Genomic DNA, 72,089 nt, shown 5'->3' with positions numbered 1-72,089 from the left:
GAGACTAACGTACGAAGCTCTCTAACATTGCAGAAACATCTGTAATCCCAGGAAAATGTCATATCCATTTCAGATCTAGCAGGAAAGTATTGGGATTAAAAAGTGAGGAGGTTTCTAAATGGAAGGAGAGCAGCTGGATCCAGCTTTTCAGGGAAAATTGTTTCTAAAATGGTGATTCCTAAAGCTCAAGGGTGAACGTACCTCTGCCCTCAGTATGCCATGAGCTCAGTATGACTCCAGCTGCTGATGTTGCCTTGACCCCAACTCACAGCTGGACATGGAGTGCAAACAAACAAACCAAAAGAAAAACCCAAACCAGAAATGTTATTCTAGAGGTTTGTCCTGAGTTTATTGAATTTAATGAAAAGAGGACCAAATAACTGGTTGTAAAAACTATGGCTGAACGCATTTAGTGGAACAGAAAGAATGGAGTAGAAAGAAGGTGAAAAGAAAGAAAAGTGTTTAGACTGGAACCAGTCACCACAATTTCCAGAACAAAGTATGCTTTAGGGTCTTCTATTGCCACTAAAATATAAAAAAAGTTAAATCTGTATGTGTATGCATATATATATATACACGATAGGTAAATAGATAGACAGATAAAAATTTTAAAATACTGTGATTTTGTAGTCAAGAATAACTATAATCTGCCAGATTAGGAGTGGACCTTCATTGACAAAGGGTTTCACCTAATTCCCCCAGAAATACAGTTTCAAGGGGTCAGTGAAGCTGGCTTTTTCCTTTTGCTGTTTGAATCTATTAGTGGTTTAAGTTGAGTACATATGTGGCTTATTTTCAAGACAGAAAGCACTTCCCTAAGTTGTTTTGGAAGAATGGCTATCTGAAAATGTCTGGCTCTAACAAAGATGGGGAAAAGGATGTTGGACCATCTGTTTACAAGTTGTTTGTGCTTATTTTGCACCTGCAAAAAGAACTCGGTTCCCACGCTTGCCCAAAAAAGAACCAGCCCATAAACAAACAACAGTTAGACTTACATGTGGAAGAGTTTAAAAATGACCTAAAGTCTTCCTCTATCCTTAGGAGACAAACATCAGTCCAACAGCCAATGAATTGCAAGGATTTCATATACTGGAGGAAACCCCTAGCTGCATCTAGACCACATCACTGTTAAACATGTATCAAGTCAAAAACCAGAAATCATCACCATGTAACAGATACAGAGCATCTAATCTAGAAATTTATTAGTTTCACCAAGCAAGTGTGGTCTGAAGAAAAGATGCACTTAGGACAATCACTCAAGGAGAAGGGCTGAATCTTCACTGACCCAGACAGGTCTTTTTCCATTTACAATAGTGAAGTTTCAGATCTAGGTTTACCCAGTCAAAACTCCAGTACTCACTTCACCCAGAGTCTGTTTATTCATTCTGGCATTCACAGGAGCAAACAGTGAGGGAAGGGCAATATTTATGGGCCATGTGAATTATAGCAAGAGGTTGATATAGGAGATCTGAGTCTTCGATAAAGCCAGCACAGCCTGCTAAGATTCATTTATGAATGGCCATTCATCATGTATGAAAGAGAAACATTTGAAAACTGTCAATGTTGTGTTTACATGGCCACAAGGGCAGGGAGACGTATGGCTTTTAGGCTTTACCTTGACTGTAGGAACTCTTAAATAACACTGTCTCTCATGGATTTTGGGTTTTAATGGCACAGTATTTCATACGGTCAAATTCAAGAAATGCTCTCGTCATTTTTTGTTGGACCAAGTCTCATGGCTGTCTACGTACGAATGTTTTGCTGGGGTGTTTGACCAGTTTCTATCGGACAGTCATAAAACTGACTGGTACAAGGTACCCTGTCTTAGAAGCAGTTGAGTAAAATTTCAAACCTTGTCTTCGTTGTTTGAAAATTATGGGGTTATTTCCTGTAGGCAATTAATATATTTGGACTAATTGGAGGTAAAATAAAACACTGAATAAAAGACATGTTAGGATTACTGTGAGGTAAGCTATGTACAATTAAGACATGATCACCAGCCTCACATATTTTACCTTGCACTAAAACTACAGTGTCTTGTGTTTGGTGTGGCACCTCTTGGCAACACAACTCAGGCCTTGGAGGAAAAAAACAACAACCCAGACAAAAAAGTGCTGTTTGTGAATTAATTAAAATATGAAGTATTGATGGAATTTAGCAACTTAAATGACAAATATCCCAGGTGTCCCTCCCCCAAGCATCTAATGTGTACATCTATCCCTATTACCCTTTCATTGTTTCAGCCTCCAAGAAAAACAGGATGCAATATGCCTTCTGTCTATGATAAAGTTTCCTAATACAGTACAGTAATGCAATTTATTTTCATACAGCATCCTGCATATAAAATATTACATAACCCTTTATGAGAAGATAATGCATTACAGACTCAGGCACATTAATGTCTTGCAGGAAGAAATTGAAGGATAATGTTGTGGGAAGGGATGGAAGAAAGAGGAGCTGAGGTACAAAAGTAGTTAAAAAAGAAATTAGGAAACATGTAAGTATTCTTCTTGTGCTCTATCTGCATGAGACTAGATTCAGCAGAGGGCAAGTCAGCATTGTTGCAGATGCAGTGTAACACAAAATGCTACGTACACCTAGGAAGGGATGGTTCTTATCCCATGGGTTTATGCTATAAATAGACCAGCAGGATGACAAGGTGAGTCACAGAAGTATCATGTGAATTCCCTGAGATCAAACAGAGAGCTTGTGGTTCAAGTGAGGAATGAACATGAATGTCAGAAGTTCCAGATGGTGCATTGTCAAAAAATACTTTCCATGATAGATGGACCAAAACTGCAGATCCAAACATCTTACTTGACCTAAGGAGACCCACACTGGATTCAGATTATTGTAGCTTGGAGCCACCTCTGAGTGCTGCAATGCAAAGGCCTAAAGTAGATGGAGAAAGAAGGCCTTTGTGCAAACTCCAGACTAAAACAGGGAGATTACAGATTTGAAAAAGAAAATTACTTGCAGGGGAATTTGCTTATTACTTGGACCACTGGAGTGAGAGTTCCTGATTCCTTTGCAGTAAATATGAGCGAGCCAAAGCTGAGACTGTGGCTAATCTGAAAGCAGACAGGTGGGGTGGGAAGCAGAGTGTGATGTGAAGCAAGTCTTTGGGGGACTGTAAAGAAAGGAGAGAAAATATGCACTCACTCCAAATGAAGGGAAGGGTGTTTAGTGTTGGGATCTATTACCAAAGCTGTGGCAATTTATAAAGCATAATTATAAAACCTCAAAATCCCACTATTTCAGTTTAAGAGACAACAAATGGAAACTCTCACAAAACTTGCCCACAGGGCTCAGTTCTACTTTGGGCCCTGCAAATATGTAAATAGCTTCTAAGGAGGAGTTCCAAGGGAATTTTAACTCTCCATTGGGACTGTTGTCCTTCCCACCATTCAAAATTCAACCTTGGGAGAAAAATGATAAGGGATATAAAGGATGTGGAAAATACAAGGCTGCGTACAACTACAGTGTGATTGGCTTCACTACCATATGGATACAGAAGCCACAGAACATATGTATACCAACAGGGGAGAGCAGTGGATCTTAGGCACACTGTTCTCCTCCTGTAAATCCACCCCTTCAGTGTGGTCTTTTTTTCGGGAGCTCAAGGTCTTCTGGAAACCGGGATAATTGGAGCTGGGTTTCTGCCATAGCTTCCTGTGTCACCTTGGACAATATTTCTAGGTGTGTTCAAGAGGATGGAAGCAGGAAAAACAGGACCTCCTCTGCCTGTGTTCTGAGCCTGTGGACACGAGCCAGCTCCCATCTGGGACCCATATGCCCAAATGTCTCCATGCTGACAAACATCCTCTGCTTCAGGAGTCTCCAGATATTATTGTGTCTCTCTCACTTCTCCAGCAGAAGTCACTGCCCCGTTAGATGCTGGATAAGCACAGGTGCATAACTGTGTCTCGGCCACTCCATCTCACGTTTCCACATCTTAGTACATGTCTTTCTTCAGTGAGGCCGAACTGTAAGATGCTTAACTGTGAAACGGAGCAGCTGATACGCAAGCACATCTGCTGAGCCAGATGCAGGGGCAGTAATCTCTGGTAGAAGTGTCAAGCAGACAGCTGGTGGCAGTAAAGTTTGAAGAGGCCACAACTAGATTCACCCAAGAAAGACTGTCAAAATCCTAATTAGCTCACTCACAATGAACTAATGCAGCAATAAGGCTTCTGCACCACAGCTGATTCTGGCTGCACCCATCTGTGTAAACATGCTATAAATCCTTCTTTGATTTTTACCCCATCTGTGAAATGGGAGTGTATCACATTTTTTTGAGTATTTTCTCTCTCTACAATTTTAGCTCTTCAGGACTGGGCTCTCACTTATTGTAGCCTTGCTCATTACTATAACAGTGGGAGAGATACTTAATAGCTGTCATAGCTGGGCATTCTCATTTAATTCAAAGGCAAAACTGACATTGACTTTAATGGGAATCAGAAAGGACATTCAGAAAACCATGAATTACTCAGTTTATTAGAACTATGTGAATTGTTAATATGATAATGATTCAAAGTTCTCTAAGATTGGGACAGCTTTCAAAGGTGCAGATTTACCCAAGCCTAATCTCTGGATGTTTACAGATGTCTTATGTGCTTATGAAAATCCAAGCAGTTCTTGTGCTTTTCGGATAGAATATATATAGCACAGCCTGCACTTTAAAGAAATCATAGCTTGCAGAGTCTTATGAACATTAACCCTCGTCCCCTTTCTCATGATTCCTCCCACTTTTTTTTCCCCTCTCTGTCTTCAGAAGTCAAAGACAAGTAGTCCAAAAGGATAAAAGTATGGACTAAAAGCTGAAAAAGAACATCAGAGTTTTGCTGGTTTCCTGCACAGCTGCCACAGTTTGAGGTAGGGTTAGAGCAAGGTTTGGGGGTGAAGGAAAGGGACATTACAGGACTGAAGCTGGAAAGAAGATGCCAAAGCAAAGGGTGAGGAACAAAGAGAATGTGGTTACAATAATTTTTTGGTGTAGATACTGCATGAAGTGGCCTAGGCATATGGATAACTGTTAGGCTGAGGCTTAAATTTATCATTTAGAGAAAGATGGAGCCATGAGGTCCCATTAGAGTGGGAGTGAAAAGTTGGCTGCCAAAGCAAAATTATAGGACAACAGGACAACTTTTCCATGAGGCCTTTTGGTCTCAGCAGTAGTTTCTTGGGCTATTCTGAAGCTCAGGTTAAGGTTAGGTTTACTTTTAAGGTTAAGGGTGAGAGAAAAAAAGGGCCTAGAGCTCCACTTGGAAGGGGATGACAAAGGGCATGCCAAAAGAACGTGTAGGCTGTAAAGATCGAGAGACTTGGCTGGGAGATTTTTTCAATGTGGGCAATGACTACATGACCCCATCCAAGGCTCAGCATACTTTTATATTTATTACTAGAGCAATGAAAGAAAGAGAGAGCTTGTTTCTGCAGTTAGAATGGGACTGAGAAGGGGCTTCAAAGAAAAGGAATAGGCTGCCAAAAATCTTGTGTGGAAAAAAATTAATCTGTACACACGTTTGATGAACCAGTCTAATGCCTAGCATCCACTTGGGGTTAGTGGTGGGGAAGAGTTAGGGTGGGGGAAAGAGAGAACTAAGAAATCCAGATGTTGTGGAATTGGAAAGGAGTTGCCAAAATAAAGGGAAAGGTGTAGAGACAACTATTTTGTGAGAATGTTTTTGAGTGGGTACTGGCTGGCAAGCTTTGTGTAAGGCTCAGCCTATAGTTAGGGTTAGAGTTAGCGTTAGTTCTAGATTTGAGAGAAAGAGAGCTCCAGCTGGAGTGTGTCTTCAAAGGGGCTGCCAAAGGAAAACATAGGCTGCAAGGAGAACTCTTTTGCAAAAAAATTCTAGGTTAGGTATATTGTTAGAGTTAGGGTTAGGGTTGATAAAAAGAAAAAGCCTAAAGCAGCGGTTTTAGGGGAACTAGAAAGGAGATGGTGGAGGGAAGGGTGGAATACAGAGAGAATCTGTTTGCAAGAACATCTTGGTGTGGACACCAGCTTGGAGTCAGGTCAAAAATTCACACTAAGGTGAGCTGGGAGCTCCAGGTGGACGGGGGCTGAAAAGGGCTTGTTAAGGAGAGGCTGTGGTATAAGAGAACTTGACTGTGAGAACTTTTTCATCATGACACTGGCTGGGGACCCTTGTTTTAGGCTCAGTCTCTTGCTAAACTTAGATTTAGGTTACAGAAAGGCATCTATTTTACTATGAAGAAGCAAGAATAATTGCTTTATGGAAACTAGCTTTCCTTCTAAGTTTGAGATAAATAATTATATTGATTTAATATTTTAATGGATCAAAAGTTACATTACAAAGTAATGGAAATGTGAATTCTTTTTTTTTTCTTTTTCTGCAGGTGCTACTCTTCTAAAGCAAAAAGTGGGAAAGTCTTTTATAGCTCCTTATGTCAATTAGTGAAGAAATAAAGATTCATGGACAGTATCTTATGACTCCCATGTAATAAAGAAAAGCAGCAATCCCTGGCCTGATTCAGCAAAGGGGAAAGCCCTGGAACCTACTGCCATTTATGGATTAGTTAAAAGTTAATTTTATGTACTTGTTAAAGATCTGTTTAGAGAGGAGTGATAGGAAATCTAAAAATAATCCAGTCCACTCTAATACAGATTAATTAAAGAACTCCAACCTTGCTTACATTCATCACTCAGCCTTTTTTTTTTTTTTGCCTCACGTAGCATCTAAGGACTGAAAAATCACACTCTTAACACCCTGTGAGGTAGACTGGCATTTCATTCCTTTTATGAAAGAAAGAAGAGGCTAGGAGGAAGCCAAGATACTTGCGGTTAAAGCGCTTCAAAGCACATGCTTCCAATCCAGTTTCTAATTTCAAACCTTTCTTAGATGTGGCCTGGGACTTTCAACTACTCATTTCACTGCTTGGTTTTACAGTTTTCCTTTTCGGAAGATTAGACAGCAACCTTAATAACAGCCTAGTGGCATTATGAGGCAACATTAATATATGAAGCACAGTAGGTAGTACCAGGATGGTGAGTGCTCAGCGTGGGTATGGAGCAGGTTGGTGATGGAAATGAGAATGGAATGACCTCCTAGTATTGCTATTGCTCGACAATTTTCACAAAACAGGATTAGACTCCAACTTGGCTGGAAGCCATAGGGATGTTTCTGACAGAAAGGTGGTCCTCTTTAATCAAACATTTCTACGTTGGCAGGACACTGTCTGAAATTAAAATCTGCTCCTTATTTCATGGTTACACATTTTTCCTACTCTGGATGCAGCCTTGAGTTCATGCTCTGGTTCAGCTCGCTTCAGGACATGCAGGGTGAAACACCTGCAGGGTGGCAGGGCTGGTACACTACAGTGTGCCCAAGGTTTCACTGTTGTACTTCCATGCAATCGTCATTGGGCTGACAAGTCACCTTCCTGGAGGGGTCTTGATGGATGTTATGTGCCACAGAAGCCAATAAGATGTACAGATGATCCAAGGTTGGACTGTCTCAAAAAAGCCATACTGAGCAAAAAGGTGGGGGAACGTTTTCTTCACTTACTGTTGATTTTTCAGGATATTGGGCCGCCTGCATGAACACATAATGATTCTGCAACAGCATTGAACACAGTAACTTCAGCTCTCCTAGCAGTCCCCAGTGTTGTTTACTCCAGGATGTTGTAGCAGTTCTGAACAGACCATGCAAGCACTGACAACTGTTCTTTTTTACTCAGTACAGGCCGACATGAAAACTGATCACCCAAGCAGTTCTGATCAGTTAATTGATTTTGTGTTGCAATGCCTGCATCCTGGGCCGGAATTAAAGTTAGCATGTCTTTTATTTGGTTCTAATCACCATGTTTACTCTGTAATATTTATTTATATTTCTATCATTTATACAGTATTTTACTTGTATAGCCAGCTGTTTTACACTCAAGGACCTCATCACAATGAGATATAAATCCATGCTTCTGGCCCCTGGGAAAACTGGTAAATTAAACTATGTGTTTAAAATGCTGAAATCTATTATACCTTCCCTTCCCACTGATAAATGACAATGGGTTTTACTTGCTGAATACTTACTTATGAAAGGCCACTGTTTATTAATACCTCCCTATATAAATATTAACATAGCAAACCTATAGGAAAAATATGTGAAGGGTCATCTTTAAATTGTGAAAAGTCAGGCTATTCAGCACAAATCTCCATGCTTCATTCTGTCTGGAGACTTAAACAGCCTCATCACCATAGTATCTGGAAGGTGCTCATAAGTGTGACATGATTAGCATCTGTCATGTGTAGGTCTTTCTATTCCTTCTGCACTCTCTGGGGAAAACAGCAGGGTTTTTTTTAAAATATACGATACATACACTGTGCTGTGTGTTTATATTAGCAAACGCAAGGTCAAAGATATGCATTCTACTCCCATCTTTCACTCACCTAATTTTAAAAGATATGAATACAGAAAGCAGTGTTATCTGTGCCAGATATATATGCTCAGATACTTTGGCATATTTCTTTAATTGTTTCTATTAAGGATGTGGACAGGGACTGAATAGAAAGTGGTTCAAATGTCTTTTATTTCTGAACATGCTGAATATGGCTGCTCTCTTCTCATTTCATCACCTTTTCATGGTACTTAAAATAATAGTAAAGATTTCTGTGGAAAGAAATAAAAGTTTCCATAGTCTATGGGTCATTGGTATAATAATAAATGTAATGGCTCCCACACAGCCCTTATAGGCTGTTGTGTCAATGCATATTATTAGGCACCTTTTGTCTGTGAGTTATTGACATGATAGATTGCAACAGCTCTTTTGAACATTTTCTCACATAAAGCAAAACCAGCAAAATTGCCTCAGGTCTCCTTTAGAGGAGGCATTAAGCCTAGGATTCTCCTGTCCCTTTCAGTTTTGTGTAAAATTAAAGATTTGATGACACTTGCTAAATGTATTCGAGGATGACCCTGTCACCCCGGACAGCATTTTTCCCTTCTCTGTGTCTCTCCTTGTCCCATGGAAGGGACCAAACCTTTGCTGTTGAAGCAAGGCTGTCCTTGGCTGTTTCCATGACTACTCCCTTGGCTGAGGGAAGGATGTGGGGATGGACGCCAGGATTTAAGGAAATAAATATGCTCCCACCTTCATTCACTCTCTGCTGACGTGCTGCTGCCTGGCGCAAAGGACACCTCCAAACTCACAGAGCAAAAGCAGCTACAAGATGTGCTCTTTTTTCCCAATTCACCAGCTACACTGGGACCTTTACTAAGAGCTTTATAATCTTTCTATTCCTAATTTAATAATAATAATAAAATAGCTGTTCTTATTCAGGCAGGGGATATTCAGATTTGATCCTTACTATTCTTCATCAGGGAAACCATTTTACATTGGGCAAAAATCAACATTTGCAGAAAATCTCAGTGAGGATCCACAGCACAGGTACTATGTCCTTCATTCCCAGTGATTTCTAAGAGCTTTGTAACTAAAACAATTTAACCACCACCCATGACCTACCAACATCTCAGTGCAGAGGGTACACACTAGCACCCCCACAGCCGCCACTGTCCCTGTAATCCTGCTAAGGTGAGGAGTCCCGGTGAATGAATTGACCTTGGGCTGTGCTGTCATCTACAACTCAGTACGGGTCTCCTCAGTCCTGCATATTCAGCTCTGTCTCTGTCCTGCTTTTCCTCATAGTGTGGCTTTTCCATGGTACTAGTAGTGATGCTACAAAGGTTACCCAGCCCCTTGCTCCAAACAGCAAGGAGAGAATATGGAGATCTGTGCATGGACAGAGGGTGATGCAGTTAATGCATTTTTACCACCTACAGGGGAGTGCCTGGATAGTGCTTTAGAGACCAGCTTTAATTGATTTTTTGGCCAGTCTGAGGAATGGAGGGGAAACATTTCTATGTGGTAGTTTCATTTCAGTTGCTTGAAGGATTCTGCATTGGGCTGTTTCTGAATGCCAGATGAACATGAGGTTTCTGTCTTCCCTCTTTCCTCATGCCCCTGCTAATGTATTTTGGACTTTTTCTGGGCATTCTCTCTGTGCCCTTTGATTTCTGAGAGAAGTAGACCAAACATGAATGCAGTATTCAAAATGACAGTATCGCTGATTTGTGTATTTTCCTGATTGTCCTCTTTTTCTTTTCTCAGTCAGTCTACTGCACTTTCCCGTGTTTAATATGAGGTGAGCAGACATCTTCATTGACCTGTCCAGGGAGGCTAAATTCTTCTTCATAAAAGGGAATGACTAATTCAGAGCCAGTCGCTACGCTCAAGTCACTAAACACACCTCTCTCACGGTGCATCACTGTTTACCTTGCCCTTACCTAGACTTTGATATTTTTCTAGCAGAAATAAAAAGACAATCTTCAAAAGAGAAACTGGATAAACAATGGTCAAGAGATGAGTGAGAAGTGGTTACATCACGCTCACTGTCTACCATGCAAGTCCTACGTGTAAACCTCTCCAAAGGGGAAACAGGTGGGGAAGGGAAAGCAGTGACTATTCATAAAATAGAGAGTGAGTTCAATGGATCAGACACCCTCCCACTTGTCCTGTCTCATACACTCTTTGGGTTGCTACCAGCTTTTCTCTTCCACAAACAACTTCAGTGGTAACTTATCCCTGATGAAATTTCAGTCTGCACTTTCACGCTCCTTTCCCCCCTACACTATAAAAAGCTCCCTGTAAATTTATGCAAAGACTTTATCGTTCATTGAGTCTTAAAACTGAAAGGAATCTCCCTGCAGGTCATTAAATCTAGGCTCCTTTCAGCTTTGGCGTATTACACACTGCCTTTCATAAGCTGCTCAAACTCCATATTGTTACTAATGTGTACTTTTGCTCCTGTAGCTCTTATCAGAGGGTTGGTGTTGCAGTTTCACACCTGTGAATAGGTAAGAAGCCTTCCCACCTTCCCCCTGCCAATCCATGCTTAACCTCAGCCTGGTGATATGCAGACCTGTGCACCTGGTTGCTATTCAATTTCCCGGCCAACAGAACAGGAGGAAGACATTTGGCCGCGTTTAAGGAGCTGATGTGCTCTGAGCAATGTCCCTGCTGTATGTGTGTGCTGGTCACACACTTCCATGCCTGCGTCTAATACCAGGTCTTTCTAATACTTTGATATAGGGTAGCTTTAGGGGTCATCAGTAAACCAGTAGCAGAGCTAGAAACTGATATTTCTGAGCCATGGTACAGTGCTTTGCCCAGTTGTACCTGTCTATAAAAGGCTTACAAAGTAAGGCATATTCTTGACCTCTAGGAATAAGTATGAAAAAAATAATAGTATTTCTATGCTCTAAATTTCAAGGAATGCAGCAATTAGGGAGTGTAGGGGAGTGTAGTGGTCTATATTACCACTGTGCTGTCAGAGCATTGCAGATATCTCCTGTTTGAAATCTTTCCAGGCCCCTTGTGTTCCCTGGACAGCATGGCAATGAAGGGACAGGGTCTGTGCCACCATATATCCTTGATCTCTCGCTACACAAATCATCTGTGACTTTTCTATGTCTCTTTCCAGCCAGGGATAGGTGGAGGTGAGGGATGGACTGAAATCAGAGTTCCCTAACATTTAAAAAGGTCAGAGGGAGAGAGAAGGAAGGATAAAATAAGGAGAGGAAATAAGAATAATTAATGCCTAATGCAGTTCCCTTTCCAAAGACCAGGCAGCAAGGGCAGCTATGACAGCTGTAACATTTCCATTTCCTCCTGCTCTAAGTAGTGCCACTGGGGCAAGTGAAGGACAGCAGTGGTCCTGGAAACACTGCGGCATGTAAATTCAGTTAGCATGACTGCAAGAAAAAACAGCAGTGAGCTACAAGGGCAACGAGTGAGATGTCACAGGCAGCCAGCATAGACACAAAGAGGCAGCAGATTTTTGTGCATGATATTTTTGAGCTGGCATTTCCAGTCACATTTCCCTTATGAATAAAGCAGTAGGATGTGTTGAGAAGCAAAAGACTGCAAGAAGGAAGCAAAAAGCAACCTGTCGACTGTGCAAGGACTGAAAAGCAGAGTTGCAGACTCCTGGCACCACCTTTACCACTGCTAAACGCCATTACAGGTCTGTCACTGAAGTGGGTCTCTCCCTTTTCCCCACTCATTTGCCTTCCAACTCAAGAGAAGCGAAATGATACAGAAATAGTGATGTGTTCTGAGATAAGCACTATAAAAATTTTGAATATTGCTTGCATATTTCTGTAATTAGAGCATCCTGTACCCTGTATATACTCATTCTGCATAAAAATAAATAGGTATTCAGTTATATGGTTCAAAAGTTCCTACAACACATTACTCTGTGAAATAATTTAATGGCCTCAAATAGCATGAAAAAGGGCATCTCTGCAACAGTCATCTTCATACCCAGGTCTTCTCCTTGGATTTTTTTTGTGAAAAATATCTTCAGATTCTTCTGTAAAACTCCTTGTAAAAGACTGAGGAAAGGAAGATAAATATGTGATTGATATGCTCTTAATCTCAAGAAAGTAGTAGAAACACCTCAAACAAAGGTGTACCTTCTTTGCTTCCTTAAAGCAAAACACTCAAGGAGGTGAATAAAGGCAAAGAAGAGCAATGACACCGTTCCTCTCAAGTTCCCACTGTAACAGCTGAAATTCCATGAATCATCCCATCAATCACTGCAGAGCAGACAATACAGTCGCTCTGAATGCCAGCATCCGGCATCCACACAAGGCAAGCAAAGGGCACAAACCCAAACTGAGCACTGAAGCAAACCAAGAAGTAAAACATAACTTGGCTTTGTGATTGCACATGAACCCTCTAAAACTTCTAATTCAGGAGAAAATAACAATTAAAAAAAAAATAATTGAAAAATCAGGAAACAAGCAGCAACAGCCAAGCTGGAAATTCCACATCTGATGCAACATCCTTCTGTGTTACAGTGCTGTTCAAGACCCTAATGCGTAGATATTCACTAATGGAAAAAATTGTGGATTGCTTAGATCCAAATAGGGGAAATGACTGATTTCCTCTCCCCTTCCTCCAGACTATGCAGTGTATAGGAATGTAGCATCCTGCTTCTTGACTGAGATTCCCAGAAACTGCACAGTTTATATAAAATCCTGATGATTTCTCTATGATTTGAGGACTATCCATGCAGAAGTTACCTGTGTCACAGTGTAACTCCATATGAGGGTTTGTCTTGGTTCATTTTACTTTAGCTTCAGAGCCCAGCAGGGGTAACACAAATGCATAATAAAAAAAAAGAAAAGAGGAAAAAAATAGGGGGAAAAAAACATGCTAAAGCCTCTTTTGCCTCACATATGATCTCTCTGAGCTTGAATATCATTCCTGTGGGGAGCCATGGTTGGGAGCAAGGTTCTGGTAGACACACATTGAATAGGAAAAAGCATCTGTAGGTCAGTTCTTCAGATGACTGTGAGCTGCCACTGCTCACAAGGATGCTGTAGCACCAAGGACTCAAAAAGGGAGAAAAAGGAATTGCATACAAACTGCTGAAAGGTCACCAAGGAAGAGGCAGGGGGTTTGTAGGGGTCTGATGAATACTCAGAGAGCAGCAAAAAATTTTAATTATGGATTTTCCTGCATTGTAGGGTTAGCAAGGTGGGCTTTCTACTGAGGGATTGCTGCTACCCAAATTGAGCTTAGACTGCCAGGAGTCTGAGAATTAGTGTTCATTTGTTCAAAGGGAAAGGATAAACAGGGCTGAGGGTTATAGACCCCTCTCTATGTGGAGGATCCACTGAGAGGATATATCAAATGGATGGGATAGAAAAGTAAAAACCGGATTATCCCCCTTCTGAGAAGGGACAATCAAAATTCTTTGGAATTGGGATATGTGTGATGCAGTAAAGGATTTAGGGATTCTGAAGACTAGTGTCTCTGGTTTGACATAACATTAGCTCAAACTAGATAATGACTGCTTACCTTAACACAAAATAAAGATAGACCATAGAAATAATAGATCTTTAATTAGGTTTATTCTTCTAAACAGCTGTATTAAAGCTAGTGTAGGAAATACTGTTTTCTTTCCTGTTAAAACTAACAAGCTGTAAATTTTTCACTCTAGTTCTAAGGATATGCACAAGTATTCTAAGAAGCAAATCTTAACAGCTTGTTATCACAAAGTTGTTCTGGCTTAGTAGGACAAAATGAAGGAGAGTTATCAGAGTTTTCTTTTCAGGGCCACAGATCCTTCTCCTCCAGATCCTCGAATATGTTGGTTTCCTTATCCACAAAGTATCTCACTCACATCCACATTTGAAAGCCATAGCCCTTGACTGGGTGCCCACCTTACACAACACTTAACAAATCTTATTGGGTAACTAAACAATTATATCACGCATATTCTACATTGTCATTACATGCAATGTTGTCAAATATTAACTTGTCAATGCCCTACAAAACAGCTTCACGGATGTCTTTCAAGGATACTTGCTGCTAAAACTTCCTTATTATCTACTTTACAAACCTTTCCAACACAACTCATTAATTCATTACAAGGTTAACTGCTCTTGTTACTTCATTTACTGAAACAACAGGATTTTTCTGGTGCTTTAATAGAAGATTTAATTTAACAATTTAATACAATTTATTTCATTCATAATCCCAGACAAAAGTACTCCTATAGCTGTTACTAAATCTAAAATATTTTCAGTAAAGCTGATCAAAATTGTTTCCTGTTTGTACAGTCTTTATTGTAAAAAGCTTTATTACAAGCAACAAATATTTTCATATAGTCAGTGTAGGAATAATACTTGACCTACAACAGTCTGTGGAGGAAAACATTAGAGGAGAAAGGGGATTAGAGAGATCTGGCTCTGCTGCATGGGGTGTTGTTGCTAAATTCATCAGATGTTTTAGAGACAGCCTGCCCTTATTTCTCTGCAAGAAAATATTAAGGCAAGCCTTTCTCCTTTGTGTTTGTAATATGAGAGGCTCTGCTGTTACTGTTCACTTTATAGACAACATAAACCTGAGGATATCTGAAATCAGTGAAGTTTCATGTGCAGCAAACAAAACTAATATCATATGAAGTTCTTGGTTTTCTGCCCAGAGTTCTTCAGGTATGTGGTAACCCTAGGAATCAACATCAGCAATAAAGCTTCATGATGCAAAACTCATGGGAATATATCCTCTATTGCTGTAAGCTGGCAAAGCTCCATTTAAATTGCTACAAGAGAAAATTTGACCCAGGGAGTAGCAGTAACATACAATAACCCTCTCGAAGGATTCCTAGAGAAAGATTTCTATTAAAAGAATTCACAAAATAAAAAGCAAGTTTTCTTTTCAACCTCAGGAAAAAGTCTGAAAAATGAAAACCCTCCTGAAGTTAATGCTGCAGAGAACATATTTGATCTCTGTGGCCAAGGTGGACTTGACCTATGCATTTATGGCCTGAGAGGGGGAAATTTCAAACTGAAGCAAGGAGAATGGCAATCATAGTGCATTTCTGGGGGCTATTAGAACATTCCCCTGACAGCTTCCACCAGCACTGTGTCTATGGGGACCTTGGAGCTGCTTAAATGCTCTTCCCACTCCTGCTCAAAGGATTGCTTTTAAAAGTACTTTTTAAGCTGGTAATTTATACTGTAAAGAGGGATTCAAGGCCAAAAATGCATCCACAGAATAAGAACTTGAAGCAATAATGTTATCTGACCCTTTATCTACCACCATTAGATGCTATTATTTAATGTACAGTGAGTGCTTTATTTTGGGCTGCTTTGGCATTCAGCAAAGAATATTTACAATGATTATTAACACCATGTTCTACACTTCTACTGCAGTAAATATTTTTGCTAGATATTATATAACAGTAATGATACATCGTGGATATAAATTTTTCTTGGGAGCTGACCTCTTACTCGATTAAACAAGTGGTTGGAGGTTATTTGCATGTGCTGTTCCAACATCATCTTCCTCTTCTAATTCTGTGTGAAAGATTGTTTCCTCTCCTGCAGTGAAGGATATTAGGGAACAGATAATTTAGATTCAAGGTCAGCATCCTTCAAAGCAAGTAGCCTAAACTATTGCAAGTAATCCTGTGACATGCAAGGGAATTGCCTAATATGAATAAGATTGCAAAATCAGGTCATGCCTGAACTGACGATGTTGAGAAACATGAGGTATTTCCTTCCCTTAAATGACCTTGTGGGATGTTACACGCCCAACCTTAGCCAAGAATGCAACTGGGGAACTAGCATCAATTTTCAAAACTAGGCTCCCACTTAATGGTACAGACTGTGGAAAATACCACTACTTGCAGGCAGGATTAATTACTCTAAATAAAGGAACTGTCTAGTTACTGTTCATGCCAACCAACATGACACATTCACCTGTGAATTTTCCCAGCACAGGAGAACCACAGTGGTTAAAGTAGCTCTTTGTTGCATTGCATAAGAATGTAAAAATGAGTCATGGAACAAACCTACTGAGAACCTTGCTTTAAAAAAACCCAAAAAGCACAGTACATTCCATGAATGGTGATGTACTAAATGTGACACAAACTTCATTAGAACCTAGTATAACTTGAGGGCTGTAATCTCAGTTTAGGTGAACTGCCTGAGCTATACTGAATACGTATCAGTCCTTTGAGGTTTACAGTATTCATCTTAATTAAAGTGAAACATTTTTGGAAGACAGTCCATCAGGTCCTCATCATATGGCTCTAAACTGCAGCACTTGGGGTCAGAGCTGTACACTTTGTGCATATACACCAAATCCCAGGCCAGTTTGTACTCCTAATTCCTAATTTCTCACATTGTAACCTTTAAAACTAATTTGCTAATCCATCTGTGAAACCTGCTGGATTATATTTGTCACTTTTCATGCCCCATCTCAATGCTCCGTATTTTGTCATATCTGGTGGGATTTTTGCAGTGACTGTTTCCAGCAAGGACACCTCTGTTCTGTCCAGCAGAGCCCATGTACAGAACCCCACAGCTGGCACTGAACCAGTAGCAGCATAGACTCGTCTCCACGATGCCTAAACTATTTAGCTTTGTTTCTAGAAATCAAGTACTTCTCGGTTGTACAATAGTGTGCAGAAAGCTAACTCTGAGATCTTTCACAGGGCACAACAAATAGGCACAACCGGAATGTGGAGGTAGTGTTTGATGGCAGGCTTCCTGGCTCAGGTATGCCTCTCTCCCGAGCTAGAGGGAGGCTCATCCTACACGACCAGAACCACATTACTTAGATTTTCCTCACAAATCTGAAATCAGATTATTAATAAACCTACCGTCTCTCTCAAATGGCAAGGAACTTGTAGCCTAATTGTAATGCCTCCTTGCATATGGTCTAAAATGCTGAAGCGGTGAAAGGCTTACGCTTCTTTGTGTACACGTTGCAGTGCCAGGGAATTACGCTTCGCAACCAAATTGCAGCTATGCTGTGCACAAGCTGCCGGCGTGCACCCTGAAGCAAGGCAGCAAGGCTTGAAAGCAGCCTTGGATCAAAACGGTGACTACCACGCACCTTCTGCATTATTGGCCCGAGGCTTGCATAGAGAACAGGCCCTCGCTTTGGTGAGATCAGGGCTTCTCCCTTTGTTATTTAGAATCCAGTCCAGCAGTTCCTCCATTGTACAATTCCCATGGCTCTCCATGACTAGTCCTTGCATTAATTGGCTCCAATCCCTCCGTATTCAAAACTTCCATCCTGTTAAGATCCGGGCTTGCTGCTTTCTTGCTGAAGTCCTAATTTTGCAACCTCTTTACATGTGGCATTCCCACTGAATTTGATGCAGATAAATCTGCATTGTCTAGTAATTTCTCAGGCCCTGCACAAAGCACAGCTTAATATAGAAAACATATTCACAGAGGAAATGGTCTTTTTTAAAAAAAAAAAAAACAAAAAGTTACCACATGTCCACACTATCAGTGCTGAGTCAGAAGGTTCCTTGCAGGTGTAAAAACTACGTGTCATAATAATGTTTTATTAAAATCCATGTAGCAGGAGTGTTAGTATAATATATATTTTTTACTGGGACAACTGAGTCTGAAAACCTGATTTTTCACTGAGGGGGGAGCAAAGAAGGGCAAAAAAAGGAGAATGGCATTTCATTAAATTAATTGTGACTTAAATCAATAGTAACTCTTTGACTACAGAGATTTTTTTGAATGAAAGTTGCACACTGTATTTTAGTTACATTCCATTAGAGAAGCAGAAGGGCATTTTAGATCTGATTTTGTTAATATCACATCCTATTGTTTCAAGACTACGGCTCCAAATTTGACGCCTTTTGAAAGAATAGCATGAAATTATCTTAAAATGAAATATGAGTGTAATTACAAAAGTGCTAAGCACGGTCCTAATGCACTTGTTGAATATGCTATGCCAGTAGCATCAAAAATGTCACAATTGATAACATTTAAAACATGCTTCAGTTATTTCACTTAACTCTTAAGAGCAGGATAGAATAAAAGAGCTTCTGTGCACCTTTCTTGCTGCAGTTATAAATGCTTCATTGTTACTTTGGGAGACTAGATTGATCTGCAGTATTTTAATTTGCTTTGCATCAGCAATACTAGAGCAGATAGAGTATTTAGTGACATTAAAAATAAATGGTAATATTCTCAGATAGTTTAAATCATCACTGAGATCAATAAAATTATGTCACTTTACATTGGATTAAAATCTAAAGACATAGGTACTAAATCACAGCACCTCCCTGCCCAATTAGCTGCTCTGCCTGTGGACAGACAAGGTCACCATTGCTTTGGTTATGTGATAAACTATTTGACTTCCCTTTGGTCCTCTCTTGTTTTTCTCACTATTTTGAGAATAGAAGCAATGTAATGATTTCCCTATAATACCCCATGAAAAAAAAAATGAATCTAAGATTTTCTGGTTTGATACATGAGGGTAGTAGACCAACAAATGGCACAGCAGCTGAGCTGGGGGGTGAAATGTCAGAGTTTTCTGGTCAGAAGCTATTAATCAAGAGGAGCATTGCCAGGGCTCTCCTGCAAGACACCCGCAGGAGCACCAGCTGGAAGGGTAAGATGCTGATGCTCCTCTCCAGCATATGACCTCTCCTGTGTCTATAGCATGACTCTAATTTCAGAGTTTTCAAACTTACAACAGGGTTTGAAATGAAGTCTAGTGAGCCACCTTGCCCTAATTTAGGAAATCCCTTCCACACACCTTACATCTGGTGGTGCCATGTTCTCAAACCATCACATGAATAGGAGCGCACTGAGAAGCATGAGCAAAACCTCCGTTTATACGATGAACCTGAGCAGAGCAACATCTAGATTGGATTACAAATTATTTCATTTGGATTCTCTCCAATGTTTTCAAGCAGAATGCATTTACAAACAATACATTTAACAACAAACCAAAATATATATGGGCTTTTTAACATGACTATCAAAAGTCTTCACAATGTGTAATTTTGTCTTTGTTCACGTCCAGGAAAAAGTTGTATTGCCTATCTTTTGTTCAGACAGATAAAAACACGACATCACTAGAAGACAGTGTCCATCTGAAATTCTCTATAAAAGCAAATGTCATCAAATATCATCAGCATTTTGCATACCAAGAAAACTGCAGAACTGTAGAAAAGTTCATGCCAGCCTGGACCTCTGGAAATCATCTAGTCAGATCTCCTATACTGAAGGTTGTGCTAACTTCAAAAATAGATCATGTTGCTCAGGGCATTTTCCAGCTGAGTTTTGAAAGTCTTCTCGGGTGGAGATTCCTTGATTTCTTGGCAGCCAGTTCCAGTGCTTAACCATTCACATGGTGATTCTTTTTACCTTTGTATTCATGAGAAATTGAGTTCTCCTTCCAAAGACAGAGAGTTTCTCAGAAATGGAATCTGAAGCCAAAGATCTCCACTCCAGCCTTTTGAAGCACAGTGTTGGCCCTTAAGTTTCACCCACTTGTTCCGGTATTAGTGTCGAAATTTTATTAGTCCATCTCATGTCTTTCAGAAAAAGATCCAGTCTTTATCTGCAGACATCAAAGTTTTCCCTGCTTTCCTTGGCAAATCATTCCGACAGCTAATCATCCTCTTTCTTAAAATTGTGTGTCTTCCCATTTGAATTTGTTTCATTCCCTCTTCTAACTACTGGTCTCTCTCATTTCTCCTGCCTCTAAATTAAAAGGCCCTTTAGTTTCCAGCATTTGCCCATGCCCTGTGGGGATATGACTTGGAGGCATATTCTGCAATACAGGAGTGGCTAAAACTGCCTTTTAACCATGTGAATATCAGAGGCTTGGGGAAAATGAGCTCTGGAAAATAAGTGGTGATTTTTGACTTCTGTCTTGTTCACCTGTGAGTTGTGAGAGAAATGATAAGGGGCTTTTAGGTGCCATAATCAAGTTTCTTTTCAGTGTGCTTTTTGTTCAACTAAACAGACTATCTTCTTTATGTTTCTCAGGGTAAGGCATCTATCTGCATCCTCTCTAATTTTTCAATTGCTATTTTAACATATGGCTGCCAGAATTGTACAGGATTAGTTTTACTACACATCAAGGAAAAATTGTGTCCCTCTTCCCCCTCATTCCTGTTTATCAGCCAAGGATCATAGAAGCCTCCTCTCCTTTCTTTCTTTTTTTTTCCTTTTTTTTTTTTTAGCACATTATTCCAGAGCTTTTACCGAGTTGCTTGCAAACAATACGCCTATATATTTTACAGAGGCATTGATTTCCACAGGGTAGTCCTTTGTTGTAAATGTATAGTGTGCCATCTTTATTCCTAGAAATAAGTTGTTTCATCTGGTATATTAAAATGCATATCTGTGGAAGGGAACTACTCCCTTCATTAATCTGTTCTTATTACTTACTATTCTTTCTGATGTTGTCCAATTCATATGTTTTTCAGCAACAGCTTTATTTTACTCCCAGACCATCAACTGAAATGTTAAACAGCACTGGACATAATACAGACACCTGTCAAACACAACTAGAGCATTCAATTATGATTCCCCATAGATTACTATTATTTGAAACTTGCCATTTAATTAGTGGTTAACTCATTGAAAGCATGATTTATTTGAAATTAGAGCATCTTATGGAACTAAGTATATATCCATGGGCCAAAATTACCATTGAATACCAGGTAGGAACAATCACACTGAGGACTAATAGTGATGAGCTTATAAATATGTATAGCCACATTATTATTATTTTGGAGCATTTCATTCTGCTGCTCTGAGAGAAATCAGTCCCTGCTTTACTTCCAGATGATTGACAGTTCAAGGGTCACACATTGGCCTGCTTCTCTTCCTAAAGGAGGAAATCTAATTTTAGTCTAAAAGAGACTTAAAAAATCCTAGAGCAAGAGGTCATCCAGCTTTACTAACTGCTCTTTGGGCTAAAATCTTTGATGGAGAACTATGAATTTGGAGGTGTAAAAAAAGATTCTTGTAAAATGTTGGTGCCTACCCATATAGCATGTTAGATCTTAAGAGCACCATGAGTCACATAAAAAAAAAAAAGGGCACTGGTTTTATCAGAAAGTCCTTCAGGCAGCAGGAGGAAGGGGAGGAATCTTTAGCATTTGTTCTTGTGAACGTGCAACATGTGGCAACAGAAATACTTCTTTTTTTCCCCTCCTTTAAGTCCTGAGAGGATTCCTAAAGATCACAGCTGATTTAGAAAAATCTTCAAGTGTAAGAAGTCAACAGTCAACCCCCACAGGAAGAATATGAAGCCAAACAAAAGCATAATGAATATATAGGCAAAACCTACTGACATTTTACTGCTACATGTACGTAGGCATGTACAAAGCTTACTGGAGTTATTGAAAGGATTATCATTGGCTTTAGATGGATTAGGCTACTTCTGTGTGATCTGTAAAATGTCATTTATCTGTACTTGTTACACAGAAGTTCACAGTCTGACATGTCGCATAGACTAACCCATTGAATTGCACCTGAGTTCCTGACCTAGTTAACATGTTAATCTGAGTTTGGATTCTAAAACAAAACTCAAATCTTTCATGAGTATCTTTCCTTATTTTCAGGACTCTAGTGGTTAAAGGATTCTCTTAAGATGGGCTTAAATTCAAATCTTATCTTTTTCTGATTTCAGAAATAGGGATTTAGGAGTTAAACAAGCATTGAGAAAATAACTCTGCAGCCTACTGAGATAAAATTCCAGTCTCTCTTTCAATTAGTATTTTCTTAACTTACATAGAATGGAGCAATTCCAGTTGGATACTGAGTTTCAGGACCACTTCAGAACATTCCAAGGAGAGTGATTGCTTTTCTAAACTCTGGAAAACGTTGGTACAATTTCTTGGCCCAAAGTGCATTTCAAAGATATATGAACATGGATCTCTCACATACCGAGAGTCTCACTTCTACTGTTTGCAGGAAAGGATGAAGCTGACAGATTAAACTAACTCCAAGAATCACTTGTAGCTGCAAATCTGAAATGGGAGAAGGTGTTTTCCTCTAACCCCATATTCATTTACTAATCTTTGATGGCAGAGCAGAAGTCTGAACATTTCTTTGTCATTTCCTACTGTTTAATACTTCACACAAAGCACTGGCTTCTTTGAACCCCATTTTTAGTTGTCTTTTTGTGCCTATAAATTATATAGAAAACTCTGATTTCACTAGGAAGAAGGCCACCTGAAAAATGTTCCAATCCTCTTTAGACTTTATCATTTTTCCTCCTTCAGCCTATTTCACCTCAACAGTAACACTAAAAGAATCACAGACGGAGATTCAAATGTAGTATAAATTCATGTGTCTACTGAGCTACCCTGGTTCACATTCACTGAAAATAGATCTCCAGTCTGGAGTGACAGTCCAGTATCATATAATTGGACTACATTGTAGGAAAAAGCTACAAACTAAAGCAGGACCAATGGACTTAAAAACATTGTGTTAGTTAAGTCTGTAAAATAAACTAAACTGTAAAATTAATAAAGTGTGGTTTTGTGTTTTTTCAATGAGAATTTGATTCTCAGCAGGTAGTTGAACTGCCATGTTTGGAGATGTGCTGATTTGAACAAGGCAAAGACGTAGCTTTAATTATTTTTAGAATTATTCTCCCTTCTTAGCTGTTGCATCTTGGGGTGGAAATATATAATAAGCAGAACTCTCACTGAAAGGAATAAAAATCAGTAGAGGTTGAAGAATGTTCTTTACCTATTTTGAAGAGGTTTTACTGACCAGCTTTACTTTGTGTTTTCACATTCTTCTCAAGGGAAATAAAAAGGTATACGTTTATGATATGTATGAAAGAGTTTAGAAGCATATTCTTTTATTCTTCTTGCCTAAATTTCAACCTTTAAAATTGACAATATGTTGCAAGTCTACCTCTGGGAGGAGAAAATGTAATTACCTAAGGGTGAGTTTGTCAATGGCAGGGCCGACTCAGCAAAAGCTGAGTCACTTTTATCAAATGAGTCTGGTATCAGGTTAAGGAAAAATAACATGTGGAGACAGAAAGGTATGCAAGTATATATTTTTACTCATCCATACAATAATTACCCATTGTCTTAAATCCTGCCTCCAGTCAGTTGACTCATTTGACCCACCAGTAAAAATAAAATATTGTGAAATAGCTAAGTGCCACATGGTGACTCATTTAATATCTTCAGCAACCTGAATTCTCAAACAGGAAATTTTTTGCTTTTTTGCTTAAGTCCATATTAATCTTCCTAGTTATTTTAAATCTACTTTTCTTGTAAAAGTCAATGAAAGTGAGCTATGTAACTTAAAATGCAATGTCTATACACGTATATGTACATATACACGTATATATACGTTCAAGCAGACATATAGTCCTTATGACATTGACTATCCAGGAGTGATATTTTTGAGGAAAATATGTTAGGAGTGGCTATAAGGAAGAACTTGAACATCTACAAAGCTGTATGTTGGAGTTTTAGGTGACTGACCTCAGAGTGGTATCCAAACCCTGGCTTCAGAAAATGCCTGTATCAGGTAGACTTAGGACCTTCATACTGAAACCAAAACCAGTCATCTACAGTTGACATCCTCAGCAGGTGGCTGCTGAAAACAGCCAGAGGTGTTCTGCTGCCAGTTCTGCCCTAACTCCTGCCCAGGCAGTGGGGGTGAGCTTCAGCCTGAGCCTCCAGGGCTGGTGATCTGGTCACAGAGCTCTTGGGTGTGGGAAGTGCACCTCCTGCTCCTCAAAGAAAGCCCAAATTGGTGTTTGTAGGCAGCTTAGTCTTTCTGTGTGGGAGATATGCTCTGAGGCTGCTGTAGTGATGGCACATTGCAGAGGATCTGGGTGGACTAACATTTAGATCAACACTGAGGTCCCAGATATTTTTCAAGTATAACTCTCTGGCAGCTATGTCTTCCTCAGAAACCAATATAAGTCTGTTTATTATATGTGTGGCCCAAGTTCAGTCTTTGAATTGATGAAGATGGCAGATGTTACGCAGGCAGGCGGGATCACGTCCTACTGTCATGTCAGTTTTACACGGTTCTGACTCCACTGACTTTGATGGAGATATCCCAAATTTAAACTGGCACAAGGGGAAAAATCCCATATATCTAAGGAGCTGATGTCCTTAGACACTCAGTTGTATGCTCATCTGTCTTATTATTCACATACGTATTCTAATGGTTAGATTTAATAGTGAAGTTCTAGCTTTAGTTTATATGTTTGTTCCTGCTTTAGCCTATAGATCTAGCAGCTGCGACTGGCAAATTTTTTTTTTTTTTGCCAGAAATATAGGTTTCTGTGTGCAGCTATTTCTCATATTTCTCATAACAATGCAAAAAAGAAGAAATCTGGGTCATTTCAGTCATTTTCTTCCATTAATAGTTAAGTGTGAGTTATTACTATTGAATGTATTCTAAAACTGTGGATTTAAATTTTTTCTGCATCTCACAAGCAAATAAACAAACAAAAAAAGGATCCTTAGCCAAATAGTTAAGAAACCTTTTATTGACCAAAAGTTAAATATGCCATGGATTTTTTTGTGGAAACACACTGCTTCTGATTTTATGTTAATACAGTATTTTTACACAAAGCTCTTTCCCCAAAATATCTGCTTTAAGGAGAGTCACAGTTCCCCTTACTGCATAAAGAGCAGGAAAAGAAGGATTCTTTAATGTATTTACAAGCTCTTTCAAACCTAATAAGTTGAAGAAAAGGGTTTGTGACAAGAGCGAACTTTGAAATCTAGTCTCTCCTGCTGTTCCAGTTAGATTCCTTGCCACCTGCTTTTGCTGAACCAGCATTTCTAGAAAGCTGGACCAGACTCAGCACAGCAGGGCACAGGTAGGCTAATTTAATTCCCTCATTCTTTAGCAGGTCTGACTGTTTGACATTCTTTGTTTTCAAGCCTTAACAACAAAATATACACCTTTTGTGCAATTCTTTCTGAAGCTGAGGCCTGTCATTAGGAATCCACAGCAAAGAAGTTGTGACTGACAGAATCACCAGGAAACACTGATGCAATAGTGATGCAGATGATGATATAATATGTTCCAGTAATGTTAATCTGGAAAAGCACGTATGTATCTGCCAGAGTGGGAAACATCCACCCACCGTAGGTGTGAAAGCAAATTCAGGTGAAGCTGCCAGGGGCAGCAATGGGGGAGCAGGACAGTGGGTTCCTGCGAGTCATCCCCACTTCCATGGCCATGGGGACAGCTTGCTGAGTCTGCCCCACTTCAGGGGCACTCCTCCTCACCCAGAGCTTGTCCTCCTGTCACCTGCTCCCACGCAGGAGCATGACCACCAAGAAATGCTGGTTTTGGGGACACCACTACCCCAATCTTCCCTGCGCCAAGAATGAGGAGGGAGCCACCTTCTGCACTGTGCTTCCACCTTCATACCCCACAGGACTCCCGTTCCCACAAGATTCCTACATGGCAAAGGGGAGATTAGGAAGGACTTCCTCTTGTAGATAGTAGGACTGATTGACTTTTTTAATACAGTGTTAATTCATTGTTGCTGCTAGGTGTCGCACCTGCCCTTCCTCCCCTCCCCCAAGATTTTATTGAAAATACAATTATTTTGCCAAAGTGAGAACTTAAGCATTGGCTAATATTTGACTAGTTGCACAGCTTGAAATCATAACCAGACATGATTTCCATTTTAAAAAGTGGCAAACTGGAAAGGTGTAAGATAGCAAGACAAAGGCCTGAAGACAGATTTTTCCTACTTTCCTTTCTGAGGAATTAAGAAAAGAGGAGGGAGGAAGAAAGATAACTAGAGAAAAAATATACACATACTCTGCATTTAAATCTTGAATTTAGAAGTGAAGAAGATAATGTTTGAAAGTATTATTTGTCACTTTTTATGATCCCTCTTCTCCTCCTTCCTCCAACACTCCCTTCCCCCATGTCAGCTCAATGTCTTTGTGTGTGTGTAATAATAGATATCCCAGCAAGGTACATCTTTGTTAGCCTGTTTCTGAAGCTCTTCTAAGCTGCTGTTTTCAGTGGAAAACTCTGCAGCTGTATGATATGATAGCTTTCAATATCATTCCCCTATGTGATTCATATAATAATTGTGGCTACTTGCAGGCAAAAAAAAATCATCCATTATGCCCCCAAGAATTGCATGACAAACCCTACTGGCACTAAACACACATGTCACTCTGTATCCCATACAGCGTTTGACTCACTCACATTTTGGACTGACTTCTGAGCACTGATTCAGCTAAGTCCTGCCCAGCTTTCCATGCTGATAACATAGGAAAAAAATGAGAAAGCAGTGACATTAGACTCATTGTATTCTCTCAAAGCCAAGAAAAAGCCTCACTGTTTTCCTGTTGCGGTTTTGTTGATACTTCCTTGTTGTATCCATAGTATTGGAATATGCTCATTATTCACAGCCTTGATAGCTGGTTTTAAACACACTTTCCTTGAAAGTGAATTAAGTGATACTGAAATTTTGAGCACACACAACTCTTTCCCAGGGTGCTGAGTTTATTGTTCTTGTTCTTGAGAAGTTCTTGCAGAATGAAGCCAGCGGCAAATGCACATTGGTAATACGTACATGGAAAACGAGACAGGGGAAAATAGCATTTGCTTGGCAGGAAGATCATCTTGAAGGATGATGGGCTCCCCAGAGCTGCCCTCCCTTCCCAGGGGCAGAAACCCCCATGTTCAACAACTGGGAGGGAGTCAGTGTCCCTCGCCACTGCCGAAATCACGGCCGCATAACTTCTCAGCATAAAAAGATTTGCCCCTTTGAAACAGAACAACCTCCGGTGGCCTTGTATTGTCTCAAACCCATCCACCTTGAACATGATTACTTAATTATATCCCAAACGGGGCAGACTAAAATCTCATTTATGACATGATCCTTTTGGTGTGTAATAGTCTTAACAAACCTTAATTTTCCACTCTGTCTTCCTGTCATAGTTACTTACCACTGCTAAGAATAATGAGATAAAAATGTTAGGTGGAACAGCAGAAAGGAAAGAAAGTCAGTTCAGAGCAATGCTCATGTTGACTTCCCACAGAGGAATACTTACTGACATTCCTTAAGGACTTCTAAGGACTCAGCTCCTTCTCTGGAATTCAGGCAAAGACAGACCATGCTGTCAGATTTTGGGGGCGATTTTGCTTTAATAAGTTTTTTCCAGACATTTTCAGCCTGAAAGAGATGGCTTATACCTTCTGGCCCATGAAATCAAGGAAACTCTACTGATTTACTCCAGCAAAGGATCTTATTTGCATATACTTGCCTCAGTGTGACCAGTTCACACTCTCTTATAGTATGACCTTGAGTATTTATTGCCTCTTTTTTTAGTTTCTTAACTTCCATTTTTAAAACAGAACTTTCTAACTTTCATTGTAAAGAGTATCAGGAAAATATGCTCTGAATGTACCTTACTGGATCCAAAATACAGAATTTAAATTTAAAACAAAAACCAAAAAAAAAAAAAACCAACAAAACAAAATGGTGTGATATCACCATTATTTTAAGACTTTTAAGGCAATATTGCACTTAGTAATTTATTTTTTTATGATCTGGTTCCAACTTGTGGAAGCTTGGATCTATGATTCATTGAATACAACCATCAACAACTTCAATGTTAATGTGCTGAGGTTACTCATATTCCCACAAAGTGTTAAAAGAAGTCTGAAAGTTGGCTTTACTTTTTGCCTTTAATGGTTTTTGGTTTTGCATCTGTTTCACTAGCATAGACTGTTTGATTCTGTTCAGTGTTTTCAGCTGTTTTCATCTTACACCCTAGTTTAAGGCCAATACTTTATTATCAGTCCCACAAATAACTCTTGAAGGACAGTATTTCATTGGAATGTAACAGCATATAGAGAATAAAAATCCTATACAAGAAAATCTGTTTCCATTTATGTGTATGTGTCCATATGTATATAAATTGTAACAAAAAATATGAAGATTCTTGGGCTCCTGATAGTCTGTCATTATTTTTTCTTTGTTAATGCCTTCATATTAAGAACTTAATTTTACCCTTAAAATGTAACTTCATACTTACATGTCATGGATTGAAAGGACCCAGTAAAGTGTATGGGGGATCAGAAGGGCACTGCCTCTTCCTTTCCTAGTAGGGGATACCAAGGCAGGCACAAAGCTGAGAGTCTCTCACCAAACACTGAAAAAAACCAGTGCCACAGTACGAAGGCTGAAGATTTTGTCTCTTAGCACCTCTGCTCTGATTTGTATTTTCAAACACCAGTATCACAGTGACACATCCTTCCTGAAACTTGACCCACTCTCTGCACTTTGGTTTATCACCTCCAGGGTCCTGGTGCAGCCTGGAATTTGGCTGCACAGCCCTGAATTTGGCTGCACAGCCCCAGGAGGCACAAGGACATCTTCTTTCGGATTCTGCATCCCATATCAGGGATGGTCCTTGTGCTCCGTGGTGTTCAAAAGAAGTCCTGTATGGTTTTCGGTGTCTCAGGGGCACAGGAGTTGAGGGTCAGAAGGCTGTTTGCATGGAGGTTATTTCAGAATCAAGGCTTAAATCTGCTTTGCATTAAACTATCTGCACACACAAGTATTTGCCTGAGCGGACTTTGGGTGCTACCCTTTGTGCTAAAAGGAGCCGTATCCCACAGCTCTTCATTATTTTATGAATCTGCTTCTCTCTCCTGGCCAAACATACTAGTCTTTTATGACCTCAACATTATTCCAAGATACTTAACATCTAATGGAAAAGATATTTTTTTAATATTGAATTACACAGTTGCATTTTTTTGGTGACTAGCAGTTTTTGCCTCTCAGGTAGTCAAACTGTAGTCCCCAATCTGTTTGGATAAATGAAAGAATACACACTCTTTTCTTTCTTTCTTTCTTTTTTTTTTTTTTTTTTTTTTTTTTGAGTTGTCCGTTACAGTTGGGATAAATAATGTCCTGTCACAGAACACAGAGACCAGAGACTGGGTAGATCCCATCTGTGTAAGTGCTGGAAACCTTATTGCAGAAATCTCCTTTAGTCAGCTTCTTTGTTGCATGTTAAAACATAATTTTTACCTACGGGAATCCAGGCTGGTTTTGCCCTGTGAAGCATCTGTGGATTGGATTTTGGGGATGGAAATTAGAAGAAGCTACAGAGGACTTTGTATGAGCTGTGTAAACACTGCATCCTTTTGTCTCTTTGCTGCCCTTTCTTTCACTAGAGGAGCTGGGGCTGGCCGGGAGAACATGCATAGCAGGAAGCAGAGCACTATAGATTTCACCTGCAGTGCCTTGTTGTACAGATCCACCGTGGCGTTCAATGCCTCTCTCTTCTGCTTGATTAAAGATAATAAGGGACAAGTCACTGACAACCCTTTGAGGCAGGGTGGTTTCTGGAGATAACTAGGGGATGGATTTGTATCACCATATTTATATTTAGGATTTGATTAAGTTTTGCTTTATAATTCTAGCAATGTTTTTAGTTTAGCTTATTGAACATTAGAGCAACCCTTCTCTCCAGTGACCAGTCTAATACCTCCAAAGCCCCACAAGGGGCTGTTGGGACACTAAAGACCATCTATTCTCATGAATAATGCATCTATTTCCTACTGAGGCTAAAATCACATTAATACTATAACTTTATTACATCTCTTATTTACTCTTTTCTATCTGTGGGATTAAAGATTAATTCTTAACAATTTTTTCAAATTAAGAAGAAATCTCAGTAGGTCCAAAGCATCTTATACAGAATATACCAAAGTTATTGCCAGAAGAAGGTTGTTAGAAATAGAAAATAAAATCATGAAATGATAAGAAATATCCCAATAGTGAGACAGGGATAGACATTACAAGGCCCCCCGTAAAACTGCTCACTGTTTTTGAATTGCAATGCATTGCAATGCAATGCATTGAAACCCGGTGTTCTGCATGGTGATTTCTCATCTTGGTGTCCAGAATGAGTCCATCTGTGACAGGCAGACGGGACTGGATGGAATTATGGTAAAAAATCCACAGCATTATCTGTCTGACCAGGAAAAGGAAAACCGCTGAGATCATCAGAACTGTTTGCAAAACTACTTTCTCTCTCTTTGGATGCGGGTAATTCCAAATGTGCTGTGGTCTAATTAGGCAGAACCTGGATGGAAGAGCCTCTCTCCCTGTAGGTTCACCACGGTTAAGATCTCAGCCTCCTCTGCATGCCTGACTACTACTGCTAATACTTCTACTGCTGATGAATAATTAATTACAGTGAGGATCTATTAAAATCCAGTTGCCCTCAATGTCCTTTTCATAGTTAGCAAAAACAAATAAAGGAAAACCCAGAAGACCGAGTAACTTGCCTAGCAAAGCTTAGAAATGAACAATAGTATTTGACTATCTCTGCATGTTCCAAGATAAATCTTATAAATGAAATAACATATAGTAAGGTGAAGTACATAAAATTCAGAAAATACAGCTTTGCATGCATAACTAGATTTTTGATATATTCTGTATCAAATTCAAAAGGTAGCACATTACAGGAAAAATATATTACTGTATCCAGTGCAGACCTGCTACCTTCCTGAATTATTACCGAGGTGTTTGTTACATTACAGAATTCAGTAAATACATTGCTTTCCCCAGCCCCGTTAGGTAATTTGCCTTTGTCCAGAACTGACCACACACTCTGCTTCTGAAATGCACAGAGGCAATAAAAAGAAGATGGAGGTTTAGCAAGTGAGGCACTGAGGGACTAATATTCAGCAATGCTAATTCCAGCTAAATTTATATTGTATTGAAAGAAAGTGCTGTTAAAGAACAGCTTGGCTTACATCAAGACATGTGGTTACCAGATTACTTTCTATCTCCGCTCAAAAACATTTAGAGAATTTCTCATTAAAATTATTTAAAGTGAAACAAGTCAAATAAATCTACTTAAGCATGTTGTTGCATTGCCTCATTTGTGCTGAAAAAATGTTGCTTGTTTTCTACATTCTATTTTAACTGTACATATGAGGCTTTACTTGCCCATTAACAAAATACATCACCTCCCAATTGCTTTCTATACCTCCTTAAATGTTAAACATAAACACATATACCATCTGTTTCCTATCATGACACCAATCCAAAATGGCTGCACTAGACACCTCCGCATAATAGATCATCTTAAAACACCTTAGCGGTTTTGCTTTATGGAGTTATTTTTCCTGTGACAAATTATAAACCTATATTTCAGGAACACTACCAAGCTGTAGCCTCAATTGCAAATTCTGAATAGTTTCTCTTTATTTAAAAAAAAAAAAACGTGCTGGCTTGTGTCTGATGCAGCACTTTTTTTAAAGCCATAGGCCACCTTTGTTGCTATGGTATCCTACAAATGCAGTTAATTTCTTCAGTTAATAATTTCTCAGTTAATAATTTGTGAAGCATTCAGATTGAAAACATGACAGTTCAATATAGTCACTGCTATAACTTACAAAATTATTATGTAGCTGTTGTGTAGCTGAAACTGCAGGACAAATTACAAGGTTTATCATCAGTCTGCAATCAAAAATAAATTTCAGGGAAACAAAATCACATTTTTGTTAAAAAAAATCCGCTTTTCAGCTTTACAATGCTTGCGCTTGTAAACTCCAGCTATCAAATGTTCATGGGAAATGGACAAAATATAGTCATAATGTCATTGAATGAAAATTTTATTCTGAATGGATTTCAAATGTACTTCCTCCTCAGGTTCAGCTCTATGAAAAAAATGACTGTGTCTGGAGCAAGTCGAATTCAGTGAGGAATTTCTCCTTGACTTAAATGAGCTTTTGACCAAGGCCTCACAATATTAATGCATGAACCTGCAAACCCTTATTTCCCAGAGTAGCTCCAATGAATCCTAGACTGATTAAACCTCTGTAGACCTATGTGCAAAAGCAATACTCCATCTGCTCATTCTCCGTTATATGTAAGAGCTCAAATGGTTATGAGACAGTATTGCTACAGGTTTGATCAAAAATAAATGCCATATATCTAGGGACCATGAATAAGGGATGAAACAGCCAGTGTAGAGGTAAAAGAGCTAAGGGGAAAAAAAATAAAGATACTATTGCCTTGGACTGTATAATCTCAGCAGAGTTTCTTGCCGTGTCAGAGGCTTTATCTCAGAAGTATGTGATAATGCCTCTTGGCTACACAATCCCATGAGATGAAGCAAAAGCAGGCAGGCTTCTGCGGGGGTATGAGCTGCTCAGTAACCTCTTGTCACCAGGAATAAAGAACTGGAGTATTGGTGGTGTTACCTATAAACTATGAACTGGTGCTACCTGAGAAAGCAAAGCTGGCAAATCTTGAGAATGAAGTATTGCAGAGATTTCCTATCTGAGCCATTTTGTCTCCAAGGAATTTAATTTTTGAAAACTGGAGGAACAAGGAGGAAATACAGGTCCCTTTGTGCTCTAAAAGGCAGAGGGGAAACCTTCTGTACCTGTCTGTCCCCCGAGCTCTTGTGCAGTTAGAGCTCCCCTTACTGTTTTAACCTTAACTCCCCTCTCCAGACAAGGCTAAGGAGACCTCCAATGGATGAACCATGGAGCTTTCCTCTACTAAAAGTTGTCTCTCTCTGTTGTGTGAATATATAAGATCACGTACTCCTTTGGTGCTGTACAAATAACACTGCTACTTTCTGATACAATCACCATAGTGTTTTTCCTTCTCCTTGTTTGTAATTTTGCTGCTGCTATTTGTGTGATTTACAGAGGCTGTTTCTATTCCTCAGAGCTTTCAATGCAATTAAAATAAAGAGCAAATGCTCAAGCAGTTGAGAAGAATGGAAGAGGTAAAAGACGGACACAAAGGCAGAGGTACCGTGAACAACTTCTAAAGAGGAAAGGATAAAATATAGCTTGTCTTCAACATGCTGTAACAGGCACAATTCTAGATTCAGTATGCGACAAAACATATTATGGTTTAGAGGGAAGAGAGACAGGTTTAGAGGGAAGAGAGACAGTAACTTCTAAACAATATGAACATTCAATTTAAGAAAATAGCAATCACTTGTCTATTGTGAACTTCAAAGTCATGCTGTACTTAAAATAAATGCACAGTTGTTCAAGTGAGTTGGTAAACTGTGATACGCCCTACTTGCACTGACCACTTAATATGCCAGGACTTTTCACACCCAAGAGGAAAAAAAAAACCAATCACCCAAATAGATTCTGTTTTGGGATTTTAACTGTTTCATCTTGACCTTTCCATGCACATATGTGTGCCTCAGTGCACAAACATGCCATGTTTAACCTTTGCAGCAAGAAGCTAACGTGTCAGCTCACAGGTTCTGTCCTCCTTTTCACCTTGTTAACCTCAGTTGAAGTTGTTGGAGCTTGCTGAGACTACTAATCCAGGTCCATACCTAAGACACCTGACTTCTTCACTTTCAAATTCATGTCCCTTCCCATTTACTCTGTGTTTCAAAATCTGGCATTAAGCAAACCTGCAGTAGATGTGCATGTTGAAATGTGCTAACCGTGAAATGGCTATTGCTTTCTGGTTTGCAGTTTCCTTGTTGCCCAATAGTTCTGTCACTAGCCTTTTTTTTTTTTTTTTTTTTTCCCCTGAACACTGCTGTTTTTTCAGTACAGTCTCTCTGACGAAAAAAAGGGGGTGGGAACTCAATAACATCCTCAATAATGGAGTTATCAGGCTTTTCTTTTTATTATGTTAGAAGGTATGATAAGACACAGCCCCAGATGACACACACCCAATAAACAGGCAAAAATTTGCCAATCCTTGTTCTGTATTACACGCCCATTGAACATTTTTGGGTGGAGAACCTCCAAGGTCAAGTTCAGTTCTTTAAAAATATTTCCATTTCTGCATTGTATACAGACGAGGAGACAAAATACCACAATCTCTAAACCTCGGTAGCCTTTTCTATTTCTATTGCAACTGTAACTAAGTTTCCCAGAAGAGATCTGTGTTTCAGTGTGTGAGATACTGTACCGGGGTAGAATTTATTATAGCCCTCTCATTGCAGATCACAAATTTGCTTAAGTTGCCTTTTCTTCCTTGCCTATATGGAGGTATATGGTCTACTTCTAGCCTGCTGCAGGGCTAACTGAGGTAGGTGGCAAGGGTCTCTCCTCCGCATTGCTTCTGCCTCCATCTGTATTTATTGATTCAGTTCTTTTCTGCATCATTTTTAGACCATTTCTAATCTAAAACCATGAAATGTTCAGTTACTGTGAACTGAATTTACATGTTCAAAGTGAGTTTCTCAGCATGTAACTTCACCATTTCTGCCCATGGCTTTACTCTATGCTTAAGGGATTTTTAACACCAGCATTAGTGAAGCAGAAGCCACAAGGCAACATTAAACAAGTTCTGCATGTGTCCAAAGCCAGTGTACATGCCAAGCATGCTTTGAAGAGCCATTGTCCTGAAAAAATGCAGTTCACATCGGCTTGTGTTTGGCTGGTTGAAGGTCACCACCAGCATGTGGGTCAGGTCAGCCCTACAGCAGACTCAGACCTGCACATCTGGGCCAGGCAGAGCTCACGTGGTTCTTTCCCTGCATTCCTTCCCACAACTGCACCTTCAAGGTTGTGGGCTTACTTCCCCATCGACCAGGTAGTTCAAAGGCCCACACTCTGCAGATTGCCTTTCTGGTTTTTCCCTTCACTTTAAATGCCTACTGAATCTCCTTTCCCACATGCAGAACTTGTCCTGTGTGCATTCACCTCTCCATAACAAACGATTTGGAATAAAGGTGCAGTCTTGCAATAACAATCGTGTTAACTATTTATTCCGCTGAGACAAAAGATGACTCAACAACAGCTTTTCAGATATGGAAGAACTTTTAGTTTCTACTGCCAAAGTTACTTTCTCATCAGAGCTCATATTCCACAAAGCGACCTGACCCAAAGGCGTTTGTACCTGTGACCAGGCGACTCAAGGCAAAACATCAACATAGTATTTGACATTGTTTGGTGTTTAGGATGTCAGAGGAGAAAGATGAAACCAGACACGTGATGCTGATAAGAATTTCTTTTTATGTTATTCCAATAAAAAATACATTCATACAGAAATATAACAATCTTGCAAAAAACAATTTCAAATAAAATCTTGTAAAACAAAATTTTTACAAAAATCTTACAAAGAGATTCTTTAGATAACAGGGTGCTTCAAAACCAAAAAAAGAAATTTCACTAATAGAAACTTTTTCTTCTTAAATTTCAAGCAAAAATGTTTTATTTTTTTTATTTTTCAGCTTGATTGAGGCTCAGTTATCACCTGAACAAAATGTACTTGCTTATAAAGAAAATTACAGGCATTTGACATATGGCACACAGCCCCACCCCATCCACACAAGTCTGATGGTATTTCACAATTGAGACAAGCCAGTGCAAGTTTAATTTTTTTTGTTTGGGGTTGGTCTTTTTTTGTTTGTTTGTTTTTGCTTTTGTATACTTTCTTACTTATAAGAATTATGGCTAAGCCAAGGACAATGCAAACAAGGAGTTAAAAATACAACAAAACCCAACCCTAAATAGAAATCCATTTTATGGGAAATTTTGCTTATTTGGGGCAAGAAAAAAAAAAAAGTGCAATTTCAGGCAATTTAAACCAAAAATGAAATGAGAATGATTTATGCCTGTGTGTTCCTTAGAACCAGATCACTTGCATATACTTTTTTTTTTAAACCACTTATCTACATACATTTCCAGGAAGATATACCAAAATATTAGCATAGTAAGCAAGACCAATAATAAATAGAAAACGAAACAGGTCACATGTTTCATTGCATCGACTGTAGTGAGCTGGTTTAAAAAAAAATAAAAAATACTGCTTTTGGACAGACTATTTCTACTCTAGGAAAAAACAGTCTTTATTTTAGCTGAACTATGTAAAATTAGAGCTCAACCACCACAACGACTAGCTCACTCACAGGTCCTCCAGTAAGCTGGAAGGCCAAAACCCGAGTGTACTTCATCTGCACACAGCTAATATTCTTTTAGCATGCCAATATTCGGTTCATATCATTCTTAAATGGCCACAGATACGCTATTCCAGACAACCTAATAACTACAAAACACAGTCAGCAGTCTGAGAAGGACTGAATGCCAACAAAGCCTTTAGCATACCATTAAGCTAAAGGTAAAGCCTCTAAAAATGCTAGATTTTAATTAACTGTATCTTTCATTTCTTTGTCTCCTTAATGACTGTACTGCAGGAGGGGGAGAGGGAATATTTTGATGGGCTGTGGCATTTTCTAGCTATGTGTTCTAATTTTTTTCCTTTTAAAAAAAATATTTATATATTATCTATATATATACACACATACACAGACTGTACACACAAATATACATACACAATTATTTTTCTGCCCACTTTTAAAAAAAAAAGTAATATAGTTTCTTTCTGTATGACCAACAGATAGCTAGATATATAGATGTGAAACTTGTGCCTTTTAAGCAAATACATCTTTTAATACTTCTGTATCTTTAATATGTATGAAAACTTGACATATTAAGTACAGTTGGGGTGTGTATATACACAGTTGTTGTGCAAGGTCAATATAAAAAAGTCTCAAGGTGGCAGAACTGGTCAGGTATTCAATTGGCATATGCATTATACTGTAACACAGTCAAATTGTCTAAGTTAAACAAATACTGTACTGACATGAACGACTTTTCTCTATATTTGTCTTTGTGAAGGAGGACCCTGGAAGTAACCTTTTTTTCCCCTCATATTATACATTTGATACAGTACAATGCCAGGTGAAAAGAGAGCCTTAATAAAGCATGCATCACCCATACCCCTGTATAAGACCCCCTACAAGAGAAGGTCACTTGCATAAGGCACCATTATTAAGGTCAACAGTGCATTAACAGCTAGAAAACCAGAAGTTAGTCCTCAAGGCATAAATAAGAGAAAAATTAGCTGCATGAGAAAAATCAGTTTCTAACCAATAGTGGTTTTATCCACCCAACAGAAAAAATTATTCATGTTCCATACATTATGTAACATTAGACCAATTGTATTTTAGCTGCTCTTAACTGGAATCAAAACTGCAGTCCTGATTAAAGAATGGAAAAGCATATAGTTCCCCAGAACCATGCAATAACCTTTGTATTATAATGAAAAGTTATAGTTGTGTTACATTTGTAAATACACAGCTTATACAATGGATTACAAATGAGCTCTGTAGCAAGTAAAACAAGCTACTTGACACATTGCACGTTTAATAGCTGCACCAGACACCTAAAGCTCCTCTCACACAGGAACGGGGAGGTACCCCATCTCCATTCTGGCATCCTGACTCTTTTTATTCCCCCCTTTCCCTCTCTGTTTTCCCTCTAAAAAGGTGCAGACACCCCTCCCCCCACCCCTTGGAAATGATTGGTGGTCGTCCCATCTCACGAGATATTCCTCACATACAAGACATTCAGACTATTTTTTTTCTCTTACAGTTATAAAACAACCACAAGAAAAAAAATGTGCCTCAGCATACAGTCATCAAGAGATCCTCATCGCATACAGTCGCCCAATCATTAACATTCTCAGTGCACATGCTCACGGCAAAGGCTTAGGAGCCACTCAGAAGGTTAGATACCAGTGTATGAGTCCAGGAAACCCCAAACATCACGCACCGCGGTTGCTATGCCGTTTCTTACATGACTTATTAGCCCTCAAAAGACCTTCAAGGAAGTGAGGTCCTGGAGGCAACTGGGTAGGGTGCAAAATGGCATGCTTTGGCTGGAACACGCATCCCTCCGCTCAAGGCTCTTCAACCTTGACGCCTCTTAGCCCGCAGGATTCACCTCTTGACCCATTCAGAGGTGTCTCTTCATGTGAAGGGCCAGGTGGTCAGACCTGGAAAAACACCTGCAAGGCAAGAGTCAAGGTGCGCATTAGCCCACGGCTGCTGGCATGCACGACGCCGTACGCGTGGCTGAGGCACCCCCCCCCTTGCTCTGCTGCTCCAAAACACGGCTGGTGGAGGAGGGATTTGGCATTCCCCGGATACATGGGAGCGCTCAAGGTGTCTGTGGGCACCCGGGCTCTCTGCAAATGGATGGTAACACTAGGGACTTCTCAACACCCATCTGCAACATCAGGCTACAAACCACATCCCCATGATTAGTAAAACGGAAGGGTTTTTTTTTTCTAGTCTAAATATACAACAATCCCTTAAAAATAACAGACACAGTTGCGTTCCCAAATGATTCCTTCGCAAGTGAAAAGCAGCCCAGACTCACTTTCCAACAAGCATTAAAAATAACTCTTTAAAAAGGTGTGTTTCAGTCACATACCTGTCACAGTGACTACATTTAAAAGGCTTGGCACCAGTGTGCTTTCTGAAGTGTCTGGTTAATTCATCACTTCTTGCAAAACGCCACTCACACCCTTCCCATGAACATCTGTAAGGCTTTTCCCCTACAAAGAAAGCAGATTACACATTAGTTGTGACTTCATTCAAAGAAAGATTGGTGCTATCCCATTCATTTTCTATGTAAACCTCCTCCACCCCCCAAAGACAACCCATTTTATTTAACCTATCTGAATGCTTCAGAAGATGTAGGCAAAGAAGGCTTGCAAAATTCATCCACATGATTCCTACTGAGCTATTTTGCTGCAACAGCACATCAAATAATCTCATTCTTATTTAAAGAGGAAAAAAAAAGGTGATTAAACAGGCTCACAGGAAACAAAGAAAGCCAACCTTCTACCATTCCTGTTCATCCATAATGGCAGGCTTATTCCCAAACAGGTATCATTCACCTCATAAAGGCGATTAAAGACAGCACAGCTAGGCTCCAAAATGCAATTAGGCTACTGTATTGCATCAAAGCCCTCTGTCACTCACTCATCTGCATAACATGCAACCTCCTTTCTGCTGAGCACATATTGTTGGAAAAGCCTGTACACCACTTTGAACACTGCTATTTCAGCATTCAAGAAATACCACTTCCATTCACAGGAACGTTCTCAGCCAGACAGCACCAAGACAACAGTTCTGCAATACTTTTGAGGCCGGCAGCTATTTATGTCTGCTCAACCACCACGTTTTCAGTGGAAGTTGTTCTTTTCTCTTGAAATAATCTTGTTTTATCTGACTTCTGCATGACAATGGGAGCATCCGAGCTTGCTCAGACTTCCCATAAAAGCCACAAAATGCTGAGCTCATGAGTCAAAACTGGACCTTTTCCTTGAATTCTCTTTCCACATCTCGGCGCAAAGAACCCCCACCCATACAGGTCTTTGGATTGGTACACCAAGAACGCCAGGCCAATTCTTCATGCTATGCGATGACTATTAAGTCAAGGCGATACTTATCTAACTGCTGTCGTAAAGAGATGTCAAATGATAGTGTGCAAAGAAGCAAATCAGCATGCTACTTCAACCATAAAATATTTATAAAAGCCCTGAAGTGTCTATCTTCCTCACGTTCTTTCCCAAAAATATACAGGGTTGTTATTTTTAGTTCAGGTTCCATAACAATAAAATGCTGTTGCTCAGTATTTTGGGATGAAGTTATACAGTAAATCATACATTTCCAAATCCAATTAGGTAGATCTGTTAGAAGGACTAGAACACACTGTGGCTTTCCAAGGTTTTTGCTGATAATGATGGCACACAAAACTATTAAATGATTTACAATAATAGCTATACTTTACATAATCAAGGCCTTGGGATGTCTGATTGAACAGATCAGTATAGACCGAACCATAAAAACAAGCTCTTGAAGTATTTAGTGATCCAACCGATTTTTGGATACAACCCTCCATTTTTTTGCAAGAAACTCTCAGCTTGCATTTACTATAGAAATAAATGTCAACAGAGGTCTAGTGCCTATTTTAGCTAGACCTTTGCTCCTGATGACCACGCACCACTGCAGTTTCCCGACTATCACCTATTTAGGTGAGTGGCTCCTATTTGCTTTGACAGCGGACCAATCTACCGCCAACTGCCTTGGCTTCAGCTCGCTTACAAAGAGAATGAGGAAGTGATGTCGTCCACGCTGGTAAGCCTCTACCATTATTACATCATCTCTCCAAACCTGGGCTCCCACCCAGTGATTGTGTAACGCTGTGACACCACCACCGTCAGGGGTATTCCCTACAGTACTTGCCAACTCTTAATAAGCATACGGTTACTAACCTGTATGAGTGCGCTGATGTGCTTTCAGATGTGAACTTTTGGTGTAAACTTTCCTGCAACCGTTAAAATGACACCTGTGAACACGCCTTCTGCCATCTGGCGAGGTGTCACCATTGGAGGGTGTACCTTTTTCTGCAGTCTTTCCAGTGGTACCGGTACGAATTTTCCCCGGTGAATGCAACTCACCCGGCGTACAATTCCATAGCTGGGAAGAAGGCTCCTTGCTCAGCTCAGGAGACGAAGGGGGAGTGGAAGTGACAGATGAACTCAAGTTTCCTGAACTGGCTAAAACATCGCTTATAGGGTCAGAGGTAAACTTTGTCGTGGGCGAGAGCTCCTCAGAGCTGTCTGAAGATTCACTGCTCACGTCAGAATTCAAACTGTTGGTCTCTAAGTTCTGATTAGTGAGATTGTCCTCTTTTGCGACACACGTGCTCTTCAGTTCAGATTCCTCCTTTTTCTCACGTGCCAGAATAATTTTGGTCCAGAGATCCTCTTGGCTATCAAATTTGATTTCAGATGCAGAAACGTAACAGGGCTCACTTTGAAGATACCGTTCCAACTCCAAACATGTCTACGTAAAGGATAGGGAAGAAAAAAGAGAAAAGTTACAAGCTTGCTTAAAAATAAACCAAATTATATTTTACACTTCAAAAAGCATGCAGGAATGTAGTATGTTCGATTTGAGGTTTCCAGGTTCAAAACAAATTAAAGGCTCCCCCAGCCGTAAGTAGGTGACTGTTATGATGAAAAGAAATCAGTTTTCGAGACCTGGGCAGGAGTTCAATTGCACAGCTGAAGGTGCAAGTCAGCTTTGGTTTCCAAAATAGCATTCTAATGAGTCAGTCAAATTATCATCGCTCTCATCATGAAATCTGTGTTTTCAGTAGGCTGACGTTGAAAAGGACCATAGAGAACCACAACAAATAATTACACTTTGCTCTTGCACCCCGTCTAATTTCAAGTTGTTTTGTATCTCTCTCACACAAACAGGAGGCTGAAAGGACCCAACTGAACACAATGTGCTCTAACACACAGTTAAAACCCAAACGCTGTGTCAGAAAACAAAGCCACATTTCAGCATGGCTGCAGATCTGCTGGTCCGTCTTCTGGGGACATCAATGGAGCACCAGACATCCTCCCATTTCCTGTGCATGAGAACACAGCACACTCGACTTTCAAAGAATGTCATTTCCAAGCACACTGGCATGCATGCCACATAACTCCCAACTGCTCCCGTGCGTGTTCAGAGGAACACGGGGAACTTCAACAACAGAGAGAAGGGGAGAAAAAAGTTCCAGAATAGAAATGTCCTATTCTATAGGATGCAAAACGGGAAATTACTCTGAGGTCCTGCTGGGAGTTCCACAATGAACAAGAACTTTATCTACTGGCCAAGAGTGCAACTGTATGAGTCATCTCTCTTTCTTTCACGCAATGCCAAAGGAGACTTCCTTTTAAAACCCTGACCATTTGCCAAGAAAGTACTCTGTTCAAATATACATGCAACAGTACATGGACAACTTCCCCCCCAACCGCATTCCCTTCTACTCCATGAAACGAAACAAAACAAAACAACAAAACCACCCTAAATGGGTGAAGATGCGGTTTTCAATTTCAATTCACCCTGCTGACTTTCTAACCATTTTCAGAGAGAAAAAAAAAAAAAAAAGGGGGGGTATGAACTGTTATGGCAACAAGCTGATGTTTTGGGATTATTCTTTCCACTATAGGAAACTATCCATATGGAAGCTTTACACAGAAAATGGACACACCAAGTTTCCATACCCAACTCTACTTATTTTAGCAAGATCATCTCTTCCAAGCCTGGTAGCAAAACCTGATCCCAAATGCCACACATTCCCCTCACAGCCCCTTCCCATCTGTCCAAGAGCAGAGCTGCCATGGGAGCAGGCTCCTTTCTCCCCCAGCACCGCTCAACTAAACTGGGTCACATGTTCTGGCCAGGCTAGGAGACCAGGCAAAAACAGGGAAAAAACCCAAAAAACCCACCCCAAACAGCCCCAAACCCACCGCTGCACATAACATTTATGCATTTGTCTACAATTAGGTAACTGGGTTGCAATGCACATCAAAAACAGAAAGGGTTTCGGCAGGGACAACACAATAGTGTATTGATTTTCTGTGAAAACGGGTAAAAAAGCATTTATTAAGATCGTGTTAAACTTTCATATTCCCGGCTAATTTAAATTCCTCGTTAGGTTGATTAGCAATGGGGACCGGAGCGAAGCTCTCGCCGAGTTTAAATGCCTCTGAAGGCTACCGGGAAGGAGGGCTGGCCCTTCGCCAAAAACCCAAATGCCTGAAGGAAACTACTTAGCTCCATTTCAATCACGTCCTACGAAGCTGCCTCGCTGAAAGGGGGAAGGGGGGCTGGGAAATAAAATTAAAAAAAAAAAAAAATACACCACCAAACCCAAGGCATTGCATACAATTAGTAAGCGTGTGAAGGCTGTAACACTTTGCATTGCAGCCTCCTCGGAAAGACTGCTCCGTCCTTCTGCAAAGCCAGCAGGTACCGGCCCGGCCAGCGGGGCTGAGCGGCTCCCGGCCGGCGAGGGAGCGCAGCCACCGGCCCCGGCCCCCCCGCAGCCGGCCGGGCACCCCGGCTCCGGCCATCCCGCCGAAGGGATCGAAGCGAGGTGGGGAAAAAATGAAAAAAAAAAAAAAAAAAAAGGCACAACAAAATATGTCCATGAAAGGGAAGGAGCCTGCGTTCTTCCCCCTTCCCGACCAAGGCAATTAGCACAAGGGGATCGCTGTCATATGACTGACAACTCACGGACTCTGCAAAGCTCCCTGCCCTGGGAAACGGCTCCATTGTACACAGATATACACACGCACGCACGGATATGGGTACATATGCCTGCATACGCTCCTGTTGGGTTTTTTCCCCCATAACTGCCAGGAAAAATAAAATTAAAATAACAATTAAAAAAAAAAAGAAAAGAAAAAAAAACACAGCAAGGGGCGAAACGCAGCCCTTGGCCAAGGCAGGGAGCTCGGATGACAAGCCCCAGCTGTGGAGCTTGGACCTGGTACAAGCGCAAAACTTTTGCCAGGACTCGGTGCGGAGCGGTGCGCGGAGCGGTGCGCGGAGCGGGGCCAGCCGCCGGCCCCGGGCAGTAAACGAGGAGAGCCAGAGATGCGCAGCTCCTTACATCCACCTCGGGACTCTGCCCCCCGAAAAAGCCGTCTTATTTTAAGCCAGAACACCTGCTTCAAAACATCCCTGCACATTTGTGTTCAATTCTCCCCAAACTCGTTGCTGACACTTGGGCTTTTTTTTTTTTTCTTTGCCTTTTTTTTTTTTTTTTTTTTAAATCCGCTCATCCTTTAATACGGCTTTAAAAAAAAAAAATACACCCCGACGACAACAACAACAACATCGAGATCCTCGTTTACCTGTTGCCAATATTCCTCCAGGGACGGCAAGGCTGAGAAGTAACCCGTGTCGTGCACAATCTGGAGTTCCTGGAAGATGCTGCACATTGGGAGCACATCCATGTCGCGAGTCGCAACAAACAAAAAGTCAGTGCTGGTTTCACCGAAAATACAGATGCCTCCTTCTTTATGTGCAGGGCTTGAGAGGGGGGGTGTGTGCGGGGGGGTGTCAAACCTCTGGCTCTCCGTTTCCAAGCCCCCCCCCTTCCTCCACAGCAGAAAAAAAAAAATAATTGTATATATAGAGAGATATATAATGGTATATATTAATTCCTTGAGGAGCTTAGGGAGGAAAAAAGACCCAAAGTTTCATGCAAAGTTTAATCGCACGGCACGACGTCTCCCGCGGCGGCTCTCCCCTCCCGCGGCCGGCGGCGGACCCTTGCGCAGGAGCGGACCCAAATATTTTGCAAACACGGCGCCGACTGCGAGTGTCACCCCCCGCCAAACTTCCCTATTCAAAGCTCTGCCCGGCCGCGCCGCCGCCCCCGCCCCGCGCTCCCGCCCGCCCCCCCCCACTAGCTCCCCCCCCGCCTTGGCCCCGCCCCGCCCCGCGTGAGCCCCCGTGACGCCGCCCCGCCGCCCAATCTCCGCCAGCCCCGCCCCGCCCCCCGCGCGCCAATGATGTCAGAGCCGCCCAATCGCCGCCCGCCGTGGCACCGCGGCTCCTCCTGGCGTGACCAAGCCGGGCCGTGACGGCTCCCGCCATTGGCCCGATTCGAAATTCGCCCCCTCCTGATTGGCGGGTTGGGCGGCAGGCTATTTTTAGCAGGGTATATAAAGCTGGGGAAGAGGCTGGTTATTTTTTTATTTTTTTCTGGGGAGGGGAGGTGTGCGCTCTCGCGGCGGCCGCGCGCGGGGGAGGGGAGCGGGGCCAGCGGCCGCGCGCGGCGCTGTGGTGCGCTGCCGGCGGCGGGCGCGGAGGGCGCTGCGGGGCCGCCCGACCCGTGAGGCGGATCGGCCCGCGGCCTTGAGGGGGGGTTGTACTCGTCCCGGCCGGAGAAATTCCTTCGTCGTGCTGGGCCTCCCCACAGGACTACCAGGCAACCACGACTCGAGCCCGTGGTTGCCTGTCAGTCCTGTGGCCCTCAGTGGTGTCAGGGTGTCCTGCTTCACCATTCTATGGCATCCTCCACAAAAGGCTTCAAGGCAACATCCACGTGCTCTGCAGGTCTCGTGGAACACCCTTTCCCAGTGAGCAGGAGGGCTGGAAAGTTACCCTCTATCCCCCAAGGGATGGCCAAGTCCTGCGTTGGTGCTGTAGTGAGGGAGCTGGATCTCAAAGCAGGACAGGGTGATTGTCGTAATGAGGCTCTGCATGGAGATCTCCCTGGGCCAGGGTTAGGCAGCCAGCCTGGGGATGGGTACCATGGCTGACCTGCACCATCCGACAGTGCTGCTCCAGGAAGAGTTCATTATTTGGTGCCCGCTTCCACCTAACGGCATATAGTTGCGTGTAGGTATCAGAGCACCAGCTTTTTTAAGACTAGACTGGACGATGATACGGGTGCCTTAATATAATTTTAAAAAAATGTGGTGGTTAGCTTTCCAAAGGAGTGTCCAGCACATGGAACAAACACTCCTAATGCGTTTCTTTTATTAAAGGGTTTCTAATTTTCCACTGATCTTTCCATTATAATCTCTACTCTGTTATTTCCATTTCCCTACTTTTCTCTATCTGTTGCTAGTTACCTACAGATGGTAACTGAAGTATTTAATGTTTTGTTTCTTCTGCTGATTGTCTTCTGTGCGCTAGTGATTGCAAGTGTGAAAATGTCAGTCTAACTTTCCATCCCCTAGCCCCTCATAAACTATTAATATGGCAATTCCATAAACAAGCAACTAGCATTCATGCTTGGGGTTTCCTGTGTCTATGAAAAAAAAAAAGCCCAAGGTCAATTAGAGCATTATTTTATGTTTAGGAAAACAAGCTAATGCTGAAGACTCAAAATATCTAAATCCAGAGAATTAAGCTCACTGGGTTTAGTCAGTAATTCTTTACTTGGCTTCATGTGGCCAAACTCATAAATACACATCCAAAATTGCCTTGCGGACAACAGATAGTGCAGATAGGCTTATGTCTACTTGTGGCCAAAACCAGATCCTCCAAAGAAAAGTGCAGAAGGGAAAAAAAAAAAAAAAACCTCTTAAGTAGATGAATTATACACCTTATGTGAGCCTACTTTTAGTTCTGTAGAGTTAAATATTTTGTGGCCTGAAATGCGGTGTGGGCTCCAGTCAAATATAACCTGGTAGTGTAACTCTGGAAATCCTTAGTGTTTGTTTAACTGGCCTGCTCCCTCTTTGGAGAAAATTTTATTTTCAAACATCGTGACAGTGAGTGCAACTGTCCGCTCTTTCTGTTTTATGCTTGCTCCTTTTTAAGCTGTGTTTCATGTAAGAGAGATCTGGGCTTGTCAGAGACTGGGTGAGATTTACTGTGCCCATGTGGAGTTTGAAGCATAAGGATCTTATTTTGTATGGTTATCTTCAGATGGGCAGATGTAAATTGATAGAGATGCAATATTAAAGAGTAAAAGAAAGCTCCTTTAATAAAATGTGGTTTTAGTGGGGAAGTAAGGTTTTCTGCGCTTCTGCCAGTCTGTGATTGGTTGAGCAGGATGACAATTACTGCCGTAGGAAAAAATAAACCAAATCAAAGAAAACCATGGCACAGATGCAACTGTGGTGCAGTAAAAGCTGTTTAAGTTATATCCTCATTAAATGCTGGCTTTGATTGGGCCGTTATTAATGGGCATTGAAAAGAAAATTGACATAAGTGTCACTGGATGTGTTAGTTCTAGGTTACAACTGTATTAGCAAATTTTAAGCTTAAGTAACAAAAAGCGTCATTAGAACTAAAGGTCAAGCCCAGTTAAGAAAGAATGGGTAAGACTGTAAAGTGAAGTAAGCAGACGTAGTGTTTTTACCCGGTATATTTTTAATCAGGACTTAAAATGAAATGGTGAGTCAATAACGTGCTGTGGTTTGGGAGACTGTTCCATGGAATGCAAGCTGAAGGAAACTACTGGCACTTAATAGCAGCCAGGTGGAACGAAGGGATGGCGTGTGAGTCGAAAGCAATTTATTGTAGTCTGTGGAGGATAATAAACATTAGGACAAATTTTAATAGACCCCAAAATGAAAGAAAAGGAAAGAATGAACTAGTGGAGATACCTGAAGATATAATTTAGTCCCTAATGATTTTCTTCGTAGCACAGTTTCAAATACCCATTTAATACCACTATGATTTTTTGAATCATGCGCCAGGGTGGAATTTACCTTGAAAACCTTAAGTGAAAACATGTTCTAACTTAAAAAAACCCAAACCAAAATCAGTCAGTCCCTCAGGACTACACCACTTTATTAAGATGTGCCAACCAGAGACAAAGACCACCTGATTTAGAGCAGAGGCCTCTTCATTTATGGTAGTGGTGAAGGATGCCGAAGCGCATGTACTGAATGGGCACTGTTGCTAATGGCCAGGGAAGGAATACAGCTATTGAGTTCCTTGGATAAATTTCTTGTGTCTGCCGTGCAGCTAATTCAGTATGTATTCGGTATGATTATGTAAAGGTAGTCACAGATTTACTTCCCATCCTGTAAACGTTCAGTGTGTTTTTAACTCTCTATGATCTAGCTTATTTATAAATAAGTAGAAAAAAATAGTACAAATTATGTAGGATTACTCCAAATGTCGGTGCTCTGCCTGCGCAGTTGCACAATGGCTTTTAAGTAGGACTGTCCACAATTTAGGATAATCAGCCAATTTGCCCCTTTAAGGCTGCTGATTTACAAATATGTGCAGAGAAAAAAGCCCCGTGTGCTTTAATTTTTTTTTGGTTCATTAATTTTAATAAGGTTCTGTCTGAAAAGCTATATTGCCACATTAAATGCCCCACCACTTCTCTGTAGTAACCGCTTTTGTCAGGGATGGTGGACTGTTCCTGGAAAATCTGCTCACTGGCGTAGCAGGCGACAGACGGTGTTTTCCAGGTGGGCTGAGCTCCACATGAGGCAGGGGGAGCACCTGTTCTGTTCTTCGAATATTCATGCATTTTTAGAGGACGTATTAACTTGCTGTGCGCTGTATTCAGTGCTGAGAGCAAGAAGAGGAGAAAACCTCCTGAAAATGGTTCACGTACAGCCAGATGCAGGGAGGTTAGATGAAATGGGCAGGAATCAATAGCTTGTGGTTTGATTAGGATAAATGGACTTTATTTGGCGAAAAAGAGAGAGAGAGAGTGTCAAGTGCATGAAAGCATTGTCAGTTAGCAGAGAACACTACTTGAAATGATCTGCTTCCGAGGTGGTAAGTTGCTAAATCGAAAACTAGCATGCAATGTGATTCTACCACAGATAAAGTAAATGCTCTTTGTGGATATATAAATAGAACTGTTACGAGTAGGCAAGCAAGTGGGGTGATTCCTGATCTGTCACTCTAGCAGAATTAGAGATCTACATTTCACAGCGTAAGCTAGCCTAAAACAGAGTGAAAGGTAAAAAAATTACAATAGAAATAATGACAAAAATACAGTAAGGAAGAATTTAGGTAAATGTGACCTGAACTTGTTCAGCAGACACAAAAAACAGTTAGGAGAGGTGATGTGTTGCCCTACAAATAGTGCTAAACAGTTAACCAGAATGGAGGGAAAAAAATTGTTGTCATTAGCTAATGTGAACAGAATATGAACCAATGACCGGCAAGGGAGTCAGAGAGGTGTTGTAGGGGCTCTTTTTTCCATTTTTTTTTTTAATTTTCTTTTTTTAACTTTTCAGACCAAACCTGGAGCTATGGAATTTCTACAGTTCACCCTTTTTCACTTTGATTGTCCTAGACATGCCTAAACAGTCGATGAGAAGGGAGCGCTCTAGCAACTGGTCTGTGATCCCTATCAGCACCCAGAAACAGCATTAGAACAAAAGGTATTGACAAGCAATCCCTTTTTTCAGGCAGATGTACTGTAGAGTGTCTTCTGTAAGTCTTCGTACCCTCACCTTGAAGGGAATTGCTTTTTCCATTTCCCTAACTGGCACTGGAAAGGTGATTCTATCTCTCAGTCCTGTAATTACGAGTGACAGTCCTCTAATTCCTGCCCTATTTGCAACCAATCTATTATACCTGTTCCCTCACGTGCTGGTGTTTTCTTTCTGCTTTAAATAGGTATTTTTCCTCCCTGATGATTAGCTGCTGTACATATTTGTGAACAAAACATATATTCACTTTCAGCTTTTTCTTGGGTGACTTTATTAGCAAAAAATTAGACCTTATTTCCAAAAGAGGCTCAGTTGAACAATCTGCATAATAGTACACAAGAGTACTATTAGTAGTTATAAGTCCTAATTGAATAGGTATTTCATGGATTCTAGTATAGAAAATATCACTTATGGGTTTTTAAAGTATTTAAAAGCAGTCATCCTATCAGAGTAAATAAAAATCGCGCTTCAAAAATCTAACAGTTTTCATTTTTGTGGTATCTGAACTTTAGAATGACTACTTTTCTAGCAGTGCATAAAATCTTACGTGATTTAGAAGACCTGAATTTCTATTCTTAAAAAAATCTAAATAATAAAAAGAATGAGGTAGCCTTCCAAACCTTTCTTTCTAAATACGAGTAATAAATAAAAAGAAAAGCACACTTTCTTTGCAGAGTGTCTTTAGGAAAGATGGATTTTAGGGTAGCATCCTCATAAGAAGTAGCAAATGCGAGCAACTGGGACTTGTCTGGTGCCAAGTTCCTTGGCTGCTTTTAGGAAGTTTACTGACTGCTTCCCCAGGTGGAGAAGCAGAAATTGCTATGATTAATGGTGAAAACCAGCAGCTTGAGCTAAGAAAAAAAAAAAAAAAGGACCAAAAACCTGTGTTGCTGGGCATTTTATCATTTTCATATGACCATGTCTTCCTTTGTGCCATTGCTAATTAGTGACCATTATTTAACAGTGCATTAAGCTGGGAAACTTAATTCAGACCAATTTTGGAAGCTGTGAGAAAAGGAATCCAACATGCACCAATCAATTTGTGGAGCGAGAGACTGGAGGACTAACGATTGTTAGAAATATCTGGACTGTCTCACTAGCTGCTTGGGAGGCTTCGTAAAAGTGTGTAGAATTATATTGTAACTGCAAACTTTCATAAAAGAATGCAAAGAAGTATTTCTAAGCAGCGGTGCCAATTAAACACAGGGCTGGCTTGCTTGGAGTGGTTGTGAAACTGCCTTTTCTGGGAATTAGTCAGGGCAAGACTAGACAAGGAGTTGCGTGGAAGCCTCAGCCAAGAACAGCAGACCTTTGCTTGGAATGAACTGTATGGCCCAGGATGTCTTTTCCAACTCGTAACAGCTCTGCTCTGACTTTATGTGAAGTGCACTATGTGGGTTGTAAGTTTTGCAAGGGGTTTCTCTCTTATGTCACAGTACCCCTTTCTCTGGTGCACGGGAGGAAAAAAAAGCCAATCTAAGTGTTGCTGCAATAATAGGCAGCTTTCCTATTAACAGGGCATGGGATGAACCTTTCGGCCTTTGCAACTTGACTTGTTTGGTGCTATGGCACAGGAGAGTGATCTAATTGTGTCTCTCGTTATGAGAAGTGGGAGTCAGTGCTGATTTCCCCCCCAGCCCCCCTCCATTAACACAAGCTGCAAAATTAGATACAGTGTCTGATATACGTATGGCCATACATATATATTCAAGAGCAAATGAACTGTGGCCTTCTTTGGGACACAAGGAAATAAACATAGTCATTAAAGAGTCAGCAGCGTTACCACATAGTGAACCTTTGCTCACTGTTCCCACCTATTGTTATTTGAAATATCCCATTTCCTGTTTTCAGGAACTGTTGCCAATGGGCAGGATTCAGATCTCATTCACATCAGTGTAACTCTGCTAGCTTCGGAAGATCAGCAAGGAAAAGGAAATGAAAAGCAAGTGACTGTGGTGAAGTAATCCCGAGTTTCCACTGAAGTGCTCTGAGTTTAGTCCCAGTCAGTGTCAGAACTCAGCCTGCTGCATGCGAAATCAGGGAAATTACTATTTGCTGTGTAAGCCACAAGGCAGACCCCATCAATATACTCATATTATTGTCATTATTGCTATCGTGCAGTAGGATGATAGCAATAATAAAATAAGGATATTTACTCCATAAGTATCCAAGATGAATGGGTATATATACACATATATACACACATAATAACTAGTTACTTGTTGATTCATGGAACCTTCTTGGATACTCACTATGAGACTGCAAAGTTATAAGAAATATATAAATGGCTGTGGAACGAGTATTTTTCCTAAGAGTTTATATTCTACTCTGGTAAGAAAAAAAAAACAAAACCAAAACAAACCAACAAAAGCCCAGCCTTTGTTCAAAGTGCAGGAGAAAGGGTTTATTATCTGAATGCTATAATGAGGAAACAGAACCACAGAAGTAATTGGAGGATCAGACCCACAAAGATACCTCTCAACTCTCAGTTATCTTTCTCTGCAGGGAAACATATTGGAAATGTAAATGCCTATAAAGCATTGTGAGTCCTTGGCTAGTATTATCTCTGGGTTTCAGTTCCCTAACGATACAAAAAGGATACTACTTCCTTTCTTCAGTCTATGCCAAATGTAAGCTTTGGCCCAAAATCACAAAGAGAGATTATGGCAGAGCCAAGAGATGAACTCAGATCTTCTGAGTCCTAATCCAAGCTTGTTATCATAAGCTCATCTTTCATTTGCTTTTGAATAACAACCAAAGTGTTAACCCTATTCCTATACATTTACAACCTGATGGAGTTCTTATCTGTGGTGGTCATTTCATTTCCTGCTGGCAATTTCACAAGCCTTTTAAAGCTTTTTCCCCCCTGTAATTTTTTTTTTTTTTTTTTTTTCCCAAGAGATAGGGAGCTTCCTTCAAGATTTCTCCGGCAAAGCTTGCCTGTCTTCTTTGAGGTGTATGCTATGTGAATTTTACCTGGTGCAGGAATCCTCTATTACCATTTTGTAATTACATGATGTTCTTCTCTGTCTTCCATACCTGTCATTTGTATCTAATCCTTCTCCCTCAAAAATTTGTAGACATTTTTTAGAAGATGGCCTAGAAGATTTTTGCCAAATTAAAATGTTTTGCTTTAAATGAGTACTTTTTGAGTTTATATGCTCCAGGCAACTTGCTATTTTCAAGGGTCAAACAATTAAGTTAATATGCATACACAAAAGCCAAAATCTTCCTCTTCAGATCTTTCCCATTCTCTTGCAGTTTATGAAATTTATTCATATGGGGATTTTTTTAAACCTCATTTGGCATTCGTTTGGAAATCACAGATTTCAGAGGCATGATAGAAATCAAATGTGCTCTTTGAAACAAATACATTGCCTTGTTGTTTGAACTTGATGTAGAAAATTTTTAACCAGCTGATCTTTTTGGTATCATCTGATTTAATATGAAATCACACTTTTCTATTATAGAATGCTGATGGCCCTTTGAGATAATTGTTGTAAATCTAATTTTAATAGAAGTAAGAAGTGCTTTCTCATTCTTTTTAAATGTCATTGTTAAGAATGTCTTCGGTACAGCAGAGTCTTTAAGAATTTATCTGATTTTTTTGGGTCTTGTCCACCTGAAACCTAATCCATCAAAATGAATGTGGAAATAATTTGATCCAAAACATTACACACATGAGAAGAGTTAACCACCCATCCTGCACATATGAGTTGCTAAACATTTAGACAGTGATAACACAAACTATGCAATAGTCAAGCAAATTGTAATGCGGTGCCTACAGAAGCAGTTGTACTAGGAAAAAAAACCAAAATTTATACTTCTGTAGTTATTATTATTCATTGTTTATATTGTGATAACACCTAGTGCAACAGCAATGCTGAATCCCATTGTGCTACATGTAGCAAGAACACACACTAAATAACAGTCCCCATCCCAAAAAGATTAGTTAAACATGACTTTAATTAGGGCTGATTAGTCTCTTTACAGAGTGTATTTCTGCCGCTATTTCAAGATACAACATATTAATTATGACTGCATTTCCCAGTTTCATCAATAACTGATGGCAGGGATGTCTTTAGGGGGAAGGATGTAACATGGCAATTTCCCAGGATTGAGAGGGGTCCCAGCTTGGCTAAGTCATGTAGCAGTGGGAAAGGAGAGGAGGAGTGGGAAGGCGCTGCAACCTCACTGCCGCTGGTCCTATGTGTCACTGCATTTGAATGCTTCATTTTTGATGAGAACTGCTGGAGTCATGAGTTGACTTGCAGACCTCTTGGTACTAGCTGAGCTGTAAAGACAGGTACATCCACACAGGCAAGCGCTTGCTTGACCAGCCTGTTTTCAAAAAAGATAAGACAGACAAAGCAGGGTGAAAGGAAGCTGCAGCATTCCCGCTTTACAGACTAGAAGATCTGAAACCCTGGAAGTTTGTCTACGCAGGGAGATTAACATTGCAGTGAAATTCTTCAGTGGAAACGTTTCCTGCTAACTGACAAGCAGTATCTGTGTCCAGATGAACAGATGGCTTTTGCTTCACTGTGACTCACTATTGCTACATGGTGGGAATGTCCTCTGAAGTAGGAGCTTTGGGGGTTTCTATCCTTTGCTCCTTTGTGCTGTCGCTGGGCCCCAAGCATTGCAGAATTGCTGTCTAGTTTTTGGTTGATGTTCATGGTATTATTTTTTAGCAATGTAGGCAGCAACTGTTGAAAAGACCATGTTTCTTTTAGGGAGGTTGTCTCATAATTTGAAAGGGGATATGCCTAAACATTATCACAGGGGAGAAGAAGTCATAGAAGGAAAAGGAATAACCGGTCAGTGTCATGGAAGGCAGTGAGGGGAGCGAAGCACAAAAATGTTAGGTATTGTAAGGCACCTCCTTGTTTGAAGGAGAGTGAAAACTTCTTATCTGAGTGTTTGAAGATACGAGCACACAGTGGTGTGTGTGTACAGATAATTAAAATAGCATCAATTCCCTGCCTTCATGAACTATAATTCAGCGTGTGGTGTCTCTATACGTTTGTAAAGTATCAGACAGTGGTATAGATGCTACTTCACAAATTATAGTGACACAAAAATTGAAAATTCAAAAAAATGCAATTAAATGTAAATAAGCTCTCCTGGAGATTTTTCAGAAATAGAAACACTGCTTGCTCAAGTAAAATTCCTTTTAATCCAGTAGCTTTCAATCTTCCCAGATCCCTGTGGGATGAAAAGATGAGCCTTGTGGCATGCTTGGGAGGTTAATGAATGTGGACTCTGGATATAGTTTCTGCGTGACAGACTTCTTACTAAAAATGTGTTATGGAAAGTGTTTAAAAAAGGGCGCTAGTCTGAGCACTTCTGTGAGTTTACAACAATAGTTCTACACAGAGAATAAATATGATTTTTATTAGCTGCTGCCTACATCATTGAAATATAGTACTATGAATATCAGCCACAAGTAAATAGCTTCTGCAAATACTAAACTCAGGTGTAAGAAGCTGGCTTCATGAAATCATGCTTTATCGGACTGCTGCATTCAGCAATAGTCCTTATATCTGAATAATCATTGGTGTAGCTTCAGATAGAGGGTTTTAGCACCAGTAGCTTAATCTGCACATTGCCAAAGGGCAGGATACCAGCAACAACCTCTCCAACCGGAATAAGTGGTTATGCTTGTTTCACCAAGCAAAGAGGTCTCTGCCAGGACTGTTAGTTAACTCTTCAAGGTGCATCGCAGGGTCTAACAGTGCCCCGAAACAAAAACCTCCCATCTCAAACTGCCACCCAAAACAGAGTCCTTTCCAATCCTTTCAGTTACTTCCTACACCATTTCAGCGTTGCTTTAGTTTTTTTCAGTCTTGAGACACATCCATGTATCCATCATCCTTGCTTCAGTCTTGAAATGACATATGGAACATTCATTTTCATACCAGGAGGCTGAAGTAGGATAGAGTTAGATAGATACACAGTATGTGTAATTCATCCGTCGTAATCTCAGTGGATGTACTTTTATTTCAGTACAATTGCAATGCTACAGAACACATACAAAATTGCTAGGGCAACAATCACTTTGTGAAATGACTTTTCGTGTGAAAATTCAATATGATGGCAACTCTTAGCATGGTATTTAATTATTTGTAAGATGCCCCTTTTCCCTAGCCCCTCAAAGGTTCTACATGTGCCTAACTACATCTGACACTCGCACACCTCAACAAAATTTAACAATATTTGTTTTTAATTTTAAGACCTTTTTCCTGGAGGCAAGTGAGTAGGTGAAAATCTAAGTTCCACCAGAAAAATAAATAGGCTGTCACTGCCCTTTTACATTTGAGAAAATCCTAAAGTGGCAACCAAGGTGCTTTTCAAGGGCTCAAAAACTGGAAGCCCAAACCCAAGAATGTGATATAACACAGTGTGATATAAAAATTACTGACTTTTGGAACAGTATCATTAATTTTAAGAAGCCTGACAAATAATATTAATTTACCTGTTGGATGTTGATTTTAATATTACAGATGTCGTCAATCATCATGCTAGATATTTCACTGCATTCCTTCAGAGATCACTGGGAATCTCTTCAGATTTTAATAAGATCTCAATCAGATTAAAAATACAGAGTTATGATCCTGCTGCTGGCTGCCATAGAGACTCCTCTGGTGCCTAATTTAGATTTCATTAGGCTAACATAATATCATTAATTAGACATTTCACTGATAAGAGAATAGATTTTCACTTATCAAGGGAAAATCAATAGATTTTTCTCAAGGGAACTCTGACAGATCTCATTTTCCTCAACTTCATGAAAATATTTGAATTGATATTGCATGGAGAATTATTATTAATATTTCCATTCCTGATCTCGGCACATGTAGTCGGAATGTAGTAATGAAATATACTGATGGCACAAAGCTGGGAGATGTTGTCAATACAGAGATGGATTGTACTGTAATACCACAGAAAAAGAAATGGCCTTAAGGACTGGGGTAATATCAACTGAAAGAAAAAACAGCATGAAATTCAAGGTCATGCAGTTATGTGCTAACCCCAAGGATTTATTTTGCACTGCAGGAGATCATTGGTTAGACTTGACAGAAGACTGCATAGGCCATTTAATCACTGATCATGAGATCACCTGGTCGTGAGATCATGTGGTTCAGCAGAGGAATTTCAGCCAGTGGCAGGAAGGTACATGAAATTGTGGGGTGCAATAGGCGTTGCCAGAGATAGATACTAACGTGCAAAGTCCTAAATTAGATCACATCTGGAGAAGCATATCTAAATGAGGTATTTCATGTTCAGGAAATACACTGCATGTGAAAAGTTGCAGAGAAGCATGACACATGGCCTAGAGAACTTTGATTGTAAGAGAGAGAAAATAAAAAATGATGCTCATTTGCTTATTTAGCCAAAGAGAGAACAGCTGAGAAGGTGTATATTTGTCCTCTGAATAAAGAGAAAAAAATATCAGAGAAGAAGAAATAGTTAACAAACATGACAGGCAAAAGAAGACTTTTATAGAAGGTGTTATGGAAAGGTCTAGGCTGGACACTGGTATGTTTTACGTTTTTGGTTTAGACTGGGAACAAGGATGTATATTAAATCTTGCAGTAGGGGTAGTGGAACAAAAATGCCATTAATTAGCAATAACAAAAGAAGGAAGCCCTACTGGCTTAAGCCAGTGGTATATAAAGTTCAATATTCTCTCTTCAACCATGATAAAATTTGTGCAGAAATGCCAGAAATTCAGCTTCAGAACTTGTAATGAAGGACTAGATTTGCGTTCTACCTTTTAAATAGCAAGGACAAAAGCCCAGTGCCAATAATTTAGTTAGGAAGAGTATGTGAGCCTAGCCATTTTCTGCAGTCAGTTCCCTTTCTATTCCTTTAGCGTTCAGAATTACTGGGTTAGTGATGTCAGATGCTGTATCTGTGCCTTGAAAAATCTGCTCATAGACCTGTTGTCCATGAATTTGTCTAATCCCTTATTTGGTTTTTCGTGTTATTTTATTGGTGATTGTCTGTTTTCTGTGATAAATGTAATAATAAAACTCTGTATCTAGGTAGGTCCCTTCCAGTTATTTCACATGTTGCAGCTCTGAGCAGGAACGAGTATCTACCCTTGCTGGACTCCTGTGATTGTGTCACCCTTTAGATAATGAAAATCCTCAGCTATGTGACTCTTTTAATATTAAGATATGTTTAGTTTCTAAAGAGCAAAATATTGTGTTTCTGTGGCATAGAAACTAGTATTCTGATGGTATCACATGTTCTTCAGTCATCAAGCAATATTTGAAACAAATATGCATGCATTCACTTTTTAAGATACATAGCAGACATATTTCAGCCTGTAAATAGGCTTTTTGCCTTTTGAAATGAACACTCGACTGGAGTTGTTAGTTCAGTTCTCATTTTCAAGCTCTATCAAAAAGCAAGGACCAGTGGTGATTGCCCAGTATGTGCACATTACACAAGATAGAAAAAGAAGCGAAGTGTAATGTCATTTACAGTGCTGCTGTTTAAAAATCTGTCGAGATTGTCCTAGCATGAGTTTCAGACAGCGGAGCTGGAGGCAGATCTGAGCTGGCACTTACTCACCTCCAACACACCTTAGGCTTTCAGACTCTTGTAGGAGTGGGTATTCCATTGTCTAGCATCTCCTCTTCAACAAGACTGCTGGTGTGATCAGGGTGACTGCTCTGCATCATCACTGGCATTTTGCCTGTACCTGCCATGTGTCTTTGGGTGTCATATTTCCCGTACAACGTTGCTTTTAGAGCCATGACTCCCATCCTTATTCTTCGTCAGATTTACATAGTCATAAAGGACTCAGGAAATGTCTCTCTGGGAACCCCCAAATATTTGTTAAAGGCCTGATCTCCCTCCTCCTCCGGCTTTTTTTTCCCATTCATTCTTTTATTTCCTTAATTTTTCTAAGTGAGATCTGATTTCCTTTTTGGTTTGTAATATGTTACATTCCCCAAACCAAAACTACAGATACTCTCATAAATATGCAGAAAGCTTGTCTGCTTTCCCTTCTGTTAGTAGTTAAGTATCTTTTGTTGCAATAGTTTTAACTAGAAGTGTATTGAATTTATTGAACTGATTCACAATGTGCATTTATGACCATTATAGTACCTGATCCACAGGCTCTTACTCTTCAGAGATGGAAAAACATCATTGTTGTTAGGAGCTGTGCATGATGATTGCTCTTTTTTTCTTTTTTTTTCTGTTGTTCTACAGTTTCTGCAGTTTCTTTATTTTTCCCCCTTATTTTGTATGCTGCAGTACATATCGAAAAGAAAAATGATCAGAATATGATTTAGTAGGTCTCTCTATGTACGTTTGATATTTGTATTCCACCAAAAGCTTGTGTATTTCATAGGGAATTCATTTTGCATGCCCAAAATCAGTTTTCAGAATCTTTTAGTTTTAGAACTTGAGACCATTAAAATGCATTACAGCAGCATCACAAATGTATACAACTGGAAAAATATTTTGTCCTTATGCAATGTAACTTTTATTATCTTCCTAGCTTTACTAATCATGAATATTGTTAGTTGATACCATGTCTCACAATAAGTGAAAATAATATCCTGTCCCACAAAGAATGAAATAAAAAAAAAAAAAAAAAAAAAGCAGCCATTTATTTGGAAAACTCAAAATGTTTTCTACATCCCTAGCTCCTTGGGTCAGCCTGGCCTGAGATGTAGCTGAGAGGTGCACACAGTAACAAGCAGGTTATGGTTTATCTTTTCCTGTCAACTGCTGCTTCTGACTGAGTAAGCGAAATCAGAGCTCTGGAGTCTCTATTTCAGTAAGAAATATAACATCAGGGTTGAAACTTGTCAGTTCCTAGATTAAGGCTTCACATATGATGGAGGCCTGTTAAAACATGAGTGCTTTTGAGAAGAACACATGCGAATGGAGGATTTGTAATCATAAAGCTGACATGGTGCCAATGGAAGATGACAATATATTCGTGCCTGTTGAATATAAGGCAGAGGAAGCTGACTCCAAGCGTTCATATATTAAATGTTAGGTCCCAGAAAAGCACAACATAGGCTTTAAAGTAGTGAAATGTGGATAATAAGAAATGTAAGTTCCTTTTATTATCCTTCATGTGTTAAAACACTGGGGGCTTGTGTTTTCAAGTCTGTCTCAGCAAATATGAGATATATTAAAAAATGACATATATATGTGTGTGTGTTCATATATAAAATTGCGACTCTGAGGCAGTAAGTTTTGTCAGACAATGGCAGTGGTGTACTGTACCAGGAGACTAGATATAGAATAGGAAGAGTTTTGCAGTAGAGCTGAAATTATGTTCATATTGTGTTCCATTTTTATACGGTTGGACAAAGAAACATGGTTTCTCAAATTCAGTATTAAGCTATGAATAGATAGTGAGCCTTTGTCCAGCACTTCAAGATGACTATCTAGTTAAAATCATCTGATACATAACGGTGCTTAGCAGGGACAGCCAACTAAAATGTAGACCATGTTAGCAGTTAAACCCTGGAATGGTATGGTAGAGATACCTTTCTTAAATAATGTGCCACAGTACTTTGAAAATGTTAGGCTCTGATTGTCACTATATTTAATAGGTATAACACTGGAGTTACTTAAGCTTCTGCAATTTGAAATCACAGAAGCACACCCTGTGTTTAGTAGTTTTTGGCAGATGGTGGAACAAGATAGCTATTTTTTCCTGCTAGAAGATAAAAATGCTATTTGACAGAGCACAGAAAACCACATTGCTTTAGCAGCAAAATTACGAAATCTGCTGTTTTAGTGGGCTGGAATTATACAATACTACTTGTGTCACAAGGAAGATAACAGCGCAATAATGTAGGGCGCTGAGGTTTCCCAGGATATATTTCATTTAACGCTGAATTGTAAATTCATATTAACTGTAATGGCTTTCCAAAGAAGTTTAATTTTTCACACATTTACAAAAATAGTGCGTTTTGATGTCGAAAAAGAATGCTTGAGGCCTTACTGTGTTCTTGCAGTGCCTGTTACGGGAAATTGTCTGGAGTTTTATTTTTAATACCTAAAATTAGGCTCTGGGCACAGTATGGAGGCAATAGATAAACACTGTTGCTATAGAGTTTTTAAGATACTCCTATGAACTTTTTTTGCCTGCTCCCTGCCCAAGATAAAAAGTTGGCATTGTTATTTATACGTTATTTATATGTTTGCATGGGATATTTGAGTCATTGTGATGTGGAGTATTATGCTTCCTTGGTATTTTAAAAATATAAAGCTGACAACAGGTCAGGAAAATATTATGAAGATGATGAAATCCTGTTCTAGGAGTGCTGCAGCTGGTGGCATGTTTACTCTTTATTGTTAGAGGGAGAGTTTTAATTTGGCTTGAACAGTCAGTTTCTTTTTGTGCAACCTTTATGCAGTCGTGAACTGTGCTAAAAGGTACTTGAAGCAAAAATGAGTACTACCAGTGTAGCATTTGAAGGAAAACTACTTTTTCTGTTTCTGCGTAGTTTTGTGAGCTTATATGTAATGCAAAAGACACACAAAAGTAACAGTGCAGAAGCAGAGAAGGAAAGAAACTGTTCTAGGTTAGGCCGGATGCCAGGTATTAAGAGAATTTTTGTTTTACACTGATTTTAGGAGAAGCAGCATCACATCATGTGCCATTTATAAATAACTGATGAAAGATCATGTAATATGCTGTTACAGCAAGGCATATATTTGCTTCAGCTGTAATGCCTGTGTGAAGTAGTTTTACTTTATCTGTAATGCTGACATCAGTCATGTATAATTGTCATGGAAAGTTACTGGTCCAGGCACAAATCTCCTCACTCATCCTCACTCTCATGATGATAATGTAGCTGGTGGTACTTTACTCACCCATGTGGGAGAATTCTTGCCTGAGGGGGTGGAATTTTGTAGAGGCAGCAAATTTAAGAGAGTTAAAAGGACAAGAGGTTTCCAGATGCCTTGAATTAAACCGAGTGGTTATTCCTAACCATAAATGTTTAACTCCACTCCCTCAGCAAATCGCTTTCAAAATAGATATTTATTTTCAAACAAAACCAGTTGCCTTGTGAAACTGTTGGTTGGTTAGGGGAAAAAAATGACCTAATGCTTCTGAATAAAATATCTGATCTCTTGTTGCCAAGGCTGAGTCACTTCCTGTTACAATAACAAGACTGTCATCAGCAGACTTCTCTAGCCACACAGTGTAGTTTGCCAGTGTATTCATGGCTTTATTTGTCCATGTTGTTAGAAAGTTACCATTGAAAAACGTCCTGTACTAAATTTGGAGACACCAGCTTTGTATTAAAGTGCATTAGTGTCGGATCTCAGTTGCATTTATTCCTGATCGTATAATCTCTGTTTTCTTCGTGCAACATAATAATATCCACCCAGCTGTGTACAGTAATGTTGTAATTCTATCAAGGGATTCTGGACACAACATAATGCATTAATATCATCAGAGCTTTCTCAACTGGAATTTGCAGGATCATAGTCAGCTGTTTCTTATTTACAGGAATGAGATTTGAAAAATACCTGGAAGTTCATTCCACTTGTCACCTAACAGATAACCTCTAGCACTTTCTTGACTGTGGTGAGTTTTAAAGACATATTTCAGTGATCTTTTAAAATGTTAAGCATACGGTGGTTTCAGTCGCGTTTGAGCAGGGCTGGCGCTGGCTCGGCTCGCAGGCAGAGGTGGTCTGCTTTCGCTGCACTGCTGATTCAGCAGAGCAGGAATTCATTAGGGCTTTTGCATAACAGGTTGGAATTAATTTCCTGGGCAAAATAAGTTGGCCAAAGCCCTTTCTGCAGTTAAAATGGATAGAAAATAAAGGCCCAATCCAGTGTTTACTTCCAGTACTATTATTGCTTTCCCCCTCCCCCAGGTTTCAAATATTATTTGGGAGAAGCGTCTGGCAGGCTGGGCTCTGGATGATCCATCAGATCTGTATGTGAATCCCAGTTACTGACTCATTCTGTGGAACATAAATGACTGTTCTGAGCCTATTAATAAGAGATGGGGGGTTGGGGTGTTCTTTGGGGTTTTTATCCTGGTCTTCTGCCCTAAAAATCAAGTGCGATATCAGGCCCTCAAAATTGAGGGGGAATTGAAAAATTAGCCTGCCCTTTTTTGTGCCTCAGTTTCCCCACAGGAAAGAGAAATGATAAAACTTTTAAAATGTTTTGGTATTCATAGACAAGCAGAACTATACAGACAGAGAACTCTGGTTCTTTTGAGTAAACAAAATAGTCTCCTTAGGTTCTGGTTTTGTTTTACTCTGTTTACTATATTTAATATCCGTCCTGGAGGATCATTTATGCTAGTTCTTCCTGAGAGCCATGTGACGGATAATCCTAGATAGCCTGCATCGCTCACGCCTGAGTTCTTCAGCCAAATCCAGAGGAGCCCAACTGAATGAAAGTACTTGTGAAGTGCTGTTCACAAGAGGAAGGGCATCACACTGATCTGAAGTGTGTCAATTTGAACACCGTCTTCATCCTCCCACTTTCACTATCAAGTTGTTATAATCATGGCACAGAACAAGGACTTTCTTAAGGGCTAGCCAAGCTTAATCTGCCGTTTTCTTGCTTTTACATTTTTACAAAAGAAAAAGAATATCTTTTCAACTCCTTTTTTTCTTTCTTTTTAGTCGAAAAAAAGAAAACAGAAAATGTAAGTTGATATGTTTAAGTTGACCATGATGAATCTGGGATAAGTTACTATGCTCTGTTCTGTGATAAACAGAGACGTTATTGTGCAGTCCTGGATAAAGTCACTGATTATACTGTTTGGGCCATGAAAGCAAAATGTGTTGCAAGGGTTTGGGTGTCTGTAATTAACCAGTTGTAAATGCTGTGGTTGGTGGCTAAGCAGCTGTTGAGATCACTGTCAGAATTTCACCACTGCAAAGGAGCTATCATGTGTTATTCCATTGTTTCAGGATGGAAAAGAACAGTTGTTTGTATACATTTCTTTTTTCCCTAAAACAGAACAAATGTCAGCTGTAAACTGCACTTACAGTGTTCCAGGCTATATCAGTGGAAAGGATTTGTATTTGCCTGAGATTGCCTTTGTCTTCAGTGTAAAGTATCAGACACTGAGAGTATCACTGCAGCCTAAGGCTTCATTTTTCACGAGGGGTTGCTACCACTTACCTTGAACACTCATTCTGCTGTGGGCACTTTTCCCTGTCCATGCACTGAATCACTCCCAGAATACATCTGTGAATATAATTGAGCCCTAAGTTTGAATATTAAGAATCTCATGCATTTTTAAGAATATATATAATTTTAATACTGGATTCAAGCCTCTTAGGGCTGTCCTGAAATAAACCTTGCAGTTTGACATTGACCCTTTGCAGAGGGTGACTCTTTAGTATTGATGAATAGACAGCAAAGAACTTTGCCACTAGCAAGTTATATCAAATGCAGCAGGTCAGCCACTGATTGCCCGAATATCCTAATACTTGTAGGTGAAACTATGTTGTAAGACCTTTGGCACTCAAACCTCCTGACTCTATCTAGTTCAGGGAACGGTGAGTTCTCAGTTACAGGGAGTGGGAAGCTGATGTCATTGAAAAGCTATTGCCCTGCTTTGATATTAGTAAACGTGTTCGAAGTTCTCTAGGGACCTCTAAGGGCTGCAATACTCTCCCTACCACAGTTGGTGTGGGATAGAGGTAGTTTCTCCCTCTCTCTCAAAATTTCTTTCCCTGTTTTTTTAACTGCAATGCGAGTGAAGGGCATTCAGGAAAATAAGTCTGTCTCTGCACTGTTTAAGAAAACATGTTGAAAACGTGTTTAAGAAAAATGTTGAAAGTGATGCTGGATACATTCTTATATCACTAATGGAAACAAAGACAGGAACAGAAAAATGCCAGACGTGTGTGCGTGTGTATGTGAGTGTGCCTGGGGAGGAGGGGGAGGAGGAGGCAGGATGAAGCCCTTTGCAAAACAGAGTAGTAGGTGCCAGTGTTGATGTTTTTAAGGCATGCCTTTCACTAGTCACTATGTGATAACTTAGCAATCAAAACGTGAGGGCCGGATTCCTCCTTTTTCTTTTCTGCACGTACAGCCTTAAAAAAAAAAAATAGAGTGAAAGGTCCTGGCAAGTTGCCAGTCCTCCTCCTCCTCGGATAAGGGGGCGAGTGATGCAACACCATGACTCTTTTTCCTTCTTGCATCTTGCCTATCGCATGGGGAAGTGAGCGATTGCTTAGCTTTTTCAGGCCTACAAGCTGGGCTGGGCTTTGTCTCGCTTCTGGTGACAGGCAGCTTCACAGGGCTTGTGACTGTGTGCTGTCCCCACGGGGCCCAACCCAGCCTTGGGGGCATTTGAAATAGGTCTGGGTCTGGGTTGTGCTGCTGGCCTGTGCCTTTATAATGGAGCCATCATGTATACTTGAGCCACAGGCCTCAGGGAACTTGCTAATATTGCCGATAACAAATATAAACCTCCAAGTTGCCTCCACCTTCTCCCTCCCAAATTTGTGAATTTAATTTTTTGAGTGTTGCGAGTTTTCTCCCCAGCTGTGAAGCCCGAGTTTGGTTTGTTTGATCTTGGTGTAGTGGATTCTTTAATATTTTCCGTGCTGCAGTGAGGCATTTAGCACGACAGCACGTATCACGAGACTCCTGATAAAATCATGGGAGTTAAGAAGGCTAGCACTCGAAGGAGCTTTGCAGATTCAGCTTTTTTCTGAAAATAACATTCCAACGAAACAGAGATAAACTGAATGTTTGAAACAATCTTGCAGAATATTTTAATTTGTGGTTCTTTTTGTTTGCATAAAGACCCTCTTCAGACCATCTGAGTGGGCTTTCAGTAGTCACAGGATGGCTCCTATGTCCCTGGATCAGTGACATGACTTGGCAGGGGGAGGGAGGAGACAGGAAGGGAAGGTTTAGCTCTTTGTAAAAAAGTTAAAAATGAGGACATTTAAAACATATTTTTAAACTCTCACTAGTACTGAGTAGCATTGTAGTCCAATTTGTAGCACCGCTAAAGCAAATAGCGTTTAGTAATAGCCAGCAGTGTGCACAAAGTCACTGGTGATGTCATTGGTGACACGTCTGATACCTGTCCCCTGCTCATTTGCAGCCAGAGCCGCAGCCTGAGAACATCGGAGCATCGGGCAGGATTCCAGGGCGCTGAGTCAAAGGTGAAATGCCAGCACCAGGGAGTGATTGCTGGTTTCGCTGGCTGAAATACCAGTCGTATTACACATTTATTATACTTACACAGAGAGAATGCAAAGATAGAGCAAAGGGATAAACACCAGGAGGACTGCACTGACGGGAAGAGGCAGTATTCAAACATGATAAAGAGTACAACTGTGATAAAAAAGCAATAATGTTGACTGACACGTATTGTTACTGGTACGGCATTGGACATTTACAAGGGTATTTTTATTTCCTTATATGGGGAGCTACTTTTGTGTGTGTGTGTGTGTTTACGCTACATCTCACATGCAATTCTGAAAACCTACAGCTGTTCTGAGTCATAGTAGCAGAACTGAAGCATTATTTATAACAGGCATATGGGCAGTACTTACTGAAATTTAGGTCCCAAGCATGCAGCTAAGCCCGTGGACATGAAGCACACACTGCACCCCAGTTCTTAAAGCCAGGCACATGCTTCAATGACTGCAACAACACTACTTTGCTTTGGTTGACTTCTACTATTTCCCAAGACTGAAATATTTAACTAATATTGGCCTATGTCACTCATTGCTCTTGGAAGTTGGGGAGACTGTCATTTGCAACTTTCCTGTTTTAAAAAAAGGAAAAAAAGAAGAATGCAATTTATTACCTATTGTGCATTTCTTATTTTTTTTCTGTTATTTTGTGTGATTGTTTTGATGTTTAGAACTAACACAGGACAGCCTTCACAGGTACACTGCAACATTTTATTTACATGTGATCTGTCTTGGAAAGCTTCTATAGAAAGAGTGAATTTTGTTGCACTCTAGTAATGCTAGTTTTGAAGTTTTCTAATTTTGAGAGAATAAAACTTCAATGCATTTAAAAATAAAGCTGAGTACTGTACAATGTAATGATATCAGAAAGCCAACAAAGTTCAGTGATATTTCTGATAGAAAAATTTTACAGTTTTTTGGCCACCGACCATGATGTAAGAAGAATTTTTGTGCATTAAATTAACATATAATAGTTATTGAATCCTCTTTCTTAATGTAAAGATTCTTATTTCCAAAGGGAGAAAGAGAGAAGTTTAATGAAGAGAAACATCCCCAAAAGCTGAAAAAGAAAAAAGAAAAAGACTTAGGTATGGTGTATTACTGATACCAAGATTAATGTAATAGCTGTCTTGTAATGAAATCTAAGAAGCGACAGATGTGGTGATGGGGTGTCCTCTGAGCAGACAAACACATGTGACCTCTCTTTAAGAATGTTCAAGATCCCAATTCCATGACAACTTGGTAGTGTGCTTAGCTTTATGCATGTAAGGAGATCCTTTTCTTCAAATTACACATATGCTTCATGTTTGCAACCTTACTCTTCCAGGATATCTTCCAGCAAATTCAACATTCCTTTTTTTTTCTTCCAAATGCTAACTATGTTACACGCTTTCCTCCCTTTCAGTCACTTAAAAAAACCCGATCCGTTAAGTCAATGGCAGAACTCCCACTGACTTCTGTAATGCTGGGAGTTAAGCTCTCTGCTTATGAAACTTAAACATTTCTTTTTAGAAAACTTTCCAACATTACCAAAAGTTCATTTCAGTCCTGCAGCTCTCCAAAACGGTCAGTGAACATTTTACACTTTTTCCTTATATTTTAGAGAATTTATTATCATCGTTTTTTATTATTATTCTTTGTGCCTTTTGGACGAGATGCTAAGGATTGAGGTCATGTCTTCTTTATCTGGACATTTAAAGATCCCATTATGATATTTATAAGAAATTTTGGGCTTCATTTCTCAACCCTGCCCTCCTGTGCAAGATGCTGGATGTCAAATTTTTGCTACTATCTCTCTGAATTAGAATTGTCTCCCATCCTTTGCTACTATTCTTGTAAAAGATCTTAGTGGGAGGTCTGTAATTAAGAGACAGTGGCCAGAAGATGCAAGATGCTGAAGATTTCAATATGGGATGAGTTTATATTAAGCCTCAATCATGCCAAAGTTGTTCATGTCTTTCTTCTCGCCTGAAACTGAGGCATGCTGGAAAGATTTTTGTGTTCTTCTTGGCTCCTCCTCTAGCCTTCACACTGCTAAGAGTTAATATAACGGAAGAACATGTTTCAGAAGGTAAGAAAGGAAGCTGTAAGGAACTGTGGAGTTGCTGCTGATGGATTTCCTATATTCAGTTGTTTCACTATGTTGGTTCCAAATATACTGTCATATACAGGGCAGAATACGACCCTTCAAGCAGCAGACTTGACATCACATCTTTAGGTTCAGAGTCAGAGGTTGATGAGTATTGTAATCAAGCACCTGTTCTACAGAACACAGATCAATAGGTAAGATGGATCCTACCTTTTAGTTCATATGTAGATTCATTGGTATTTTCAATTTCTATTAAGCTATTCTGAGTTGAAAGTGCTCTGAAGTCACAGTGCATAGTGCAGAATTAAACTTCAAACCCTTCCTGAGTACATTGAAGTATCCCTCTACCATAACTGCACACTATTCACCACCATATTCTTTATGAAACAAAAATATTCCTGCTTTGAAAGTTGGTCTTTATGGACTTTTTCTGAAAGTGGAGGTCTGATACTAATGAGAAAGTTCAGCTAGCCAGTGCCTTGACATGTTTCATTTATGGCTTGATTAGACCCTGATTTAATGAGGTACTGTACTACATGGAAGCACATCATCTTCAGCCATTTAGCACTGAGTGGAGTCTGAATGTTTCATTTCAGCAGTGATCTCTGCACTTTTGAAACTAAAAGAAAAAACACAGAATAAAGCAAAATTTAAATAGAATGTTTCATTCCAACTGCAGTAGGCAATTACAAAGAAAGCCATTCTGAGACTTCCCACTTCTTTGCTGCTTTTTTCAGTCATAGAGACTATGCATTAGTGCTTCTGAGGTTTTATTATACTGTATAGAATGTGTTTTGAATTTAAGATTTGTAGGGGAAAAGCAGACAAAAGTACAATCTCATGTTTCCATTCATCTTCCCTGTGTGTTATTCCAGAGATTCAAAAGGGTAATACATTGTCTAGATTTTGTGACTGGTGAATTTCTTTGTTACAGGTTGTGTTAGGATGACATAGAATTTTTTGACATTCTCTTGGCACAGTTTCCAGTGGAGGGGCAGATCCAGAGTGCTGCAATGCTCCAGTGGATTTTCTCTGTTGGATGACATCTAGGCATCCAAAAGCTTCACTAAATTGAACTGTAGACTGAGAAGTACTGGAGTTTTACAAGATCTGAGGTACTGCTACTATGTTTTAGGCTCACCTCCCTTTATGGTGGTTTTTCACCGAATGGATTTAAATTGAACCCAGTGGCACAAAGAACTGAGGTAACCTTACTGGTACGCTTGTGAATATATAATTCTCTTATACATTCTCTCTTGGGAACAAGGCATTATACCATATGGAATTGCTCACATCTATTTCTTGGCTTTGGGTTAATTGTGTAAACTCAAACGAGTCTGAAGAAAAAAAGATATATTTAGAATAAATTATGTCATGCTGAGATGAGGTTAATTATTTAACATCTGGAAAAAGCAGATGGATTCTCAGTTAACACAGTGGAATCCATTCAGTCAGTACCTTGATAAACACCACGTCTCTTTTACTGTCTCAGGTGCCTTCCTGGAGATCCTGTGTATGTGCTTTCCAGTTGCTCTGAAGGCTAGATAGGCAGCACATCAAGACAGTTTAAAATGACTGGCTGCCATTGCCTGCAAGGCTTTGGTGATTTGCAAGTGTGAATGATGTTTGCTGGCAGGCACTTTCTTACTGTGTGGCCATTTGTCCGGCAATTTGACTTTTTACTTAGTAGCTTGAGAGGATTTGGTGCTGTACATCAATATCCTGGGATGGATGTTCTCAAAGGTATTTTTTGTTGAGGTGTGGCCACTGCATACTGACAGTGCCTATTAAAGCATTGTGTTGGAGTTATTTGGGAGATTATGGTTTGACATGGTGACCACACATGATGTTCTTGGTAGCCACACACAGGAAAGTTGGCTTATGATTTGCTAGCATGAGATGTGGTCTTCCAAAGTGTTTAAATATGTTTAAAGCTGAAGGAGGCCTTTTTAATTTAATGTTGGGGCAACATGACCATCTTGAACTTCTTTCAAGAGGAAATTGCCATGGTCACATTTGAAGGACTTTAATGGCATTCTCATAGAAGCACTTTCAAATTATAATGATTAATTATTCATATTTTTATGCTCCTCATGGGTCCCAGGTAATATATCTATGCAGGACTTCCCATAGCCTTCAGTTTTTCAGCAACCATTTTTCATGTGCCTTTTGAGTGGGTAGGAGCGTTGTAAAACTGTTCTGTATTAGCAGAAAAAGCTTCAGCCCAGCTCTATTTTACACTTATACAAGAAAAAACCACAGGAATCAGAATTTCAGATATATTAAACTTTCTGTGAGCAAAGAAAAAATATGAAATATCCTTGAAGGAGAAAAAATTGAGTGGGAACTTTGTTTTTATACCTCTCTCTTCAGATCCCACACACCTGTGAACCTGCTGGAAGTGCAAGGCAGTACTGTCAGTGCTGTCATACCCAGTACGTAAAGCCAAATGTAGGAGAAGCACCTTTCCTAGTACCTCATATTTGCAATCCACTGGATTAAAGTCTCTGGTATTGCTTTTTCAAAGCACTGACATTCCACAGCACCCAGAGTTTGATGCCACTGGGCTGTGCAGTTGCAGGAAAGTGGAAGTGTTAGGCATGAGGCTCAGAAAATGCTGCTCTTCACTTATTTTCAAAGGGTATAAATCAGAGGTCATTCTACTGTAACCAGCAGATTTTCTGCAGTCAGTGTGAAATCATCATCCAGTTCAACAAGTTCATGTCTCCAAGTCTGGAGATACTGAGCCTTGATGCTTCAGATCCTAGACAAGGCACATCTTGTGTGTTTCCTACTTAACTAACACTTGCACAATTGATGGCCAAACATTCTTTCTGGAGCATTTACCATTTCCAAATATATTTATCTTTCAGGTAAATAATTTTTGTGTTAATTAGTGACAGCTCACTGCTAAAATATTCACTTCATTCTTTTATCACCCTGTGGCAGAGTTCTGCGTGCCATGCCAGCTGTCCTTCACAGCAGGTCTTAAAGGTTTGAAGCCTTATTTGGTGTCTGCAGTGACCTTTTAAATTCCAGAGTAAAGCTGGGGCTACTCAACTCACAAATATAACACTTGTTAATAAAATGTCAGCTTTGTAGCAGTCAGGCTTGTGTGGATCTTTCAAACTGCATTTTCTGTTGGCTTAATAGCTCAGGATTGTATACATGTGGTGGCACAGTTGCAAGAGGGGTAAAACCTTCAAAAAAATCTCCCTTCTGTTCCAGCCATGTAACCAGGTCACAATTCTACCCCCCGGGGAAAAAATAATTTCCCCCAGTTACATTCCAACAAACAGTTGTTAGTTTTCTTCATTGCTTATGTGACCTCAAATAAACTCAGAAATGCCAGGTTTTAAAGACTAAAAGATTGCCTAAACCTTCAATCCCTGAATCAATAGCAATGTAAGTAAATAATAGTAGCAGGGAAAAAAAAGGGGGGGTAGTGGGGTGGAGAAGGAGCAGAATGTCTAGCAGATGTTTCCTAAAGAAGATATAAACAAGGAAAATGAGCAGTCACATTTTCCTTTAACTTTATAGTGCAGTTTACAAGTTCGTTAAACAGGACTTCTGAGCACCGCAGCCCTTGCTCAAGGATTGTTTAAGTTGAAACATTCTTGATTTCCTGCTCAACTGACCCACTTGATAAAATGCTCTATAATGACATCATCAGCCATTGAATAGTTAACAGAACTGTTGTATAAACCCATGTAGTTTAGACAGTTCTTGACCTTTTGCATGTAGGTAATGATTACTTACGTATCTGCAGGCATGCTGAAAGTTCTCTGTTATATACTCAAGAAACATAATACTGACATCATTCAAAACTATCACTTTTTAATTCTTTTAATACAGATATTATAGCTGTTTACATCTTAATGATCCGTCTGTATAGTTGCCCAAAGTAATTTATTTTCCATCTATTTACTGAAACTACATAAACAATTCATGGGATGTTTTAAAGATTTATCCGTATTTAGGTATTGCCTGTGTTCCTCCTGGATAGGTAGGTCTGACATTACTGTGATGTTTAGTTCTTGTTACACAGAGGAAAAAAGTTTTGGTTATGCTACAATGGGACCAATTTTTTTCTTGTTCTATAAAAGATTTTTAGCTGCAGAAAACCACTAGTTATCAATGGAAACTTTACAATAGACCTCTATGGACTTCTAATTGACTCACTAATGCACTTTCATTACTGGACTAATACTAGACAGCTGGAAGTTCTCTAGTACACATAAAATTCTCATATAACCTATAATATGGAATAATCAGAATATTTTGAAATAATCATAAAGGATGTGGGTAAATTGGAAAATGCCCTGTTCTGCGTGGGGAATAAAAATAAAAATCAAACCTTTGAATTTCTATGTCATTATATGGAGCAACACATTTCATAGAATTGGAGAATCATGGAATGGTTTGGGTTGGAAGGGACCTTAAAGATCATCAAGTTCCAACCCCCTTGCCATGGGCAGGGACACCTCCCACTAACCAGGTTGCTCAAAGCCCCATCCAGCCTGGCTTTGAACAATTCCAGGGATGGGGCAGCCAAAGCTTCTCTGGGCAACCTGTTCCAGTGCCTCACCACCCTCAGAGTAAAGAATTTCTTCCTAATATCTAATCAAAATTTCCCCTCTTTCAGTTTAAAACCATTATCCCTCATCCTATTGCTCCACTCCCTGATAAAGAGTCCCTCCCCATCTCTCCTGTAGGCCCCCTCCAAGGTCTCTCTTTAACACATTGACTTGAGGATGTCTGTACATAGCCCTAATCATCTGAGATCACTGACATAGTTGCACTTTCATCACAAAATAAGAATGTTAGCTCAACTCTCGTAGTTAAAATAAAGATATTACCATTTTTTCCAAGCCCAATAGAAGACCAGGGAAAATCAGCTCAAATTATTATCCCCTCATATTAAATATGAG

The 72,089-nt window shown here is 40.0% G+C and overlaps 1 protein-coding gene across 3 annotated transcripts; it reads right to left on the bottom strand.

Annotated features, from left to right (window-relative positions):
• Positions 1-38,105: 38,105 nt before the first annotated feature.
• KLF6 (KLF transcription factor 6) lies at positions 38,106-43,962 on the bottom strand. Of its 3 annotated transcripts, none has more exons than XM_074157404.1 (4): positions 43,861-43,962; positions 40,435-41,008; positions 38,586-38,709; positions 38,106-38,157 (listed from the first exon to the last, which is right to left on the bottom strand). In XM_074157404.1, the coding sequence occupies exons 1-4, from the start codon at positions 43,960-43,962 to the stop codon at positions 38,106-38,108; spliced, it is 852 nt and encodes a 283-aa protein (XP_074013505.1). The 3 variants fall into 3 exon arrangements, with proteins under 3 accessions (XP_074013505.1, XP_074013506.1, XP_074013507.1); XM_074157405.1 differs by having other exon boundaries at positions 40,561-41,008; XM_074157406.1 differs by lacking the exon at positions 38,586-38,709 and having other exon boundaries at positions 38,120-38,157.
• Between the last annotated feature and the right edge of the window lie 28,127 nt (positions 43,963-72,089).

This window comes from Numenius arquata, chromosome 12, assembly GCF_964106895.1.
Source record: "Numenius arquata chromosome 12, bNumArq3.hap1.1, whole genome shotgun sequence".
Lineage (NCBI taxonomy): Eukaryota > Metazoa > Chordata > Aves > Charadriiformes > Scolopacidae > Numenius > Numenius arquata.
Note: the sequence above shows the minus strand (reverse complement) of the source record. Positions and strands in the feature narration are given on the sequence as shown.

Coding starts and splice junctions, on each gene's coding strand:
- KLF6 (XM_074157404.1), bottom strand. CDS start 43,962: ATGGATGTGCTCCCAATGTGCAGCATCTTCCAGGAACTCCAGATTGTG. Junction 41,009..43,860: donor TGGAGGAATATTGGCAACAG/GTAAACGAGGAT, acceptor TCCTTTACGTAG/ACATGTTTGGAGTTGGAACG. Junction 38,158..38,585: donor AAATGTAGTCACTGTGACAG/GTATGTGACTGA, acceptor CTTGCCTTGCAG/GTGTTTTTCCAGGTCTGACC.